Genomic DNA, 70,870 nt, shown 5'->3' on the forward strand with positions numbered 1-70,870 from the left:
GATCCAACCACAGGTCCAGAGCTCTTTCTATGTGACGACAATCAGTGTTCTGTGAATTGTGTTGTTCCTTTAAAAGGACACTTGGAGGATGTCCCTGGTGGTCCAGTGGTGAAGAAGTTGCCTCCCGGTGCACGGGACACGGGTTCTATATCTGGTCCAGGAAGATTCCACGAGCTGCGGGGCAACTAAGCTCAAGTACCGCAACTGAAGAGTCCAAGCACTGCATTGGAAGATTCCGCATGAGGCGACCAGGATCCCACATGCTGCAACTAAGACCCAAGGCAGCCGAAGAAGTGAACAGACAAATAAATCAATATGTAAAATAGCAGGTTGATACACACCCCTCTTCTTCACTATTAGCCCTGAAGCTCCCCAAATGCCAGCCAACTGGTATCACCAATAATTGGCAAATATTGATCAGTTGCTAAGTCATCTCCAATTCTTCGTGACCCCATGGACTGCAGCACGCCAGGCTTCTCTGTCCTTCATCATCTCCTGGAGCTTGCTCAAACTCATGTCCATTGAGTTGGTGATGCCATCTCATCCTCTGTCCCCCTTCTCCTCCTGCCTTCAATCTTTCCCAGGATCAGGGTCTTTTCCAAAGAGTCAGTTCTTCGCATCAGGTGGCCAAAGTATTGGAGCTTCAGCTTCAGCATCAGTCCTTCCAAAGAATATTCAGGGTTGATTGACTTGAACACCAATCATTCATTTCTGCCTTTCTGAGCTCAAACTCCAAAGGGCAGGAGGGATGCAGATTCCTAGGACAGCCCAGACCTCTGGGAACCAGATTGACCCCCACCTACCATCACCAGGGTCCCACTTCCACCTCGACATTGGATCTCCTTTTACTGAGGGTGAAGGTAGCTGCCTTGCTGCTGAGCATAATGGAAATTTTCAGCTCTTCATATCTTGTTCAGCTTCTCTAAAGAGAGGTGGATGCTGTCAGCTGTATTGACAGTCTGTCTGTGATGGTTCATTTCATGTGCCAACTTGATGGGGTGAAGGGGTACCCCAGTAGCTGGTGAAACATTATTTCTGGGTGTGTCTGTGTGGGTATTTCTGGAAGAGATTAACGTTTGGTTCAGCAGACTGAGTAAAGAGATCCGCCCTTCCCAGTATGGGCGGTATCATTGAGGCTTTGAGGACCCAAATGGACCAAAGTGAAGGGAGGGTGGGTTCCCTCTCTCCGTTCTGGAGCTGGGCCATCCTTCTTCCCTCCCTCCCCTCCCACCCTGCCCCCTTCCCCCTGCCCTTGGCAACCTTGGACACGACAAGAGCTCTCAATTTGGGGGCTTTTGATCTGGGACTGACTGAATTATACCAGCTTGCAGATGGCATGTCAGGTCATGAAACTTCACATCTTCCATAACCTCAGAAGCCAATGCCTATAAATCTCTTCTTTTTTTTTTTTTGGCCACACCACTCAGCTTGCAGGTTTCCCTGATAAGGAATCGAACCTGTGCCCCCTGCAGTGGAAACTCAGAGTCTTAACCACTGGGTCACCAGAGAAGTCCTCAGGTCTCCTGTCACATACCTCTGTGTGTGTCCTATTCTGTTTCTCCGGAGAGTCCTGAGTAATACGTCTAATACATTCTCCTTTCCTTCATCATATCTTCCACTTACTCCTATTTTATTACCCCTATGACTTTTCCTTCCTAGCTGCCTTAAAAAAAATAAAACTTTATTGAGGTATAATTTAAATATCACAAAATTCACCAAATGACTTGCTTGGTCCAGACCTCCTGCCTGAGTTCCAGGGACCTCACTCATCAAATCAGCCCCTCCTCCTTATTTCCTCCCACGGTGGACAGCATCATCACGTGCCCACGCCTCCAGGTTCCTCCGAGCGGTGACAAGCCTAAGATCCAGACCCAGCCCACAGGCTCCTTGGTAAGGCCGCCACCTTCACTCTGAGCTGGTTCCTGCAGCGCCTTCACCTAGTCTTCCTTCCTGCCGTCTTGGCCACCCCCTACCCCATGTGGCCATCAACTGCGCCTAACACACACATCTGATCACGCCACCCCCTGCTGAAAACCCTTCAGTGTCCCCACTCATCGGAGTTAAAGCCTGTCCCCTTCTTGGGGTTTCACAAGGTACGGTTGCCAGGTGAAGGAGTCTTTGGGCCTAGAAAAGAAAACAACAGTCTCAAACAACAGTCTCTTGTTGAATCATCTAACTTCAGAGAAAACAAAACCGAACTTTAGGTCCCACCCTGATGCTCCAGGCCAGTTGTAACTATCTGGGACTTATCACCCCCTGTCCAGAAACCTTCCACCCCCTACATCTGCCAGAAGACTTATCACCCCCTGCCCAGAAGACTTATCACCCCCTGCCCAGTTACAAATGCCATCTCAACTAAAGAATACCCGAAACGTCCCGCCTGACTAACGTTTCCCTTATCGCTTCAACAAACCTCCCTTTAGATATGAAGCCTCCCTGATCCCTCTGGAGCTCAGCCTGGACTGTTGCCCCTCCTTGCCTGAATAAAGGTAACCTACTTCCGTTGAGGTCGTCTGTCCTCCTTTTCTGCCTCGGCTCGAACTATACCTTACAAACTATACCTTACCCCAGGTGCTTTGCTGAGGTTCCTTCAGTTCAGTTCAGCCACTCAGTCATGTCTGACTCTTTGCAACCTCATGGACTGCAGCACACCAGGCCTCCCTGTCCATCACCAACTCCCGGAGCTTACTCAAACTCATGTCCATTGAGTCGGTGATACCATCCAACCATCTCATCTTCTGTCGTCCCCTTCTCCTCCTGCCGTCAATCTTTCCCAGCATCAGGGTCTTTTCCAGTGACCCTGAGGACCTTGAAATGCAATGAGTATGGGTGGTTCCGGCCCCTGTCCCAAGCATACCCGCCCAGACCCTTAGTTAGAAAGGGGAAACTCAGAAAGGATTCCGAGGAGCCATCAGCTCCCCTTCGTATTATCCCTGGTGGCCCTTGGGGTCTATTTCTGAATTGAACGGGCAGATGGGTACTCTGGGCCTTGACTCATCCCAGGCTTCAAAGACAAACAGAACAAGCCTCTGGGACCATCACCTTCCGCATTACTTACTGCATCCGCACATTCGGGCAGACGGGCATCTTACCATCCCCTCTCCAACGGGCTTAAAAAAAAGGATAATTCCGTCTATTTACTAAATAGGATTGTAGTTTTGCAGAATCCTCCTGGGGATTTCCCCTCCTGGGGAAATATTCATTTTGTTTCATCCTTATCAGAGCCGCTCGCTCTCCCTGCCCCCTGTCCCAGCTAAACTTGTGCAAGCAGGAGCTCTCCTTTCCCAGATCCTGGGGAAGTGACATCCATGGTCCTTGTCCACCCAGACTCCTGGCCAGGAGGTCCAAAAAGTGTCCCTCCCCCCATCCTCACCCTTATCCCCTCACCCCAAGACCTACAACCTAGGAAGACTTGATCTCTCTGTTGGTCAGAAGGAGAAGGAAGCTAACAGAAGAAAAGCAAGGGCAAGCAACTCAGTGGTGCTTGGGCTTTGTCAATTCCTCCCTCCAGCCCCCTCTTGTGAGTGGCTGGCTTTGGGTGGTGAGCTGGGGTCAACGTTCGGGAGGTGAGAGGAGGAGGCAGATGGCCCTGGGGCTGGATCATGACTTCCTAACTCTGTTATGCTGGTATGGGCAGTCGGAGCTGTTTTTGAAACTTCCCTGGGCATCCTGTGTTTTCATTTGCTAAATCTGGCTGCTCTAGGGGTTTGGTGACTTCCCTGTGTGGGGCTGTCACAGCTGGGAGTGGGGCATGGGGTGCTTTGGACCCTCCCAGCTCCCCTGCACAGCCAGGGACCAGCCGTCTCTGGTCTTGGCACCTCCCCCAGCGACTCAGGTGGGACCAGCCTCGGAGCTCAGGAGCCGGGGAGATGCCAGGCACCTCAGCCATGGCCTGGGTGAGCCTTCACACTGACGGTAAAGGAACCGTCCTTGGCAATGGAGAGATTTGCCGTCCGAAGGGCACTCCTCTCCCCCTGGTAGATGTGATTAGCTCTCGGCATGTCTCTCTGGATTTGTTTCAGGGACGACAAGGCCCCCATTCCATCCGTCCCCTGCCTTGTCCCCACCAGCGGTCCCCCAGAGATTTAGAGGCAGGAGGTGATCTTGCCTCTCACTTCCATTCCTTTAGCACCTGAGTTACGAAGCCATTATCCCTTGACGAGTTCTTCATTTGACCTCAGGCAGCAAAATCCAAGATGTTTCAGAACCAGATTCCATCTGTGTCTCGGCAGTTCTGACCCTGGACCTGTGAGGTGGGGATGGGGGCAAGTGGTCTCCCGTTCACTGAGCTCTTTACGGCCGGACTCTGCAGAGAATGGCTAAACAACCTTGGACGAGACCTAGACCTCTCTGAAATTTATTTTCCTAATCTCTGAAATAAGGTGGTTCAAATAGAGGCTCTCTAAAGCCCTTTACAGGCTTCTCAGGTGGTACAGTGGTAAAAAAAAAAAAAAAAAATCCAACTGCCAATGCAGAAGGCATAAGAGATGTGGGTTCGATCCCTGAGTTGGGAAGATCCCTTGGAGGAGGAAATGGCAACCCACTCCAGTATTCTTGCTCGGGAAGTTCCATGGACAGAGGAGCCCGATGGGCTACAGTCCATGGTTGCAAAGAGTCAGACACAGCTGAGTGACTGAGCACACACAGACACAGACAAAGTCCCTTACAATTTCTTTCCCTTCTGCAATTTCTTTCAGTCAGCCCGGACACCTGGTCATGCTTATAATTCAAGTTACAAGCAGGCACGTGGGCACGTGACCAGCCCCTAAGACAGGGGTCCATCTACTTCTTCCAGGGGAAATTCCAGTGTGTTCCTTCACTCTCCCCAAGTCCCTCCTGACTGCAGCAGGCAGCCCCCCAAAAAGGGGCTCTCAAGAGTGGGTTGACAACTTCATCCCAAGAGGGCTTCCTGAAGGAAGCAGGCTTTGAGGAAGGGAGAAGAGAGAGGATCTTCATAACACCACAGAGTTCTAGCATGTTCTATGTTTAAAAGTTGGAGGACAGGGCTTTCCTGGTGGCTCAGTGGTAAAGAATTCACCTGCCAACACAGAAGACATGGGTTCAATGTCAGATCTGGAGATATCCCACATGCCGCATTCCTCGGAGCAACTAAGCCCACGCGCCACAACTATCGAGCCTGTGCTCTAGAGTTCAAGAGCCACAGCTAGTGAAGCCCACTCTTCTAGAGACGGTGCTCTGCAACAAGAGACGCCACCACAGTGAGAAGCCCACGCTCCACAGCTAGAGGAGCCCCTGCTCATTGCAAACAGAGAAAGTCTGTGCGCAGCAGTGAAGACCCAGCACAGCCAAAAATACGTAAGATTATTTTTTAGAAAATGTGGGGGAACATTCTCAAAGGATCAAGCAACTAGCAATGACATTAAAGTGACAAATGGCCTATTAAATAGGGCATAAGGTTTGAGCTCTGCAGCCAGCTTGCTAGTTAAGCTCAGGCAAGACGCCAGAATTTTCTGAGACTCAATTTTATATATTTTTTTGAAACTTTAAACTTTTTCTTTTGTATTGGGGTGTAGCCAATTAACAATGTTGTGGTAGTTGTGGTAGTTGTGGTAGTTTCAGGTGAAAAGTGAAGGGACTCAGCCATATGTATACATATATCCATGGAGACTTGGTTTTCTTATTCCTGAAACAGGAGCTGATAACAGGCCACAGGTTGTTTAGAGAATCACTTGGGATGGTGGAAATAAAAACATTTTTAAATAGTAAACTACTACTCACTGAACCATTGGGTGAGTGTTTCCTGTGTTTGGGTGAGAGTGGGGCATCAAAGTTGTAGCCAAATTATCATCTCCAAAGCATTTCCTATGAGCCAGGCACAGCATCAGGTGCTTTGCATGATATAGGAACTAATGTTCCTATTTTGCCAATGAGGAGACTGTGACTCAGAGAGATTAAGTGGCAAACCCAAAGCCACACAGCTAATAAATATGTGATTGCTGTTGTGTCCAGCTCTTGGCGACCCCATGGACCGCAACACACCAGGCTTCCCTGTCCTTCACCATCTCCCGGAGTTTGCTCAAACTCATGTCCATTGAGTCAGTGATGCCATCCAACCATCTCATCCTCTGCCATCCCCTTCTCCTGCCTTCAATCTTTCCTATTATCAGTGTCTTTTCCAGGCAAAAATACTGGAGTGGGGAGCCATTCTCTTCTCCAGGGGATCTTCCCAACCCAGGGACCAAACCCAGGTCCCCTGCATTGCAGGCAGATTCTTTCCTGTCTGAGCCACCAGGTAGCTCTTCAAATACATGGTGAAGTCTGGATTTGAACCCAGGTCGTTCGACCGTGTAGGCCTTGCTGTTCATCACTGTTATACTATACAAACAAAAAGCTGTCATTAATAGTAATGATAATAATAATATCACTATCATTATCATCAAAAATGTCACCTGGGGACTTCTCCGGTGGTCCAGTGGTTAAGATGCCATTCTTCCAATGCAGGGGGCACAGGTTCAGTCCCTAGTTAAGGAACTAGATCCCACATGCCTGCAGCATGGCTAAAAAAATTTTTTAGTTAAAATTTTTTTTTAATCATTTAAACTCTAATGATAGGGGTATAGTAAATGACTATGTCAAGCTTTAGAGTCAAGTTTGTGAAGTTTAGAGAGAAGATCCTGAAAATGCTTTTCAAGAAGAATGGACCATTTTCATTCCAGGAGGAGCATAGACGTGCAGATCTGAGGCTGTGGCTCCAAGACAAAGAGGGAGAGACATGGGGCTTAGCATTCTGATCTGTAGCGTTTCCACGCAGGCACTGCTGTGTCTCATTTCCCCACATCCCCTCGGATGAATTAGCTTTCTCGGTTAGAGCGGTCATCACACCATCCATCAGCTGGACCCACGGAGCTCTGGGCTCAGAGCTCACCGAGTCCAGGAGAGGAGGGCAGCCCCCCATCCACCCAAACACACACCCACCCCCACTGCCACTTCCCCCCGGGGAAGGAAAAATGGCTCGTAATGCCTGTACATTAAGGAGCGTGTAATTATGCATAATAAAAAGACGCCGGCCCTTGTGTCTATAAACACAGCTTTGACTGAGTACACTTTCCCAAACACCCCTTAGGGCTCACAACGTGGCCATCAAGCACTCTGAGCAGGCGCTGCCTTCCCGGCCTCTGGGCAGGTCTGGGATGGGGAGTAGGGGAGGCGGGGCGGGATGCGGGCTATGGCGGGATGCTGGGGAAAGGGGCTGAGCCAAGAGCCGGTGAGCTGAGGAAGGACTTTAACAACCAGGACATACTCTGGAAGGCCAATCAAAGGCCCCCTCTCCAAGTTTGGCTTGCCTTGTAACTGTCCTGCTGAAAGGCCACGGACTAGCTTACTCCCTCCCCACGGCGGGAGGCTTGACCTGGGCGTTAACGCCTCTCCTTCTCCGTCTGCACCTGCCAGGGTGCTCCTCCTTCCCTGGTCAGAGACGGGGGACTCAGCGCACAGATGGATGATGGAGATGCTCACAATGAACTGCAGGGGGAACGAGTAACTTTAAGAAACTTCCAGAGTGTAGGCCCCGAGGGTGGGACGAGCCACCCCCTTCTCTGCCTCAGCTTAACCTCCCTGTGATCTCAGCTCTTCCTCTGGATATGGCGTCATGCGGGGTGATAGCAGAAAGTCCAGGCCCCCCTAGTGATGCAGGATGGTTCCCTAGAGCTCAATCCACAAGTAGGAGAGCAGGGCAGCCCCAAGGGCTCGGCCTGGGAGAGCAGAGTCAAGGGCTGGGGCAGGAGCTGCCACTCTGCCAGTAGAGGTGCCCGGCTAAGGAGTCAGCACTTTATTTCCTGGCAATCACAGGCGAGTGGGGACACCATAGTCTGTGGCTCAGGGAAGGCAGACTGTAGGTCACAGGTGGGTACCCCTAGGAAGGAAGGGTACCTCGTCCATCACCCCATGGAGCCCTATGCCAAGGTCAGAGGTCTGGAGCCCCGTACCAAGGTCACAGGACAAAAATCTCCAGAACTGACCAAGGCCCATAACAACTGTTGCCGTGAACCCCCGACCTAAACCAGCCATCCCCCGACTCCATGCTAGATAAAATATCCACCCTGTAGCACCCTAACGAATGCCAAACTTCCAGCAGGAATATTCTTTGTCTTGAGGCTATAAAAATTGCCTACTAGCCCACAAAAGGCATCGACTCTCCCTTGAGACAGCCCACTGTTCTCACAGCATCTCCCACTTTAATAAACTCTATTCTGAAATACTCTGTGTCTGAAAATTCTTTTCCAACCCACCACGGACCCCGACACCCCCTCCCATCTACCCACTCCCAATCCCACCAGTGCAGACACACCCTCTGTGCAGGGACCATAAGACAGAATTAAGACTCTGGGAGTCAATGAATGTTTCTAAGGGCTGAAATGATCAGCTTTTGTTTTGGAAAAGTCAGAATTAAGGCGAGAGTAGCTGGGAGGAGAGAGGGCGTCAGTGGTTCTCAATCAGGCCGGCAGCACCTCCACCCCTCTTGCAGGGCGCTTGAAACCCGTTAGGCATTTTCCTTTCTTTTTTAAACATAACTTTATACATTTATTTATCTTGGCTGTGCTGGGTCTTTGTTGCTGTCTGCAGGTTACTCTAATTGCGGTGCTCGGGCTTCTCACTGTGGTGGCTTCTCTTGTTGCAGAGCACGGGCTCTGGAGCTTGGGCTTCAGTAGCTGTGGTGCATGGGCTTAGTCGCTCCACTGCACGTGGGATCTTTCTGGACCAGGAATCAAACCAGCATCTCCTGCATTGGCAGGCAAATTCTTTACCGCTGAGCCAACCAGGGAAGCCCAATGTTTTCCCTTCTTGCACTGAGTGGGCAGAAGCCAAACATCCCACGGTGCCCAGGACAGTCCCCCCAACAAAAAAAGAGAAGCCCCACCCTGATACTGCAACACCCCAGCCAAGAAGCCCCCAAAAGAGACCCTGGGAGCAACCAAGTGATACCAAGGGGTGGAGGGACCTATCCTGTCTTTAGGGAGAGAGGACACTATCCCCTCCAAGTTTCTGGGTTGCATGCCCAGCTCACTGAGCCTTCAGGCATGTGATTGGGGATATCAGGTTAGAGATACCCAGGTGGCAGGGTGGTGCAGTGAGTGATGGGTTAGGATGGAGACAGTCTTGCTGTGCCTTTATCATGAGACCTGTGATGGGCCTAGCCCGAGGGAATACCGCCAACCTGCACTGTGTCTACACGGATCCTGAAAACGAAAACGAACAAACAGAACACTTTGTTCCTTGAAGACCCCTCTGGCTTCCCTAGTGACTCAGTGGTAGAGAATCCGCCTGCTGAGGCAGGAGACCTGGGTTTGACCCCTGGAAGGGGAAGATCCCCTGGAGAAGGACACGGCAATCCAATTCAGTATTCCTGCTGGAGAATTCCATGGACATAGAAGCCTGGCGGGCTACGGTCCAAGGGATCGCAAGAGTCAGACACAATTGAAGCGACTCAACAATTGGTCCACTGTGTCCCCAGCCATGCAGGGACTCCGGAAGGAAGGGCAGGCAGGTGGGCAGCACAGAAAGAGGGGGCTGGGAGAGAGGGGGGACCCCCTTTGTGCTTCTGTCTTCTGCCTTCAGCTCCCCGTTGTAAAGACACCACATTTTCACGTACCCGGTAGCCAGAGGGGGACTGGAGATGCTAATTTCATTTCATTAGATTCCAGCAGCCTTCGATTACAGCAGGCAGGAGGGAGGAAGCTGAGCTGATGCGTTTTAAAAAGCCGCAGTTTTGCGCTGTTTTTAATTTAATGCTGCCGGTAAAAGATGCTGCCTAATGATTCTCACGAATTATTTCGGTTGATTTATACACCCCTCCGACTTTAAATAAGGAGGGAGGAAGGAGAGCGGGCCCCCCCCCTCCCACGGAGCTGCAAACAGGCAGCTGGAAGACGAGGCGGCTGAGAGGCAGGCACCGGGGTGTTTCCTTTGAATTATGCTTCCTGGGCACCGGGCATCTCCGGCTTCCCACCTCCCCCACCCCCAGTCTCTGCATATTTATAAACTGAGTGCAAACTTGGGACACCTTTCCCCTCCCTGAGCCATGTCCCTGGCCCAAAGAACTATTGCAGTTCTTGTATATTTGGAGCCAGATCTGGGGCGAGGCAGTTTATCTGTACAAACTCTGAGGCTCACATCTATGCTGAGGACTGGATTGACTCTCCCTGTGCCCCTGAGAGGCTCTGTGAGGCTGGGGACTGGCACAAGCTCCCGCAGCTGGGAGGAGGTAGAGTCCGCATACAAGTGTTCAAGCAGGACCTATCTTATTGGACTCGGCATCACAGCTGCAAGAAATGGATGAGCAAATAAACTTGCCTCATCGGATTCCAGACTCAATGTCCCTCCTCTTTACCTCCATGGTCCAGGAGGCTCCAAAGGCACTGAGGCTGGCTGAAATGGCCAGGACCAAAGACAGAACGTGAAATTCTCCCTTCCAGACCCCAATGTCCGAGGGGTGTCTGATTAGCAGCAAAACCGAGGGTCCTGCCTCTGCAACTTGCCCCAGGTCCCCCAGGCAGGGATTCACCTGCCAAGAAAACGGAGTTTGGTGATCTGACGAGGACCCGAAAGAAGCTTCCATTTATCTTGACTCGCTGCTCCTCTCCATCAGGGGAAATGTTTCCTGTCTACTAGTACCCCATTTCTCCTTCATCCCTTCAAAATAAAATTAGAGGCAGCCAGTGAGAGCATTTAGCTCCTTCCAAATTTCCGCTGCTCATCTGTCATATCAGGGCCAGAGCTCCTGGCCGCAGCCTGGGAGTGAGGGTCTCTGTGCTGGGAGCAGCGGCGGGTGGGCAGGGACTGGGAGCGAGCCCAGCTCAGAGTGCGGGGGAGCTGGTCTCTCCATCACCAGGAGGTCAGGGCAGCTGCACTACAGATTCAGCTCAGCTGGGCGGCTTTGAACCCGGCTGGGCCACGGCAATCAGAAAAACAGACCGAATTATGAGCAGAGAGATAGAGACCCCGGGAAGCCTCATGACTTTCCCATCAAAGGAGGAACAATCAGTGTATATGCAAAATACCGCAGATTTCCACGGCAGGTGAGTCTTCTGGGCTCCTGGAGCTGGATAGAGCGTGGGCTTCGGAGGCAGAGGTCCTGGGTTCAAATCCCAGCTCGGCCACTTAGTAGCTGTGTGGCCTCAGGCAAGTTATCGAACTTCCTTCCAACTCTGTTGGCTTGATGTAAAGTGGACCTGGCGCTCCCCAGCTGATTGGGAGAGCGTAATGGAGAGGCCAGAAGCGTCCATCTGAGGACAAGACGTGAAAGGAAAGTGAGAGCCCCTTGTTCAAAAAGAATGAAGAATTTCAAGGTGATGACAGTGGAATGTTCCACCACGGGTGGAACGTTCTCAGCCCATGGAGACTGTGCAGAGCATCTGTCCTTGAAGATGGAACAGATGTTTTGCCCAGATGGGAACAAGGTTACGGAGACCACAAGGGCAGGGACAGTCCTGGAGCCGCAACAGGTGTGTGCAGCCTGTCACCCTGCTGGGGGAGAGGACCTGTGGACAGGGGTGGAGTCTTGGAGAGAGGACCCCCCTGTGACCAGAAGGGGCGGGGAGACTCCCCTCCACTCTCTCTCCCCCTCGCAGCCCCGGCCTTCCGCAACACCTGTCCAGCGGCCTGAGTCAAGTGAGCCGATGCGATCCATGTAGATGTCTCCCAGGCTCAGAGCAGATGGAGAAAGATGGAGAGTGGATCCAGAGACTGAGTATCTTTCAGCATCTTTGAGCATCACTGAGCATCTTTCAGGGGCTTCCCAGGTGGCTCAGTGGTAAAGAATCTGCCTACCGATGTAGGAGACACAGGTTCAATTCCTGAGTTAGGAAGATCCCCTGGAGAAGGAAATGGCAACCCGCTACAGTATCCTCGCCTAGAAAATCTCGTGGACAGAGGAGCCTGGTGGGCTACAATCCACAGGGTAGCAGAGTCAGACACGACCTAGCAGCTGAGCACAGCACACAGGCACAGCATTGTGGGGCAGTTGGATGTTAGGAGCCACACAGCGCAGAGGAGGCCTTTGGAAGAGTTATTCCACTTCCACGCCCCTATCCTGGGGCTCATTCTAGATGCTCTTACTTCCTCTCTCGACTGTAGGTTCCCTGTGGAATCTCCCCGCCTGGCACACAGCAGGCACTCAGAATTACCAGTTGTTGAATAAATCTGGTTGCAAGCAGGAGTCACTCATTTACAGCAAATCCCGGTGCTGCCTCTGAAATCTGCCTTCAGTGGGGAGACAGGGCTGAAATGGGAGGGAGATATCAAGCAGGCCAGTCCCTAAGAGGCCCTGGGCTCCCCAGGCCCGGCCAGGCAGAGGCTGCAGCCCTCAGGACACAGTGAGCAGACACAAGGAGGTGAGAGGGACTGGGGTCAAAGCAGGGGAAATAAAGGCTCAGAGCTGAAGAGGCTCTGGGTGGAAATCAGGGGACCTGGGCTCCAGGACCCAGGAACCAGCCAGCACTCGGAGGCCGTTGCTGTCTTGCCCCATCTGGCCAGCCTCAGGGAAAGCCTCCCTAAAGGGAGCAGATGCTCTCAGCTCTATTCAAGCCTGCGTTCACACCCGCCAACCCGTTAGCAAAGTGTCAGCCTGCCTGGGAAAAGCATCCTTGTGAGCAGAAAGCTTTCTGCGCCTCCCAGAGGAACCAGCTGCAGGCTGAGTGCCCGGCCGGGATGGCCAGTGTCACCCAGGACCCTGTCCCCTTCCAAAAATGAAAGAGACCTTGCCGAGGTCAAAGCTGCGGAGCCCCCATCAGAGGCTACCCACCGGGTGTGGCTCAGCAGTGCTCCAAAACTGGACCGACTTGTTGTTTAGTTGCTAAGCTGTGTCCGACTCTTTCACAACCCCAGGGTCCTCGGTTCATGGGATTCTCCAGGCAAGAATACTGGAGTGGGTTGCCATGCCCTCCTCCAGGGGATCTTCCCAACCCAGGGATCAAACCCGAGTCTCCTGCATCAGCAGGTGGATTCTTTACCACTGAGCCACCTGGGAAGCCCTGGAGCAGCTTTGGAAGGCCCCTGTCTCCTCTGCTCTTCATGGTCATGAAGTCAATTCATGAACTCCTCTAAGTCAAGTTCATGCTCTAGAGTCTCAGCTCCCGAGGGTCACCTCTGTGCACTGTGGAGGCCTGCCTCAGGCCGTTTCCTGGGCTGGGGAACACTTTGCCTCCACCTCCCCAAATTCTGCTTCTTGAGAGCTGGTCTGTTCCCCCGAGCAGCAGGCCCCAAGAGGGTTTGCAAAATACCAGGGACCCGAACCGGGGAATGAAGAAGTGATCCAGGGAAGGGAAGGCGCCACAAAGGCCTGTTACTAACCAGCTACCGAAGAAGGCAACTGGGCTCCATCTCCCAGGACAACTCTAACAAATAATATAAAATGCAGAATTTGGAATGACCCACCCCAGGCCCCCCGTAAGGCATGAGCTTATTCACCCTGATTGTTGCAATGGCCTCCTAACCAGGCTCCCCAAATCCATGTTTGAACCTCTACCGTTACGGTGATCCTGTTAAAATGTGTGACTCCTCTGCCCAAAACCGCCCATAAAGGACTTCCCTGGTGGTCTATTGGTCAAGACTCCACGCTCCCAAAGCAGGGGGCTCTGCGTTCAACCCCTGGTCAGGGAACTAGATGCCACGTGCTGCAACTAAGAGTTTGCATGCAGCAACTAAAGATCCAAAGAGCTGCAACTAAGACCCGATGCAGCCAAATAAATACATAAATATTAAAAAATAAAAAACCACCCGTAAGAGAATTTGCTCTATGACTCAGGGAACTCAAACTGGGGCTTTGTGACCACCTAGAAGAGTGGGATGGGGTGGGAGGTGGGAGGGAGGCTCACAGGGAGTGGACATATGTATACCTGTGACTGATTCACACCAACACAATATTGTAAAGCAAGTACCTTTCAGTTAAAAATAAATATATCAATAAAATCGGTTAATTAAAATTAATTGACTGATTAAAATTATTCAATTATTAATTAATTAATTAAAACCACCCATGAGGGTTAGCGTCCTATACCATCCAGCCCATTACCACCTGGACCTCATATCCTGCTACTCACTCCTCTGCCCACCCTGGATATTCCTTCCCCCTCCCCAGAGCCTTTGCACTTCCTCTGCCTAGAAAGCTCTTTTCCCCAGGCTGGCTCCCCCCATGTCCTTCAAGGCTTTAAAAAATGCCACCTGCTCAGCGAGGCCTTCCCCTGCTACCCCGACATATAAAACCATACCCCTAGCCCGATTTCAAAGCCTTCCCTGTTTTTCTCCACCACCAGGCCGTACAGTTGGTGTTATTTCTCTTGCTTGTCTGTCCCCCTCATTGGAACATAAGCTCCACGAGGGTGAGAATTCTTGTTCATTTTCTTCCGTGCTCTATCCGTAGCATCTGGAATTGTGGCTGACCCATGACAGGTGCTGGAAAACGCTTGTTGAATGGCTAGATGCAGGAAATAGGAAAGACAGTGTTTCCGTTATCTGTTGCTTTGTAAGGAGCCACCCTAAACGCAGAGGCCTGAAACAACAGCAATCATTCATCCAGCAGTTGGGGCGGGGCTTGGGAAGACAGCTCATTTCTGCTCCATGTGGCTCAAAGACGGGGCTGACTCAGCAGCAAGGGGCTGGAATTGTCTGAAATCGCACATTTAGAGTATTAGCTACTGTCTGCATCATAGGCTGCAACCTAGACTATGGACCAGAACATCTCATCAGCCACTCCATGCGGCTGTTCCCACCCTTACAACACAGCGGCTGGAGTCTGAGAGGGACGGTCCCAAGAGGCAGGAAGCTGGAGCTGCCCATTTCATTTTTTTTTATCGTTTTTGAGGAAGGAGCAACAGAGGATGAGATTGTTAGAGGGCATCACCGACTCAATGGACATGAGTTTGAGCAAACTCAGGAGGTGGTGAAGGACAGGGAAGCCTGGCGTGCTGTATTCCCTATGGTCACAAAGGGTGGGACACAACTTAGCGACTGAACAACACCACCATAGTCGATTTACAATGTTTGTGTTAGTTTCAGGTGTACATAGGAGATTCAGTTATACATACACATATATCCGCTACTTTTCAGATTCTTTTCCCATATAGATTATTACAGTAGAGTTCCCTGTACTCTACAGTAGGTCTTTGATGATCGTTTATTTTATATATAGTCGTGTGGATCTGCTAATCCTAAACTCCTGATTTATCCCTCCTCCCCTTCCCCCTTTGGTAACTATGTTTGTTTTTGAAGTCTGTGAGCCTGCTTCTGTTTTGTAAATAAGTTCATTTGTATGATTTGTTTTAGATTCCCCATATAAGTGATATCATAGGATATTTGTCTTTGTCTGACTTACTTCACGTAATGTGATAACCTCTAAGTCCACCCATGTGACTGTAAACAGCATTATTTCATTCTTTTTTATGGCTGAGTGGTCAGCCATTGAATATAGGTAATACATTTGTCCATTTCTCTATTGAAGGACATTTAGGCTGCTTCCCTGTCTTGGCTACTGTGAACAGTGCTGCAATGAACACTGGGGTGCATATGTCTTTTCAAATTATGGTTTTCTCCAGATAAATGTCCAGGAGTGGGATTGCTGGCTCATATGGTAGTTCTGTTTTCAGTTTTTCAAGGAACCTCCATACTGTTTTCCATGGTGGCTGTACCAATTTACATTTTCCACCAACAATGTAGAAGCAGTTATTGTTTGTAAATGCTTATCATTTTGACAATGGCTCTTCTGACCAGGGTGAGGTGATACCTCATCGTAGTTTTCACTTGGAGCTGTCTATTTCTCAAGACCTGTGTCCAGAAACTGGTGGAGCATCATTCTACCATATTCTATGCGTCAAGTAGACACAGAGCCCAGATACAAGGTGGGGGGACATGCACCCCACCTTCTGATGGGAGAAGCAGCGAAGATCTCAGGGCCATGTTTTAAGAAAGAAAAAGAAGGGGAACTTGTGACCTGGTAAACTCATGCCAGCCTCAGTGTAGGACCTTCCCATTCATCCGTGTGTAGGAAGAACTCGCCACCATGTTGCACTGCAGGAAAGGGACTCACATCTGCTACGTGTCTACCCCAGAACACCAGGCCTCTGCAGAGAAGAGAGAGAAAGATGTTCCTGGGTAGAGAGGAAGCCTAAATCTTGAGGCTGGGAAAGAATATAGGAAATACACTCCCTCTGCAAAGACTTCCCCAGACTGTCAGACTCTTGGTCGCCTACCTCTGTCCTGAGTTCCTGATTCCTCCAGAGCAGGTTCGCAGTTCTGCAGAAGATCCAGGCTGCCCTGGAGGGAGGTCTCTGCTGGTGACTTGGGAGCCCATTACAGGCAGGGCACGTGAACCGAGCTACTTTTGAATTCTCTGTAGATTCTGGCCAAGGACTGGACGCCTGCCAGGGGCCGCATAAGCGTGGTGATCGATGGATGCACCGGCCTCGATGATCTAGCTTTCCCATTCTCAGATTTGAGGAATCCAAAAGCATTATTTCCCCAGAGAAGGGGATTCAGTCTCAGGCCAGGGCGTTTTTGAATCTTTTCCAAGAGGGCTTAGTTACACATGGACCAAAATGACTTGCTTTTAAATCAGTGCTGTGTCTCCAGGCCGAAGTAAGGGTTGGACCGGTGTTTCCCAACGGGGCAGTATTAACACTGTGGGTCATGCTGCTAGCTGGTTTGGGGACCGTCCTGTACATTGTAGGATGCAGGGCAGCCCCCCGGCTCCTACTGTCTAGATACCTGCAGCAAACTCTTCCCCACCCCGGCTTACTTGCCAAGTCGCTTCAGTCGTGTCTGACTCTTTGTGACCCCATGGACTGTAGCCCACTAGGCTCCTCTGTCCATGGGATTCTCCAGGCAAGAATACTGGGGTGGGTTGCCATGCCCTCCTCCAGGGGATCTTCCTGTCCCTGGGATCGAACCCGAGTCTCTTGCATCTTCTGCGTTGGCAGGCAGGTTCTTTACCACTAGAGCCACCTGGGAGGGACCCCTCCCCCAGCTATGACATCCTTAATGTCTCCAGACAGTGCCAACCTTCCACTTGGGAACAACATTGCCCCCAGGTGAGACTCACTGGATTCAAGTGATGCTAAAGCAGGCTATTTGCAGTGTTTTCTCGGCTCCGAATCTGTTTGATGTTTTCTCCTCCAGTTCAGTTACAGCTGTGAGTGCTTTTCATCTTCTGGACACCGTGAACATGCATTTGCCTTTCACTCTGGTTATTGGAAAACTTAAAACCAAACCCACTTCAGCGTATATTCCCCCAGGATGGGCCTCTGTACGCTTACTTCTGTACCATTCTGCATCCTTTCTTTTTCCATCCAAAATTTAATTTACACCGGTCTTTTTATATTTTATCCCTGGAGAGGGAAATGGCTAGCCACTCCACTTTTCTTACCTAGAGAATCCCACGGACAGAGAAGCCTGGCAGCTTACATTCCATAGGGTCGCAAAGAGTCATACAGGACTGAGCAACTAACACTTTTATATTTTATGCATTTTTTTTTTTTTTGGTCTGCTTTAAATCTTTCCTAGAGGAAAGGAGGATTCAGAGAGCGAAATAAATAACTGCTGTCCAGGTAAATATCCATAGGGATGATGTCATAGAGAAAACAGATATTTACCTGGAGGGAAATAGGACAACTCACCACAAAGGAAGGGTCCAAGCCAGTCACAGGGCAAGACAGTGTGGAGTGGGGGTCACCCAGATGATCTTGGAGGGACAAGTTGGCAGAGGCTAGGGTGGGCAAAATCTCTCCCTTGGAAAAGGGTCTGGGAGCCAGACAGAGGAGTTGGTATGTGAAAAGAATGAGAGGGACTCCTCTGGTGGTCCAGCAGCTAAGACTCCATGCTTCCAAAGCAGGGGGCCTGGGTTCGATCCCTGGTCAAGGAACGGGACCCCTCCTGCCACAACTGAAAGATCTTACATGCGGCAACTAAGACCCGGCTCAGCCAAGTAAATTTTTTTAAAAAGGGGGCGGGGGGAAAAGAATGAATGAATGAGAGATTTTGGAGCAGAGCTATGATTCCAGGAAGAGAGGAAGCAAAGTCTCAGGGCAGAGGGAGGGGTCAGAGGGGTGGGGATGACTGAGAGGCCAGTCAGGAGGCTGATCCGGACCCAGGAGGGCTCTGGTGAGGACCTGGGTGCTGAGGACACTGGGCATGGAGAGGTGGATAAAGAGAAGACTGGAAGAAAGTCACCACCAGCCTGGTGACCGCTGTCTGCAGAGGACCCCCACAGGGGAAGGGTCCTCCTCCAGCCCAAAGGGTAAAGAGCCAGCCCCCCAGCCGGCAGGCAGAGCAGCAGCACAGAGGACACCGGTGTGAATTCTAGACTCTGTCCCTGTGTGCTCTGCGCTCTGCTCTGTATCCCCGTCTGAACAAGCGGATCAATAGCAGCCATCAGGACCGGTGCACAAGACAGAGGACAAGGTTAGCTGTCCGCACGGAACACCCTGAAAACCCAGCAGGGCGGGGCTACCTGGGTGACTTATTGTTTATTAATAATATGAGTACGTAAATCTTACAAGGGCCATATTGATCCCAACATGCAAACCATCCATCATAAAGGTGAAGAATGGAGTGATGTAAATATCAAGCAAGTCTGCAGCCTCTGAGACTTATCAATACAAGTGAGCTGAGGCTGGGATGGGCCCTGAGGTGGTTTCACTAATGAGAGCAACTCTCAGAGCCCACCCAGTGCATGGCGGTGGGGGGGGGGGGAGATGAGGGCGTCCCCAAGAGGGAAGGGAGGTGTATCAGTACATGCACAGGGACCCTGGAATGAAATCCTCCCCTTTCCTCCTTCTCTGCGGGCAGGAAGAGCAGTCATCAGAGCTTCTGAAACCTCTCGCTGGGGTCTGTGTGTGTGTGTGTGTGTGTGTGTGTGTGTGTGTGTGTGTTGTGCTTAGTTGCTCAGTCGTGTCCTACTCTTTGCAGCCCAAGGACTGTAGCCCGCCAGGCTCCTCTGTCCATTGGATTCTCCAGGCAAGAATACTGGAGTGGGTTGCTATGCCCTCCTCCAGGGGATCTTCCCGACCCAAGAGTCGAACCCAGGTTTCCTGCATTGCAGGCAGATTCTTTACCATCTGAGCCACCAGGGAAGAGCAAGAATATTGGAGTGAGTAGCCTATCCCTTCTCCAGCAGATCTTCCCGACCCAGGAATTGAACCGAGGTCCCTTGCATTGCAGGTGGATTCTTTACCAGCTGAGCTATCAGGGAAGCCCCACTCGAGGTCTACCAGCCTGGAAAAGCGCCCACCCAAGTGTGAGGTGGTCCCCATCTCCACTTATCCCAAAGCAACAAGAGTTCAGAGGGTAAGCACGTGGGCCTGGAATCAGGCCGACCTGGAGTCCAATCCCACCCCTGCTGTTGACTAGCTTTGCAAACTGCCTAAGTGTACCTACTCTAAGCCCTAGTTGCATGCATGCATGCATACTCAGTCATGTCTGACTCTTGAGACCCTGTGGACTGTAGCCCACCAGGCTCCTTTGTCCCTGGGACGCTCCAGGCAAGAATACTGGAGTGGGTTGCCACTTCCCACTCCAGGGGAACCCAAGACTCCTGTGTCTCCTGCATTAGCAGGTGGATTCTTTACCATTGAGCTACCTGGAAAGCCCAAGCCTCAGTTTACTCACCTGTAAAATGGGAATATTGACATCAATGTGCAAGGCTGTTGTGGGGACTAAAAAGGACAATGTCTACAAAGTAGACCTCTCTGTGGTTGTCGTCTCCATGGCAGAGCCACCAGGAGCTCCCAGGCCTATCAGACCCCTCCCAGCACAAGGGACATGAAAGTGAAAGTCACTCAGTTGTGTCCAACTCTTTGCAACCCCATGGATTATACAGTCCATGGAATTCTCCAGGCAAGAATAATGGAGTGGGTTGCCATTCCATCCTCCAGGGGATCTTCCCAACCCAGGGATCGAACCCAGGTCTCCTGCATTGCAGGTGGATTCTTTACCTGAATATCTCCAATCCCAGGCATCCCATCACCCCAGAAGGCTCCCCAGTGACGTGGGCAGGAGTGTGTCCAGTGTTGAGGAGGGTCCATCCTCCTGGTTGGTTCTGTTTGAATGCCCACTCGTGTCAAGGACACACAGGACAGGGGGCTGGGGAAGTGGACGATGCAGATGTGGTGTCTGCCTCTGGGGATGTCAAGCTAGAGATGGGGAGATGGATGAGCACCTGATGAGTGCCTAAGAGGGGCTCAGCACCCTAGGAGCCTAAAGGAGAGTGAGGTCGTGGGGGAGGGGGAGCCATGAGGGGCTCCCTGGAGATGAGCTGAGAATGGGAGCCAAGAAGGAAGGGAGGATATGAGCTCGCCAGCCTGGGGCCCACACAGAGCCGGAGTGGGCACAGAGGCACCCATTCCCTGGTGACCTCATGAAAGGCCAGGCCCATGGCTGTGAGGAAGCTCATCCCACCAGCCAGTGCCCACCATGGGGGCAGCCAGAAGTGACCCCACAGGAAAGGCCCAGCCTAAACCCCGAGTCCACATCTGTCCATGAAGCACTTGCTGAGGTGTGAGGGTCCCTGAAGGCAGGGGGTGAGGGCGGGCCCTGAGCCTGCTCAGCTCAGAATTGGTCCCCAGATCCAGCCCCTCGGGGGACACTCAAGGGACAGAAAGGGTTCAGCTCTCAGGGCTGGGATTAGGGTGCAGGCCAGTGAGATGAAGGTCAGACTCTGTCTTTATTTAAATTTTGGTATTTTGTTCATCATGATATTTTTTTCATTCACTTAGCTCTTTTCAAAAAAAAAAATGCACTGAAATATTGTTTATCTTGATTACAGAGTCTGGGGCACACCTTTAAATTTTCTGATGCTTTACCCACCTCACCTTAATCCCTGTCCTGCTAGTGATTGCATTTTCACAGAATATCTGCCCTCCTCACAACCTTGCATCCATCTCATTTCCAGCCAGTCCAGCACAGCACAGCTGTCTTCCTAGTTTTCCGTCTTTGATTTCATTTTCTAGAGCCTGATTCTATCTCTCCTCCCCACTCCTAGCCCCTGGGGTCTCCCCAGAACCCACGTGGCTCATAAACAGCTTTTGTGTCTGGTGGGGTAAGAACTGAGGGGTGGACACATCCCCCAGTCTGGGCATCACCACAAGAGAATGCCCACCATCAGCCCCAGGCTATGTGCTTCCACAGCATTATCTGACTTCTTATCAGCTCCTGAGAGCTCAGTATTGTCTGTCCCATTCGACAAGTGGGGAGTCTGAGGCCCAGAGAGGTTATGAGATGTACCCTAGGCCACAGAGCTGGCCAGTCAGTGATGGGTCTGGGATGTGACCACAGCTCCAGGACCCAAGCAAAGTGCCCTTTTCACCTGAACCCAACTTTTCTCAAGGGCTTCCCTGGTGGCTCAGACGGTAAAGAATCTGCCTGCAATCCAGGAGACCAGGGTTCAATCCCTCGGTCAAGAAGATCCCCTGGAGAAGGGAATTGTTGCCCACTCCAGTATTCTTGCATGGAGAATTCCACTGACAGGAGCCTGGCAGGCTGTGGTCCATGGGATTGCAAAGAGTCGGACACGACTTAGTGGCTAACGCTTTCAACATTTCCCAAAGTGTCATACTCGGAACCCACTTGCCATGGGCCATGAATCCATGAGACTTGAAAGAATGGTATTCCAGGTCCTCAAAGTTTACCCTGCTGGGGTGCAAGGAGACAGGTACAGCAGCATGTTCAGGGTTCGGGGAAGTCCTGTAGTCAGAATGACAAGTGCCTAAGAGGGGCTCAGCACCCTCTTTAGCTCAGCATCTTTGTTCAGCTCAGAGTTTTCCAAACTTACTGGCCAAAAAAACTTTTTTTTAATTTTTTTCATGGAGCATCTCCCTGGGCCAGCGTTCCACCTTCCACCCTTCAGGAAACGCTGTTTGACTTTGAGCTGGAGAGTTTCCAAGCCAGGTCCGAACAAGTCCTGCCAGGATGGATGCCTGAGCCTTCATCTCCATCCTCCACTCCCACTTCCAACTTTGCCTGTCTGCTGGCAGAGGAAGAAGAGGAGAAGCCAAGAGTGAGCTTTCCTGTTTCCTGCTGAATGTTCTGTGTTGTCTGAAAGAATCACACTGGGTGTGAACTTTGGTGAGAAGGGAGAAAGGGAAGGAAGGAAGGTTTCTAGCTCCTCCTGCCCACTGTCCTCACCGAAAGCAAACTGCAAACCCGGGGAAGAAGGGGAGATCCTGAAGACATGCACACGCCCTCTTCCCTCTTCCCCACTCACTCTTCCCCTCCCCCATCCGAGAGCCCCAACCCTCAGCACCCCCGGGAGGTAACACAAAGCCACCTCCCACCTTCAGTCCAAGGCCTTAGGAACTTTCCAATCCAGCCATCACTTTTCTCAACTCTCGTGTTTCGCCGGAGAGAGAAGGGGCGGGGCAGGGTCCTGTGAGCCCCGCCCCCCTCCCAGGCCCGGGTACCATTTAGCATTCAGCATCTTCCTGGTAATGGGCCCTCTTCATGCCGGTTTGATTTTATTATTATGCCAACACACTTGCTTAATTCTCCGTTGTCTTTCTTCTGCACTGTTGATTTACACTGTTAGTGTTTTAATTATACAATTCAGCACTCCTTAAAACATGAAAAACTGCTCAACTTTTCAAGCAATTAAAAGGCAGCAGAGTACATCAGCAGATCCGAGACGAGATAAGTAAATCAAGCAATTAAAAAACTCATCTGGTGAAAATGTAGCAACCCACCGGAAATGAGTGAGGCTTCCTGGGCCCTTGAGACAAGAACTTCAAAGAGAGGCGTCCCCGTGGTCTCACCTCCCTTCTCTGGGCTCCTGATGCCCTCTTGCTCACTCCTGGATCTCCTCTCCATCTCCTTGTGTTACACAAGCTGCTTCTGGGGCTTCAGCCCATCCAAGGAGCCCCGCACTGAGCAGCGTGGAGTGAAAGGAACCCAGGAATAAGGCTATGATCCAAAGAGAGGCGGTCGGCCTGGCTGCTGAGCAGCTCGTAAACCTGGCTGTGTCAGCCTGAGTTTTCCCATCTGCATTCCTGAATTGGTGTTTCATTTTTGTTTTGGCTTTGGCCAAATGTACGCGGGGTAAAATCTACCACCCTGACCATTTTTAAGCATGCGGTTTAGCAGCATTAAGCATACTCATATTGTCCTGCAGCCACCACCGTCACCCATCTCCAGAACTCTTAACTTGCAAAACTAAAACTCTATACCTGCGAAACAGTAACTCCCCTTTCCCTGCTTCCTGCATCACTGGTTTTTAAACTGGCCTCTGAGGACACCCAGCAGTTCATTAAGACTCCTCCAGGCTGCCTGGGAAGGAGCAGGTAGAGGGAAGGATGAGCAACCAGGAGGCTCTAGGGTGACGTATTTCAGCGACTGGGTTGGGTTTCATTTGAGTGGAAGACTGCAGATTTTTTTAAATTTATTTTTATTTATTATTTATTTTGGGGGGCATGCCCCATGACATGCGGGATCTTCATTCCCCAACCAGAGATCAAACCCACGCCCCCTGCAGCAGAAGCTCAGACTCTTTCTTAACCACTGGACCGCCAGGGAAGTCCGTACAGATTATTTTTTGAAGTCTCAAAACAACTGCACCAGGTGACCTTTTTTCAAATTCTTGTGTATGTATGTATGTATTTTGGGCTGTGCTCGGTCTTCGTTGCTGTGAGGGCTTTCTCTAGTTTCGGAGAGTGGAGACTACTGTCCAGTTGCAGAGTTTGGGCTTCTCATTGAAGTGGCTTCTCTTGCTGTGGAGCACAGTCTTCAGGGTGCATGGGCTTCAGTAGTTGTGGCAAATGGGCTCAACAGTGGTGGTTCCCGGGCTCTAGGGCACAGGCTCGGTAGCCATGGCGCAGGGGCTTATTTGCTCTGCAGCATGTGGGATCTTCCTGGACCAGGGATCAAACCTGTGTCTCCTGCATTGGCAGGCAGATTCTTTACCACTGAGCCACCAGGGCAGCCCTGGGCAAGATGATCTTAAAGCCTTCTTGGTTTGGAAGGAACCAGCCTAAGGGGTGTGAGTTTCTCTAAAGGAAAGCTCTGTCCACCAGCAAAAAGGATAAGAGACCCACTTCTCTGGTCCAGAGCAGGGCAGAATGAGCTCCCTGGAACGGACGTGGATATGCCAAGAATCCGGCCACCCCCACGGCCTCAACCTTTTTCCTTCACCATGCACACTTGGCATCAGAAGTCCAGGCTCCATGACACCCATGGAACCCGCGACTTTCTGCTGCGCTCTGAAAGTGAGGGTGGGGTGACATGGGAGGGTGGACAGGAGGTACACAGTCCACCCATCCATCACTCTGAGACCCAGGAGGTCGGAGGTGGCGCCTGCTTGCCTGTTCACCGGCCAGGATGTCTGCCGCAAGGATATTGACCCGAGCGAGGAGGGTGGAGAAGGTGATGGGTGCCCCGGAGCCGGCGCTGAAGGAGATGGAGAGGCCAGGAAGGCGGCCTCCATCAGCAGCATCTGTTCAAGGCAGGACCTCCCTGGGTGGACATGGCTCCCCCATCCTTCATCTGCCAGCTGACAGGATTATAAATGCCGAGTGGCAGTGCCCGGCATCTCAACCGTGTTGGTCTAGGCAGGAAGAGGCAAGGCCAGCGATCTGAGCATTTGGCTCTGTGACCAGGGCTCCGGTCTCCTACAGGAAAGCAGGCCCGTCCCAGAGATGCGCCTGGATGCAGCTCTCCCCCAGATCCTCCTGTTAGAGGGGCATGTATGGCACACCCTGGCCTTCCCTCCTTCGAGGAAACAGAGGGCTTCGCCGCCAGTTCCTTTTCAACCTGAGCCGCTTCCCCTGAACAACGCCCACGGGAGTCAGGGCTCTGAAAACAGTGCCCTTTCGGCAGCAGCTCTCTCTCAGTGATGTGTCTCCTCTCTGGGTCTCGTCCAGGACAGCTGGGTCCCCTGCCGCTGAATCGGGCTTTGCTGTCTACAGCTGGCTACAGGCACGGGACACCGGCATACACAAAGGGGTGGGGGGGATCAGGTGCACACAGGTCCAGCTTTTAGGATCACCTCCAGCCCCCCAGCTTTAGTGACACAGTGGCAAAGAATCCACCTGCCAATGCAGGAGATGCAGGAGACTCGGATTTGATCCTTGGGTCGGGAAGGTCCCCTGGAAATTGAAACAGCAACCCACTCCAGTATTCTTGCCTGGGAAATTCCATGGACAGAAGAGCCTGGCGGGCTACAGTCTATGCAGTCACAAAGTGTCGGACACAACTGAGTGACTGGGCACACACCAGCCCCTCTGGCTCCAGCCCTGTCCAGGCATGGAGCCAGAACACCCTGGGTCGCCTTGCTCCGGGTCAAAGCCCACTCCTGTTCCGGACAGCATCTCCCCTCACCAGCTCTCAAGCCCCCACCTCTTCCTTGGGTCCCGTCCACAAAATGTCCCCGACCCGGACCCATGCTCTCCCCAAGGTTATTCCCCCTGAGCAAGTCCTGTTCCAAACAGTTTCTACTGGTTGCTCTTTGTAATTCCAGAACCTCCATTAATCATTCTTAAGCTCTTTGAATGCAGTATTTTCTCTAAGAACCAAAATTCCTTCCCCACTCGGCACCCTCCTGCCACCTCCAATTACCCACTCTCATCAGTCATTAACATAAAGCATTAGCATATCTATAACTTCCCTATACCTTGATTAATCTGTCTTGGAGTTTTCTCCCAATCGCCCCTAATTGGCTGTGGAGTGACTGGGATGGGGGAGGGATGGCAAGGTGGGGGGTGGGGGGGGTACACCTCACCCAGTCTCAGGCTTAAAAGGTTAGAGCAGAAACAGAGTCCTGACGTGATTAAACCCAACTCTTTATACAGATGAGGAAGCTGGAGCCGGAAGAGATGGAGTCCGTCTCCTCCTACAACCACCCCAGGCAGCATCTCCTCGAATGTGTTTCCTCACTCTAGTTTCCAGAAATGCTCTGCAAAAAGTAAAAGCAATAAGGCAGTCGGTGGAGGTCAGCGAGAGGTCAGAGGGTGCGTAGAGCCCAGGGGACCTTCAGTCAAATCAATTTTGAAAGGCCAAAATATCACGTCACCTTCTTGGATATTCGGGCTTCCCAGGTCTCTCAGCGGTCAAGAATCTGTCTGCCAACACAGGGAACACAGGAGATGCAGGCTCGATCCCTGGGTCTGGAAGATCCCCTGGAGGAGGAAATGGCAACCCACTCCAGTATCCTTGCCTGGGAAATCCCCTGGACAGAGGAGCCTGGTGGGCTGCTTGACTTCTGGGATCTTAGTTTCCAGACCAGGAATAGAATCTGTGCCCCCTGCAGTGGAAGCGCGGGATCTTAACCAGTGGACCACAGTTTCAGGTTTGCAGAAAAATTGATTGAGAAGTACAGAGCGTTTCCAGATACCCGTTCTATCCACCCCCACAGCCTCCCTTATTATTTCTATTTTGTATTAGTGTTGTACATTTGTTTCAAGTAGTGAACCGATATCGATATGTTATTATCGACTGACACCCATGGTTTACACTAGGGTTCACTCTTTGCGGAGAATGCATGATGACATGCATCTCTCATGACTGAATCGCACAGAATAGTTTCACTGCCCTAAAAATCCTCTATGCTACACCTATTCATCCTTCTCTCTCTCTCCCAGACCCCCGGCAATCCGTGATCCTTTTACTGTCTCCACTGTTTTGCCTTTTCCAGAATGTCCCATAGTTGAAATCATACAGCAGTGACACTGTTTGGATCCCTGTGGCCCTGGCACTTCAGATGTGCCGCCAACATGTGCCAGATACGCAAACAGATGGATGAAAGGACTATGTGATGCCCACATTCCATGGGGCTTTGAGTCAAGGAGGAGGGAGCCTTTTCCTCCTTTGGGATGAGAAGCCTTCACTTCATTCCCTTTTTTGCCCTCCCCTCTCCCAGCCTGACTTGGGTTCCCTATTCTCTTTAAATTATACAGGAATTTCCTCCCATGAAAGCTAATTTAGACACCATAACAGAGACTATATTTAATGTAAATGGAAGAAATAGAAGCAGAAGGATTTATGGTAATAATAACCTGCTTGTAATAACACAGAGTGGGTCACCTGCTTTAGAAACAGTGGATTAAAGAGAAAGGAAATTTACCTCCCCAAAGAACGTAGTGTCACCAGAAATCTGCCATCGCGCCAAGGCTTGGATGATCTTATTAAATCCCATAGATCTTGAGCTTTCCTGTGGGAAGAGGGCTGCTGCGTTCTCTGGCTTGTAAGAATGGCCTCAGCGAGACCTGAACCGGAAATGAGGCAGGAGGGTAGAGGGCAGCCCTCCAAAGGTCGGTGCCTGTTGGGCTGAGGGCCCCTGTCTGTACAGAGTACTCCAGGGGCCACATGCTGCTGGGGAGTCCTGAGGGAGGGAGGGGGACTCTTGGCGAAAGGAGTAGAGCGGGAAGCAGGAAGCTGTCCGCTTGTGATGGGTAGCTCTCACGCCACTGATCTGACCCTTGTGTGGCATGGGTACCAGGGGAAGCCACCAGCAACCTTTCAGAAGGCTGGGAGGCAACAAAAGCAACAGTCAGCAGTGACAGGAGGCTCTGATGAACTGGGGAGCTTTGCACGTTTAGAGAGTTGTTACCTGTTGTTTAGTTGCTATGTCATGTCTGACCCTTTGTGACCTCATGAACTGTAGCCCGCCAGGCTCCTCTGTCCATGCAATTTTCCAGGCAAGAATACTAGAGTGGGTTGCCATTTCCTTCTCCAGGGGATCTGCTCAACCCAGGGATCCAACCCGCAGCATCTGCATTGCAGAAGGATTCTTTCCCACTGGGCCACCTGGGGAACCCGTATGTAGAGAGTGAGTGAGTGAGTGAGTGAAAGTCACTCAGTCGAGAGACTTGGGTTCAAATCCCAGCCCCACTCCTCACAACCCACATGATATCGAGCAAATTGTAAAACTTGACTTCCAGCATGGAGACGCACTGAGTTGATTCTCAGTCTGAGTTTATTCCCTTTAGGTGATTGGCCCCAGGATCCAAGTTGCCTGAGCTGAGAGGAGGAAAGCCTCCTAGCTGTTGGCCAGATTCAGAGCCTGCATGTTCTCCCCATGACGGGAGGGCCAGTAAACCCCCTCCTTGCCTTTTCCAGAGAGGCTGCCCCCAGCCCCTGCCTCCGTGCCACCTTGGGGAAGCGGGGAGGACGCAGAGCCCTGTTTGCAGTAGCTTGAGCTCTGCGGCGGCTGTCCCATCCTCAACCCCGCTCCCTCCTCCTTCCTTCTCCACCTCCCCACCTCCTTTCTGTGTTAATGGTTTGTTAGGAAATGGGTAATCTGGAGAGGATCATTAATGCAGTGAACAGAGATATTGCAAAAAGGATTCCGGCAGCTTCTCTAGCGCACTGCGGCTTTTTTTAATGTGTTTGCTTGAAATCGCCCCATTATGAAAATGTCTTCATGGAGGGAGACAGGAGGAAGGGGCACCATGCCTGGGGATGGAGGCAAAGCCAGGTGTGCTGAGGGAGCGGGGTGTCTTCTAAGAGTCCCCATGAGTCCCCAACAGCCCAGCCTGGGACCCCTTAAATGACCGTGTCTGCTTGGAGGTCTCGAGCCGAGGTGGATGCTGTGACATCCCGGACAGGAGACTAGTCATCTCGCTGCCGGAGATGAATCGGGACCTGAGTTCCTTCCCCAGGGCCTGGGCTTGGACTGTAAGGTATCGTTAGCCAGGAGAAAAGCAGAAAAAGGACAGGCCAGCCCCAGAACTTCACAGCAAGCCATGACTCATCTCTACCAAATCTTGGCTCATTTCTCATCTTCCAGTGGGTCCTCCCCTGGCGACCTTATTTAATCTGCAAGCTACTTACCCCCCATCCCACCCAACCATCCCATCCCTCTTAGTTTCCACGCTTTCTTTTTCTTAATAACACTTACAGCCTTCTGACATAGCACATGACTCACTAAGTTATTATGATCCTCAGTAAGTTCAGGTCCCCACTAGACTGTAACCCCACCAGGGCAGTGACAGCTGTCTGTTTTGTTCATTGATGTACCCCAATGACTAGAGTGGTTTCAGATAGGAGACGCTCAATACATGCTTCTTGAATGAAAGCACAAATTTTGGCCTCAAAGGAAAGAGTTGGGCTTTGTCCCACCCCCGAGGGTGACTGTGGGCACCCCCTCCCCGAACTCAGAAGCCCTCTCGGGATCTCTGCGGTTCTGGGGTGACCCTGCAGACAACCCCGTCCCGACACCATCGTTCCACTGACTGAGACCCAGGTCCTCCTCCTGAGGTTTTCTCATCACCCCTGATATCTTTGCACTTCTTAATTAACATTAGCCTTGGAAGATCTCCTTTTCATTAGGGCCTCCTAATGAAGCCATTGTTCTCAGCACTGCACACTCCCACCCCCACCCCATCTCCCTCTCACGCCGCCCGCCCTACGCTGTGGGAATTGACTTCTATCTGGGCTCCCGGGCTGTGATGGGGTTCTCACTGGAGCCGGAGAAAATGATACAGAGCTCCAACAATGCAGTCACGTGGACAGGACTTCACGCATCCCCACGCTTGTCCAAGCCAGAGCCCTGCCCTCCTCCAAAGCCTTGCCTTGTCCAGCTTCAGGTTCCCAGGGCGCGGATCACCCTCTGTCACCACCGAGCCCAGGTCCAGAGGCCCAGGTCACTACCACATGCTCTCTGCCTCCTCCCAACCCAGAGTAGAAAGGGCAGGTAAGGTCACCCTGCAGGCCTCTCATCTCCCACTTGCCCCGTTGCCCTCTGGGAGTATCCCAGCCAGGACTGAGACCTGACCTGGGACCTCAAAACCTTATTTTCATGTTCCTCTTGGGGGGCTCCTCTGAAACATGGGCGTCTTAGCTTGGAGCCTTCCCAAAGCAGAGCCGGAGAGAAGACATGTATGTGGGGGTTTTATTTCATAGGTGACCCCGAGGGAGCAGGAATGAAGGAAGGGGAAGCGGAGCCAGGGAACAGAAGAAAGCCCACAGAAGGGCAGCTCTGGAGAAGGCCACTGCGGAACCTGTTGCCATGAAAAGGAAAAAAAGAGCAATGAGGTTTTTTTTCTTTCCCTTTCCAGAGAACAAAGAAGATAAAGAGAACAGTGAGCAGGCCTGAACATTTCTAGTTTTTTTAACTTTAACTGCCCCTGACTCTGCATAGCTGAAACTAAGTTTGCTTTTCTGCCCCTAACTCTGCAAGAGCTGCACTTTGCATCTATTTTCCTTTGACTCTATGCTAAACACATCCCCTCGCTGGTGTTTACCCTTACAACACCCTTCCCCTTATCAGAAAGCAGGCCGGAGCCTCGGAACTGCCAGACTCTATTACTGGGTTACTGACACTGGCCTGTGACTGTCTTTGAAACAACCCAGAGGAAGATGCCAAGAGCCTAACACCTTTGCTCCTCATGACTGACTCCTGACTGTGGGCCCTCATCTTATGTAAGCCCCTAGACTCCTCGTGGAGGAGGGGCTCAGTTCTTGAGTCGTGAGCCTACTTCCCACCGGCTGAGAATTAAAGCCACCTTTCCATTTCTTCCAAACTCTGTCTCCGTAGTTTTTATTTGGCTTCTGTGTTCGATCCCTGAGTCGGGAAGATCCCCTGGAAGAGGAAATGGCAACCCACTCCAGTATTCATGCCTGGAAAAGTCCACCGGCAGAGGAGCCTGGCAGGGGGAAGCGGCTACGGTCCCTGGGGTTGCAAGAGTCGAACACGACTGAGCATGCACTGGCTGGCTGGGCAGAGAAAGCCAAGATGTTTGGCCAGCAACAAACCTGGGGGCCCCTTTCCTCCAGAACCTTCTGAGAATTGTGGAGAACTGCTTCCTGGGATGGCACCCTGGCAGGATGGGGAGCCCAAGCCTGACCACTGCCCCAGTATCCCCCCTGCAGTTGGCAGCCGGAACCTGGCACCTGCAGAGCTCTGGTGGTACCCACCATGGTGGAGAGGAGCAGCCATGGACAAGCGAGGATGCTTCATGCCCTTGCTTGGGGCACCACTGCGTGAAACACAGCGGAAGCCTGCAGGGAACTGTCTCAGGCCGGCCCGGATCAAAGGTGGGAGAGCCGATGTGGGTCAGGAACCAGACTGGCTGCTCAGTAGATAAATCTTCCTGCCAACCTTTGAGGAATGACTCATCACTTATGCCCAGGTGGGGAGTTTGTCTTCTCTGTCCAAGCCTAAGGAAAGAAAGAGAGGGTGGTACGAGTCTGAGGCTTTTTATATCATTTCCCCAGCTTACCAGTCCAGTGGCCAGTGGGCCTGCATAGGGACAGAGCAGGAGAGCTATCGGGAGACCACGGTCAGCTTCAGAGTGGGCTGGAGCAGACAGCTCAGCGGCAAGGGTGGCGGGGAGGAGACAGCCAGTGCCGAAGTCTCCCCTTGCCTCTGCCTGTCTTCCTGACCCTAAAAACCCGTACAGCCTGTCTGTCCCCAGCCTGGAATTAGGCTGGGCTCCAGAAGTGCTTTGAAAAAGTCTACTGTTTGTACTAGGGAGCTAGCGGGAAGCTGTGGTACAGCACAGGGAGCTCAGCTCGGTGCTCTGTGATGACCTGGAGGAGTGGGATGGCGGGGAGAGGAGGGAGGCTCAAGAGGGAAGGGATACGTGTGTACATAGGGCTGGTTCACGTTGTTGTACAGCAGAAACTAACACAGCATTCTAAAGCAATTATACTCCAATTTTTTTAAAAAAATAAGAATAAATTTTTACAAGTCTGCTGTTTGGAGCTGGAGCGCTGGGGGTGCATCTTCTTATTGAAGCGATACTAGTCCCAGCTCAGCCCACAAGGAAGCTCAGGGAGGGTGTCAAGGGGTGGCACCATGATAGGGTCAATGCAACAGCGTTCCTGCAGAAAGTACAGTGAGGACAGGAAGCCCCCGTCCTCCCGCTCCATCACCCCCTGGGCCGTGGAACCAGGTGATTCCTAGAGCCAGAGCAAGCGCTTTAGCAGACAGGGAGCACGGGGAGGGACAAGGGCGAGGGCAACATTGTAGCCGTGGGGACTTCCCTGGTGGTCTAGTGGTTGAGACTCTGCTTTTCAATGCAGGAGACAGGGGTTCGATCCCTGGTTGGGGAACTAAGATCCCACATGCCACAGGGTAACTAAGCCCGTGTGCCACAACCAAAGAAAGCCCGTGCACCACAGCAAAGACCTAACACAGCCAAAAGGAAAAAAAACACTGTGGCTGTGGGCTGGGTTGATGGGGGAAGCCCTGCCCCAAGGATCGGAGGTCACCACAGAATGAGATGGCTCTAGTGGTAAAGAACCCGCCTGCCAATGCAGGAGACACAAAAGACTCGAGTTTGATCCCTGGGTCAGGAAGATCCCCTGGAGGAGGGCATGGCAACCCACTCCAGTGTTCTTGCCCGGATAATCCCATGGACAGAGGAGCCTGAAGGGCTACAGTCCACAGGGTCACAAAGAGTCGGACCCGACTGAAGCGACTTAGCACAGAGTCAGTAGCTCCTTGTGGCTAATGCTGATTCCTGAGCCTTCTGGATTCTCCATCTTGTTTGCTCAGCTCTCGGTTCCTAAAAGCTCCTCTCTTGAGGACCTTGTGCTCCACTGGGATTCCATCCCTGCTCCCCCTTACCTCCCCAAGTCCCCAGCACAGCCCCCATTTTCCAGATGTGCACTCTGAGGGTCAGAATCCGCCAGCAAGTCAATGGCAAAATCTAAATCAGGACACAGAGCTTTGAACTCCCAGCCCACCCACCTACTCGCCAAGGAGCAGAAAGGGAACCCCGTGGTTAGGGGTAATGAAGGCTGCTGAGCCCCGGGCCTCGGGAGGGGAGGCTGGAGCGCAACCTGGGGGAAATTACAGGTATCACTTTATTTTCCAGGGGAAAAAATAACCATGGTGAACGCCTGCAATTACAGCTCATCACCGCTGACTGTGTAACTGCAGTCTAAATACCTGGTAATCAGAAGACCGGAGACAATGAGATCTGGGCTTTATTTAGCACCTTTCCACTCCCCTGCCTCAAGCCTTGCTGGGTGATTTCACGGTGGGAGCCGGGTTCACGGACACTCAAGGCAGCCTCTTCCCAGTCGTTCTGCACAAAGATCAGGCCACCGACCCTCGGCAGTCCACAGACATATCGACTTCTTTATTTTTTTTTTTCCTTCAGAGTGTCATTGGGCCACCTTCTCAGCCCCTCGGGTTTTTTTTTTTTCTTTTTTCAGGCACTGCTAAGCACTTTATTTTTTAAGCTTTTATTTTATATTGGAGTATATCTGATTAACAATGTTGGGACTCAGCCATACATACACATGTATCCATTCTCCCCCGGACTCCCCTCCCATCCAGGCTGCCACATAACACTGAGCAGAGTCCCCTGTGCTATAAAGTGGGTCCTTGTTGCTTATCCATTTAAAATACAGCAGTGTGTACATACCCACCCCAAACTCCCTAACTATCCTTTCTCCCCATTCTTCCCCCCGCCACCGGCAGCCATAAATTCTTTCTCTAAATCTGTAAGTCTGATTCTGTTTTATAAATAAGTTCATTCACATCATTTCTTTGTTTCAATTTATTTTTACTTATTTATTTGGCAGAGCCAGATTTTAGTTATGGCATGCAGGATCTAGTTCCCTGACCAGGGATCAAACCCAGGCCCCCTACACTAGGAACACATAATCTTGGCCACTGGGCCACCAGGGAAGTTCTTGTATCCTTTCTTTTTAGATTCTGCATATAAAGGGTGCCACACCTTTATACGTTCTCCTTCTCTTTCTGACTTCCTTCACTCAGTATGATAATCTCTAGTTGCACTCATGTTGCTGCACATGGCATTATTTCATTCTCTTTTAATGACTGAGTCATAGTCCATTGTATATATGCACCATATCTTCTTTATCCATTCTTCTGTCAAAGGACATCCCTCTGTCTTTTCCATTAGTCTTTTACTAAACATTTATTGAGTGTCACCCATACGTTAGTCATGGAGAGAGGAGCAGGGTACCCAACAGGAGGCAAGCCAGTCAAGGCTCCGCCTTCATAAAGATTAGAGACAGACAACAAACAAAGCAACATGTGAATGAAAGAACAGCAGCATGATGCATGAGTGAGAAGTGAGAAGGCAGTGGGCGGCCCTGGGAGGACCCTGGAGGCTGGTCCACGAAGGCAGCTCTGAAGAGGCGAAAGGTCAGCTGAGACCTGAAGGATGCAAAGGAGCTGGTTATGATTAAAAACTGAGGGAGCAGCAGGTGCAAAGGCCCTGGGGTGAGAAAGATTCTGCCTGACTCTAAGGAGTGTGGAAAGGCCCATAAGTACCTGGAACTCAGTGGGGAAAAAAAGAAAAGGGTAAAAATGGGCTTGAAAAGGTAGCTGCTGCTGCTAAGTCGCTTCAGTCGTATCTGACTCTGTGCGACCCCACAGACGGCAGCCCACCAGGCTCTGCCGTCCCTGGGATTCTCCAGACAAGAACACTGGAGTGGGTTGCCATTTCCTTCTCCAGTGCATGAAAGGGAAAAGTGAAAGTGAAGTCACTCAGTCGTGTCCGACCCTTAGCGAACCCATGGACTGCAGCCTACCAGGCTCCTCTGTCCATAGGATTTTCCAGGCAAGAGAAAAGGTAGCAGAGAACAGCAAAGGAGCTTGGATTCGAAGACCTTGGATGGGTTTTTACCAAAAGAATGACACAATCTGATTTATATTTGCAAAATATCGCTGTGGCTGCCATGTGGGGAATAGATGGGGACAGAACAAGCATGGAGGCAGGAGGACCAGCTGGGAGCTGCTGCAGTGACCCTGTGCTGACAAAGGAAAGGCCAAATGACAAGAAGGATATTTGTGCAAATATGATCTCGAGGTAGAGCTCCTGGGAATCGCTGATGAAGTAGACTTGGGGGTGGAAAACATGTCTCCCAGGTTTCTGGCTGAGCAGCTGGATGGGTGAGAAGGCAGTTTATCAAGACAGGCATACTGGCCAAAGGCATACATGGATAGGCAGTGCTGGTCGGCAGCCTCAGAACCATCTCTTGTCCTTCCCTTGACCTTCTCTGTATCAGGACATCTGACTCCGGGAGACCCCAAAATCTGGGTCAGCTGGGTTCAGCCACTGGGAGACACGCTGGGAGGAGGCTGGAGGGCGGGAAGAAGCGAGGAGCTAAGACGGTCTCTCCCTCTCTCTGGGCCTTGGGCAGAGTCTCAAGGAAGTTAAGGAGGCAGCTACATCTTCTCTGAGGCTCCAGTTCCCACCGGGCAGCCCTCCACAGCTGCAGCTTTCACCAGGTCATCCCAGCCTTGGGTTAACCCCACCTCTCCCCTGGGCCCTCCATCCCACCGACAGTCACAGCTTCCTGCTTAGCTGATCCCTGGGTTGCCTCGCCATCCCTTATTCAACCTCTCAGTTCCTCCATGGCCTGTGTAACCAAAATCCTATCAAATATTCCCTTTGTATTAAAGATTTAGAGTGGTTTCTGTGCTCCAGTCAAAGCTATGGCTTTTCCAGTAATCATGTATGGATGTGAGAGTTGGACTATAAGGAAAGCTGAGCACTGAAGAATTGATGCTTTTGAACTGTGGTGTTGGAGAAGATTGAGAGTCCCTTGGACTGCAAGGAGATCCAGCCAGTCCATCCTAAAGGAGATCAGTCCTGAATATTCATCAGAAGGACTAAAGCTGAAGCTGAAACTCCAATATTTTGGCCACCTTATGTGAAGAACTGACTCATTGGAAAAGACCCTGATGCTGGGAAAGATTGAAGGCAGGAGGAGAAGGGAACGACAGAGGATGAGATGGCTGGATGGCATCACCGACTCAATGGACATAAGTTTGAGCAAGCTCCAGGATTGGTGATGGACAGGGAAGCCTGGCATGCTGCAGGCCATGGGGTCACAAAGAGTCAGACACGACTGAGCAACTGAACTGAACTGTGCTCTTGATTGGACCCTGACTGGTACATGAAATGTCTGGCTGAGGTGGGAGGTGCAGCACTGGCCTGTGTCAAGTTTAAATTTTTGTTCTTGTATTGATTCTATTCCCTAGGATTTCAGCCTCAAATAAGCAGAGTTAACCACAACTCCCTTTGGAACATAAAACCACAGAATCTAAAGGCTCAAAGACACCTTAAAGATATCCTAGCCCTAACACCTGCTTAATGCTGGAATCTCCTTTATAATGTGCAACCAAATGGTCTTAAGCCTAGGCTGATTGCCTTCAGTAATGATGTATGAGTTAGCTATTAGAGCAATAATGCTGTGTAACAAAACCATCCCCAAAACTCAGTGGCTTCAAAATAACAAGCTTTTATTTTTGGATTGTTCTGCTTCAGGCTAAGGGTTGGCTAAACTTGGCTCCAATTGCATTCCAGTCTGTTGATTATGTCTATACATTCTCCTCAAGCCAGAATCTACCCTAAGCATTCTTCTAAGAGCAGATCAAGGGAGCTCAGGAGGACCAACCAAAGCAAACAAGCATACAGGAGTCCTCAGTTTAGATCATGTCTGCCAAAGTTCCATTGGCCAAAGCAAGTCAGAGAGCCAAGAGCAGCAGCGATAGGGTGGGAAAATGTACTTCGTGAGATCACACAACAAAAGGAGGGCATGAAGAACTGAAAGCAGGGAGGTTCAGTGGTCCAGTGCTAAGACCACCAGGTCCGGTGGTCTTCCTGGGTGGTCCAGAGGAAAGAATCTGCCTTGAAAGGCAGAGGACGCTGGTTTGATCCCTGGTCAGGGAACTAAGATGCCACATGCTGCAGAGCAACTAAGCTAGTGTGCCACAGCTAGAGAGTCTGGGGACTGCAACAAAAGGTCCCACATGATGCAACAAGTATCCTGCATGCTGCAACTCAGATCTAATGCAGCCAAATAATTTTTTTTTCAAGTGAGAGCAATAATCCAGTCCACTATACACAGGAAGCTTACCCTTGACTCTTTTGAGCTGAAATCTGCCTGTCTATGCTGGGCCAAGGTTTCCTGTTAGAGACACAGGAAATATATCTCCTTTCCTCCACGTGATAGATAACCTTCAAAGTGTCTACAGCTAACTAGCTCCTTTGGGTTCTCCCTTCACATGAGCCTGATTCCTGCAAAGACTTGATTTTCATTTCCTTCATCATGGTTACTTCCCTCTGAACATGGTCCAGTTTCACCTTTATTACACCTCATGGCTGATGTCTATAACCACCCCTTAGGACTTCCCTGGCAGTCCAGTGGTTAAGACTTTTCCTTCCAACAGAAAGGGTGCAGGTTTGATCCCTGGTAGGGGAGCTAAGATCCCCTCAGGGCCACAAAGGCAAAACACAAAACAGAAGCAATATTGTAACAAATTCAATAAAGACTTTAAAAATGGTCCACATAAAAAAAAATCTTAAAAAATAATAACATAACTGCCCTTGATGTTTTCTCATCACAGCAAAGTGGATTCCTCCTCACTGTGATGGGAAATCACACCCGTGGCACTCAGCCGAAGAGAAAACCAGGCTCTTCCAAATCACTGCCTCCAGAAGGTTTTTCTAGGTTTATGTGTGTATGCTCAGTCCTGTCTGACTCTGCAACCCCACAGACTGTAGCCTGCCATGCTCCTCTGTCCATGGAAATCCCATGGACATTCTTAGCAAGAATACTGGAGTAGGGGGCCAGGCCCTCCTCCATGGGATCTTCCCGACCCACCCTTGTCTCCTGCTTGGCAGGTGGATTCTTCACCACTCAGCCACCAGGGAAGTTCTTTTTTAGGTTTATATCACCCACTCAAATGGTGTCCCCTCTTACCCTGAACCCCTCAGTCCTCATGTACCCTCCAGGCCTGTGTTTGTTGACAAATTGATTCTGGTCCCCAGCTTTTGGTCCACAGATGGAGATCACATCTCTATTTGGACCACGAGAACCCGGAAAGCCAGGAGGATTGTCTGCCATCTCTGCATTTGGAATCTTTCCAGGGATCACAGTAGGGGTGCCAGGTTCTGGGGGCCCCTCCATCGACATCAGGGTGTGGCTGAGGGGCTCAGGCAGCTATGTCCACAGACACTCAGCCCATTTTAAGAGGATGAGGGCTGAGCTTTCACCTAAAACAGCCCCCACCTGCTCGCAAACCTGGGTGCGGGACCCCAGCACCAATGTGAGATTGTAGAATATGTTAACAGGGGCTGTCTGCACTAATGTGGGCTGTCCAGGGAGAGGGCAGCCCAGACACACACACACAGATACACACATACACACAGAGGTAAGAACACTACAGGATTTCCAGAGCCTTAAGAAAAGCAGACAGCTGAACAGCAGTCTCCTGCTTCTGACCTGGGGATCCTCATATCCAGGCAGGAAAGAGGCAGCGGTGGCTGGGGAACAGCATGAGGAGGGTTTAATCAAGAGAAGGACGGCACAGGGACTTCCCTGGTGCCCAGTGGGTGGACAGGTCTGAGACACGCACCCTGCTGCCCGTGACGCGGAGCACCAGCATCCTGCGGCTGTGACCACGTGCTCCTATTGGTTCCCCTCCTTCCCTGTTTGACTCCTTCTCCATTGTTCCTGCTCCCAAGGGTAACTTCCCCAGGTAAATAATCTGCTTGCAAGCCCTGGCCTTGGGACCTGCTGTGAGGAGGATGAAAGAAGAGGAAAGAATACCCAGACAGAAGGAACAGAGACCCAAGGGATGGGCAAGGCTTGGTGCCTCTGAAGACTCGTAGGAGGGCTGGACAGGAGGACTGGAATCTTACAGAAGGTGGAGGAGTGGCAGGACCTTTGGAGCAAGGCCTGGGAGATTGGACTTCAGCCCACGGAAGGCAGGACACCATCCAAGGGAGGAGTCAGGCGAATTCACGTGACCAGATTGGCCTTTTGGTTGAGATCAAATGGGAGACCGTGGCCTGTGTTCATTCAGTCGAGTCTCTGCATCGTTCCCTTCTTGCCTTCTTTCCTCTTTCCTTTTTTAAGGCATGATTTTTGTCCTGCTTTCTGACTCAGAATCCTCTGAGTTTCTTTTTATTATTTTTTAATAAATGTATTAGTTTATTTGGGGCTACACTGGGTCTTTGTCGCAGCACGTGGGCTTCTCGTGGAGACGGCTTCTCTTGTTGCAGAGCGCAGGCTCCAGGGCCGCAGCTTGAGTGGTTGGTGGCATGTGGCCTCAGCAGCTGTGGCTCCCGGGCTCCGGAGCACAGACTCGGGAGTCGTGGAGCACAGGCTTAGTGGCTCCACGGCACGTGGAATCTTCGCAGACCAGGGATCGAACCCGCGTCGCCTCCACTGGCAGGCAGATCCCTAACCACTGTGTCACCAGGAAAGTCCTCTTCCTTCTTTCTTTCTTAACTTGGCCCCCCCTCTCCCTGCCTTCTTTTCTCTTTGCTCCCATGAACCTCTCGCCTCTCAGTCTGCCTCCCCAGCTTTCCCCTTAGCTAACGAGACAGTGAAAAAAGGAGCGAAAATGCAAGGCGGCAGAGCGATAGCGACTGAAATTTCTGAGCTCCTTCAGGGCAAAGGTCTGAGAACCTCAAGTGCGCTGGCGGGGCGATGGGGCAACATTTGAAACTGGGGCTGTGGGGACAGTTCTGAGATGAACGTTGGCCACGATTGCGCCGTGAATCCAAATCGCAAGAGTCCGACAAAGAAGAAACCCGTGCCTCTGGGTGTGGGGAGAAGGATTCCGGGAGAAGCAACAGGGAGAGCCTGAACTTTGCAGCCAACACACCTGGCTTCTCTCTAACCTCCCCTCCAAGTGACCACAGGCAAGTTACTCAGCATCCCTAAAACTCAGACCCATCATTTAGAAAAATGGGACAATAATACAAAACTCACATGACCAAGGACTCTTGGTCGCAAGTAACAGAAACATACACAAACTGGTTGAACACAGAGGGAAATCGACTCTCCTAGAGCACAAGGAGGGAGGTTTGGTAGTTTCCAGAAAGAACAGACTGGGGGCCTTTGCACCAACTGTTTCCTGTGCCTGAGCCACTCCCCTCCCACCCTGCCGGCCCCATACCCTCCAAACTTGACTCAGGTGACTGGCTTCTCCTGTCTTCCAACTCATAGCTGAGAAGTCACCTTCTCTAGGACAATCCACCCACTGCTCTATCTAAAGAAGCTCTTTAGTTGCTCCATGCCCATCACTTACTTATTTTTCTGCAGAGAACTTATTATAATTAGTACTTTTTAAATTTGTTTACTTGTTTATAGTCTAATGCTCACCAAAATTTAACCAACTCTATGCCCAGCCAAACTACCCACGGAGGAAAAATAGCACCTGGGGCATCTGAAAATTCAGAAAATTTACCCCCCTTTCTAAAGAAATGACTACAGGAGGTCCTCTAACACAATGAACAGGTTACTGAGGAAGAGAGGAAAAGCAAAACTCCTAGTAAAGGAAATCCCCAAATTCTGGCGGTGGACATCACACACAAGATCTTTAAGAAGAGCTCAATGTTGTCTAAGCAACTGAGAGACCTAATAAGAAACTGAAAGATATTTGTGAAATGATGAGGAGGGTAAATTTTCTCCCCCAAAAGAACTTAAAATGTATACTTAAAGACTCCAAGAAAAAAATTGTGTTCATACCAAACAATCATGATCTCAATTAAGCATGATTTTGAAGAGTTGATGGTGAATACAAAAAGATACCTTATTTGATTTCTTACATTTGCTTTATTTGTTATTTATTTATTTGGGCCATACTGGGTCTTAGCCGCGGCTCTCGGGATCTTCACTGTGGCATACAGTCTTCTTAGTTGTGGTTCTAGTTCCCTGACCAGGGTTCAAACCCAGGCCCCCTTGCATTGAGAGCTTGGAGTCTTAGCCACTGGACCACCAGGGAAGTGCCCAATCTATTTGATTTCAATGTGCATTTCCTTCAAGTTTTCGTACATGGGTTGTGATACAAGAGGGAGAAAAAAGAAAACATAACCCCTCTGTATTTCCTAGTTCACTGGGGAAAACAATATTTACATCATCACCAACACAGAAAGGCTGTTGATTGGATTCCAACTTTGAAGATGAATCTATAGATAAAACCAGGGTGACAGATGTGGTTAAAGAACAGAATGCAAATGTCATCAATTTTGACAACATAAAAGTAAAGATAAAGCTGGCAGAAGCTGGGATGTTAAAAGGAGTGGAGAGGAAAGGAGATAGGAAGGATAGGAGACAAAATAATATGCTCACCTTGGGACTTTCCTGGTAGTCCAGTGGTCAGGACTCCAGGCTTCCAGTGCAGGGGGCGCAGGTTCGATCCCTAGTCTGGGAACTAAGATCCCACATGCTGCACGTGACCAAAAAGTAAAACATAAAATAAATAAATAATATTCTCATCTTACAGAGTAAGCACTCAAGAATTACCGTCTCATATGAAGGGAATAAGAGCTGGGTATTTTAAGTGTATAATTTAAAATTGAGAGAATAGCATTGAACCATGTATATTTTTGCAGCTATGAAATTAAAAGACGCTTACTCCTTGGAAGGAAGGTTATGATCAACCTAGATAGCATATTGAAAAGCAGAGACATTACTCTGCCAACAAAGGTCCGTCTAGTCAAGGCTGTGGTTTTTCCAGTGGTCATGTATGGATGTGAGAGTTGGACGGTGAAGAAAGCTGAGCACCAAAGAATTGATGCTTTTGAACTGTGGTGTTGGAGAAGACTCTTGAGAGTCCCTCGGACTGCAAGTCCCTCGGATCCAACCAGTCCATCCTAAAGGAGATCAGTCCTGGGTGTTCATTGGAAGGACTGATGTTGAAGCTGAAACTCCAATACTTTGGCCAATACTCATGCGAAGAGTTGATTCATTGGAAAAGACCCTGATGCTGGGAAGGATTGGGGGCAGGAGGAGAAGGGGATGACAGAGGATGAGATGGCTGGATGGCATCACCGACTCGATGGACATGAGTTTGGGTAAACTCCGGGAGTTGGTGATGGACAGGGAGGCCTGGCGTGCTGTGATTCATGGGATCTCAAAGAGTCAGACATGACTGAGCGACTGAACTGAACTGATGTATATTCTCATATGTGAAACAGATCGCCAGTCCAGGTTCAATGCATGAGACAGGGTGCTCAGGGCTGGTGCACTGGGATGACCCAGAGGGATAGGATGGGGAGGGGGTGGGAGGGGGGTTCAGGATGGGGAACACATGTACATCCATGGCTGATTCACGTCAGTGTATGGCAAAACTACTACAATACTGTAAAGTAATTAGCCTGAAATTAAAATAAATAAATTAATTAAAAAAAAAATAACAGAAATCTTCAAAATAAAATAAAATAAAATTGTGAAGGTAACTAGTATAAGAAATAAATATAATTACCAAAAGTAAGAGAAAATGGATGGGAGGAGAAAACTACTACATCTTTCACAGTGGGGAATCAGTACAGGTTTGAAATTAACAATAACAAAAAAATAGAAACATTACAATATTAGAGATTGATGAAGACAACAAAAAAACAAAACAAAAACACAGTGGTTGTCTTTGAAGGATAGAACCACACTTGTGGATTCCTAGGAATTGCTTTATGACCAGTTGACTGAAGAGAAAAGAAATCAGATCTGCTTACAGATGGTTCTGCATGATACACTGGCACCAACCAGAAGTGAACATGGCAGCCCCGACTGACAGTGACTCTGAAAGGGACTTCCCAGGTGGTCCCGTGGCTGAGACTCCAAGCTCTTAATGCAGGGGTTCCAGGTCCCATCCCTGGTCAGGGAACTAGGCCCCACACACAGCAACCGAGAGTTCCCACGACCCAGCTAAAGACCCCGCGTGCCACAAGATCGAAGATCGCATCCCGCTGGGCATGCAGCATCTAGTTCCCTGAAGTGTGAAGTGAAAGTCGCTCAGTCGTGTCTGACTCTTTGCAACCCCATGGACTATTCAGTCCATGGAATTCTCCAGGGCAGAATACTGGAGTGGGTAGCTATTCTCTTCTCCAGGGGGTCTTCCCAACCCAGGGATCAAACACAGGTCTCCCACACTGCACGCAGATTCTTTACCGGCTGAACCACCAGGGAAGCCCAAGAATACTGGAGTGGGTAGCCTATCCCTTCTCCAGGGGATCTTCCCAACCCAGGAATCGAACCAGGGTCTCCTGCATTGCAGGCAGATCCTTTACCAGCTGAGCCACCAGGAAAGTTCCCTGACCAGGGATGAAACCCGGGCCACAAGCCTTGAGAGTGCAGAGCCTCAACCACTGGACCAGACGGGAAGACCCTCCTCTCACTATTAGAGCTCACAACTCTCATGGAACTTTTACCTTCTGTCCCCTCAACTTCAGGCTCTACAGATTTCAAGGCCTTTGGGTCCAAGAAAGTAATGCTCCCATGAGAACGGAATAAAGATTCCTGTGAATTAGAAGTTGAGACTGACACACGCTCATTCTCTTTTTGAATAAACAAAACAATAAGAGTTTCTCTCTCTCTTTTTTTCTTTTCCAACCAGGGATTGAACCCGTGGCCCCTGCAATGGAAGCACAGAGTCTTAACTGCTGGGCCTTCAAGGACATCCCAAGAGAGTAACTCTTCTAATTACCAAGGAGGACCGAGGTTTCTGCTACACAAAGAGGACCGGGAACCCAGGAAATTCTCCAGGTTACTACCTAGTACTTCCATATCCACGAGAAGTATCATGAATACGGAACGGATGGTGGGAAACAGAGGTTACAAATATCAACTATGGCCTCACAGAAACAAGAGCTGTAGAAGCCGTGAATCTCTTCTGCCTTGATTGTTACATATGTACCTGTTACGTATTTGTGAATATTAACTAATTTCTTTTCTCTCTCCTTCCCCTTTTTGATTTTCTAAGAAAGATGGTGATTCACTTTTTGTTTGGTCTTTTTTTAAATTATTTTTTCTTGAAGTATAGTTGAATTTCAAGCTTGTGTTAATTACTGCTATACAGCAAAGTGACTCAGTCATCCATACGTATTCATTCTTTTTCATATTCCTTTCCATTATGGGTCATCACAAGATATTGAATATAGTTCCCTGTGCTATACAGTAGGACCTTGTTGTTTATCCATGCAATATATGATTTTTGTATCTGAAAATCCCAAGCTCCCAATCCAACCTTCTCCCATCTCCCTCCCCCTTGGCAATTACCAGTCTCTATGTCCCTGATTTGTTTCTGTTTCATAGGCTCATTTGTGTCTTATTTGGTCTTTAAGTTACAGAATATTCAGATAGGATTTTGACCATATTTGAAAGGTAATCAACCTCACTCAGAAATGATACCATGATTGTCACCCAAAGATGGATATAATGACTTTTAGGATTTTGTGTCTCCTCTTTTTGAGAACAGGCTTCCCATGTGGTTCAGTGATAAAGAATCTGCCTGCCAATGCCGGAGACATAGGAGATGCAGGTTCGATCCCTGGGTCGGAAAGATCCCTGGAGTAGAAAATGGCAACCCACTCCAGCATTTTTGCCTGAAAAATCCCAAGGACAGAGGAGCCTGGTGGGCTACAGTCCAAGGGGTCACAAAGAGTTGGACACGACTGAGCCACTGAGCACGTTTTTGAGAACAAGTCAAGGGTCTTTGTACAAAGATGGCTGCTCCTGGCAAGGAAAAGGCATAAATCTCATGTTGTTATCATTCGATGGAGTTTACGTGTGTGTGGAAGGATGTGTATGGATGCTATGTAGCCAAAGGGATGGGCTGCATAGGTCATTAAGCTATTGTCTCTCAACTCCAAGCTCATCCTTCTAAACTCGGTTTTGTGATGGGACTCGGGCTGGGACTTTGCACATGCTCTGCCAGCTGACTCCCTGTTAGTTTCTGCCAATAACAGAACCAGAGGGCAGCTGGAAGGCTGGAGGGGGGAGAATGGACACACTCTGCCTATTTGCTCTCTCTTCTTGTCGGTATCCCTCCGTCAACAGATCTCCACCCCAGCAGGAGCAGTTCACGCCAGTGTCCAGTTTTTTATGCCATGGGCCTCATCAAAGGGCCCTTCAAACACATCAGCACCAGTCAGTCAGTGCCCCTCAGCAGAAGTCTGAGCCCAGCTCCGTGCAACGTCTTCTTCAAGCTTCTGGGGTCAGGTAAGCCCAGCCTGTGTTCTGCCGGCTGTAGGCCCGACGGCTTCTTTCTGCAGCTACTACATCCGTGTTTTCTTTTTACCTTTCCAGTCTCACAATTCATGTTGAGTTAATTCTCTATATTAAATTATCTCTGTTAAAATAACTAAGGAGGTTTCAATTTTCCTGATCAGACCTTGACTGGTAGGGGCAGACAACTGGAACTTTTGATTATAAGCCTCCTCCACAACCAGAATTTTTCTTAAACTCTGAACAGGTACTACTTCCGATTAATCTATTAAATTCAGTGCTATAACTGTTTTGAGAATGCAGCAATGGAGAGATGCAACATCATCCGAAAGGAAAACCACCTCAACCTCAGATGGGTTATGGAGGACTCTATGGAGGAAGTGACATCCAAGCTGAATTTAAATAGTGAATTGGGATTAACCAGATATAGTGTGGGACAGTGAATCAGGCATGGAGAACAAAAGGCAAGTTCAAAGGGAGGACTCAATAAAGGCCTCATTTTACCTTCATGGAAGAGTTTGGCTGAAGTTTCTAGAATGACAAGACCAGAGAAAGACAAATATCATTTATATGTGAAATCTAAAAAAATTATACAACTGAACTTTACAAAACAGAAACAGACTCACATATACAGAAGACAAACTTAAGGCTTTTCCTTATGGAAAAGGCGGTAGGAAGGGATAAATTAGGAGTTTGGGATTAACATATACACACAACTATATATAAAAATAGATAACCCACAAGGTCCCACTGTTTAGCACAGGGAACTATCTTCATATCTTATAATAAACTATAGTGGAAAAGAATCTGAAAAAGAATAGATTTGCGTGTGTGTGTATGTGTGTGTGTGTGTGTGTGTGAGATCACTGTGCTGTACACCTGAAATTAACACAACATGGCAAATCAACTATATGTCAATTTTAAATAAATAAAGGTTTAAAAAAAAATAGAATGTCAAGACCTGGGGCTGGAAGGGTGAGAGGGGGCCCAGTCAGGAGGGTCTCTATACCCCTGGTGATGAGTTGGGACATTTTCCTGAGGACCACGGAGAGCATTAAAGAGCTGTCACCAGAGGAGGGGCATGGTCACATCTGTGGGACACAGGCACCCCCAGTGTCCTTGTGCTGACCTTGAGTCACTGGCCCTTGCTCTTAGCCAAGTCACAGCTGGCCTCAGGGCCGAGCTCTAGACCTCCCTGTCTCCCCAGGCAGGCCCTCAGAACACATCTGCGCTGGGTCTCTGCTCCTGAGAAATCTTGTGAGGGCACTGGTTAGTGTGATAAAGTAATTCACAGTGAAGTGTTAGCAAACGCAACTGGTTTATCCCTCCTCGGGGATATTTCCATTTTAATGGAGGCTCAGTTGACAAATATTTACTGAATGGTCTATTACAAGCAAGAAACCATGGGAAGTTCCTAGGGGGAGTCAGGGCTTGACCTAAATAAATCAGTCTCTAATGATAAAACTTGAGTTCGTAGGAAACACACTGGAGGCAGCAGATAACCTTCCTTATCTCCAGTTAAACCACAGAAGCACCCATCTTGGTCTGCCCCAAAATGCCCCAGTCACCCTAACCCCAACCTCCTTTTCCACTGGAGGGGGGCAGAGGTTGTTTAACTATCGCCACCCTAAGTGGGGCTCAGAATCCAAAGCCAGCTTTATATTCTGGGATCCCCAGGTATCCCCGAGTGCTAGGCTCCAGCCCCCTCCTCTGTTGCTCAGTCTCTGCAAACCTCTCCCTGCCCCACCCCCGCCCCCTCCTTGGGCACGCTGATGGGGGGCATCCTGGGCTCCCAGCGCTGTACCAGGACTGCAGGACAGGGAACCAGGGGGTGTGGAAGGATGAACTCCAAAGAGGGGTGACACGCTGCCTGCGCTTCCATTCAGTGTCATAAGGGTCTCCTTTGAGACGTGGAGCCTCTCAGCCTGTCCCTCCTCCGCTGACCTCTCAGACAGCAGACCGAAAGCAGAAGGGAGGATGAGAAACCGGAAGAGCCAGGGAACGCCAGGAACGGTGGACGGGCCTTTCCCAGCTGCGGCCCCTCCAAGTCTTCCCTCTCAGCCCCGCTCACGGTCAGGCCGCCCTCACGCCTCCCAGGACTGATTCCCCCGCACCTGCCCCAACCCCGCACCTTCAATGTCACCTGTCTGCAGCTCTCGTCCTGGGGACACCAGGGAACTGGGAGTCAGGACCCTGGGGGTCTTTCGACCAGTTCACCACGTCTCACCCAGTGGGATCCCCGCCTAAGCCTTGGCTCTGTTCCCTGGAGTCTTCGTCCTCGTCTCTAAAACAGGCACGATCCAGACACCTTAATCCAGACACCTTAATCCGGCTCCATCACCCCAGCTCAAGACCCCAGGTTCCATCCATTAAGAAACACTGACATCCAGTGGTCACACAAGGAACCTGCAGCACAGACTCACCCTCCAAGGAAAGGGATGGTAGAAGTATCTAGAAACAGACATCCCTCCCATCCCATGTTTCCCTCTGCAATTTCCCACCGTCTCCCCCATGACGTGCTCCCAAGGTCGCCAAGACAGCCTGAGAATCAAGAACCAGCACTGAAATGACCGCGGGGTGCCTGGTTCTTGCTAGAGATGACCCGGAAGCAAGGGGAAAGAGACCTTGGATAAAACACACCGTGGATCATCCACACAGAGAGTCAGAGGAGCTGGGTACACGCCAGATTCCAGGAGCCAGTCATGCACCACCCCCCAATGCCACATCGGGGAGGGCCCCGACAGCAAGATGGATGGAGGCAGCTTTCTGCCAATCATTCACCTGCCAGCCACTCCATCATGTGGACCACAGATGCTTACTCAGCTCTCCCAGGTGCCCGGCGTCATACCTGGCAGCTGATTCTGTGTGTGTGTGTGTGCGCGCGTGCACGCATGGGCTGGAGGGCAGGTGTGCAAACAAAGGAGAGGATGTACACGGCATGAATCACTGACAGACACAAGCAGGTGAACCATCAAATAATCCAAACTCATTTATTCAATAAACGCTTCCTAAATACCTGCAGTGCACCAAGTACAGGGAGCCCCCAGGACTGCAGGGGGCACCCCCACCAACCACCCGGCAGCTCCCGGAGCCTCGCCGTCCCCTCACTCCCAGCCTCTAACTGAGGCAGCCCCGACTCTTCATCAGTGCAGGACAACTTCACCATTGTCCTTCACCTCTGTGCCCACAGTGCCTAGCACACAGGAGGTGCCTAATACGTGCTTATCAAAACCATTCATCCAGTTCAAGCCCCTGCCCAAAGCAGGTTGTTGTTGTTTAGTTGTTAACTCTTTTGTGACCCCATGGACTGTAGCCCGCCAGGCTCCTCTGTCCACGGGATTTCCCAGGCAAGAATCCTGGAGTGGGTTGCCATTTCCTCCTCCAGGGGATCTTCCCGACCCAGGGATTGAACCAGACTCTCCTGCGTTGGCAGGCAGTTTCTGCACCACTGAGCCATGTAGGAAGCCGCCCAAAACAGAACTCCCTCCTAACAGCGCCACTGATGGTTGCTCGCTCAGCCTGCCTCAATACCTCTGCTAATAGTTATTCATCCTTTCATATGCTGTTGCGTTAGGGTTTCGCGGCAGGTGGCAGAAACGCAGCTCAGACTCACTTGAGCAGAGATGGCATGGGGCGGGGCCTTGCCCTGTCCTTCTGCAGCTAAGCTTGCTTTGCTCCACGCAGCCGGGTGGAGATGGCCAAGGCCCTTCCACACACGTGTGCTCCTAGCTCGGGGGCTCCCTCTCCCTCTCCTGCTGATGCTGAGGAATAGCTGAATCTCTGGGATGACTGACAGCTCAGATCCTCTTGCCCCCTGGAACCATTCCCAGAGCCCGGGAGACAGTGTTTTCTCTAGGGCTTCAGGTCTGCCTCTGGGGCCAGGCAGATGGGAAGGACACTATCACTGAACCGTGAGTAGGGGGAGGGGGTGACAGGAGACTTTCCCAAACAGAGGAGGGTGTGTTACCAGGAAAAGGAAGCAGGAGGAGCTGCAGGGGTGCATTTTATTCAACAGTGTCTTCCAAAACCTTTGGTTCCACCCAGAACCTCAGAATGTGACCTCGTTTGGAAATAGAATCTTTGCAGATATAGTGAAAGTGAGGACTTAAGATGGTACTGGATCAGGGTGGGCCCTGAATCCAACAAGACTGTTGGAACAAGCCAAGGAACACCAGAGCCCCCAGAAGCGGGAAGAAGTAATGAAAGATTCTCCCCCAGAGCTTTCAGTGGGAGCCCAGCCTCTGGTCTCTAGATCTGAAGGAGAAGCTATTTCTGTTGTTCTAAGCTGCCCAGTTTGTGGTCATTTGTTAGTGCAGCTCTAGGAAATAACACGGGCTTCCCAGGTAGCACTGGTGGTAAAGAACCCATCTGTCAATGCAGGAGATGTAAGAGACACAGGTTCAATCCCTGGGTCGGGAAGATCCCCCAGAAGAGGGCATGGCAACCCACTCCACTGTTCTTGCCTGAAGAATCCCATGGACAGAGGAGCCAGGCGGGCCCCAGTCCATGGGGTCATAAAGAGTCGAACATGACTGAAGTAACTTAGCATGCATGCATGCAGGAAATAATACAGGGAGTGAGGCCAAAAGATGCCCATCGCCAGCCACGGGGTGCGGGGTGGAGCAGAGCCCAGATCACTTCCCAAATCCACAGCCACTGATTACGGTTCTGCTGCTGGAGCCACAGGTCATGTGATCCCATCCTCAGAGGTATGTCCAGGGTGAGGCCACGCATGGCCACGCAGAGGCTCCTAGAGGTGTTCTAGTGTAACGCGTCCATCACCACCCCACCTGGACGCGTAAACAGACTGAAGATGCTGAGCGAGCCTGCCTGTTTAGATTGCTTAAAGCCCGGGTCCCCAACCTCTGGCATCTAATGCCTGATGATCCGAAGTGGAGCTGATGTATTAATAACAGAAATAGGGACTTGATTGGAAGGACTGGTGCTGAAGCTGAAGCTCCAATACTTTGGCCATCTGATTCCAAGGGCCTCTTCATTGGAAAAGAACCTGATGCTGGAAAAGATTGAGGGAAATAGGAGACAAGGGCAACAGAAGATGAGATGGTTGGATGGCATCATTGACTCAATGGACATGAGTTTGAGCAAACTCTGGGAGATAGCAAAGGACAGGGAAGCCTAGCGTGCTGTAGTCCATGGGGTCAGAAAGAGTCGGACATGACTGAGCGACTGAACAATACCAAGGACCTCCCTGGTGGCCAGTGGTTGGGACTTCACCTTCCAATGCAGGTGAAGGTTCAGTTCCTGGTGGGAGAGCTAGATCCCACCTGCCTCGTGGCAAAAAAACACAGAACACAAAACAATATTGTGATGCATATTGGAATGCATAAGACTTTCAAAATGGTCCACATAAAAAACACCTTTTAAAAAATAACAGAAATAAACTGCACAATAAAAGTAATGCGCTTGAATCATCCTAAAACCACCCCCACCCCCTGCCACCCCATTCCTGGTCTGTGGAAAAATTGTCTTCAATGAAACCAATCAGTTAAGTTCAGTCGCTCAGTCGTGTCCGACTCTTTGCAATCCCATGGACCGCAGCACGCCAGGCCTCCCCTGTCCAACACCAACTCCCGGAGTTTGCTCAAACTCATGTCCATTGAGTCGGTGATGCCATCCAACCATCTCATCCTCTGTTGTCCCCTTCTCCTCCCACCTTCAATCTTTCCCAGCATCAGGGGCTTTTCAAATGAGTCAGTTCTTTGCTTCAGGTGGCCAAAGTATTAGATTTTCAGCTTTAGCATCAGTCCTTCCAATGAATATTCAGGACTGATCTCCTTTAGGATGGACTGGATGGATCTCCTTGCAGTCCAAGGGACGCTCAAGAGTCTTCTCCCACACCACAGTTCAAAAGCATCAATTCTTCGGTGCTCAGCTTTCTTTATAGTCGAACTCTCACATTCATACATGACTACTGGAAAAACCATAGCCTTGACTAGACAGACCTTTGTTGGCAGAGTAATGTCTCTGCTTTTTAATATGCTGTCTAGGTTGGTCATAACTTTTCTTCCAAGAAGCAAGCATCTTTTAATTTCATGGCTGCAGTCACCATCTGCAGTGATTGTGGAGTTCAAAAAAAGTCTGTCACTGTTTCCATTGTTTCCCCATCTATTTGCCATGAGGTGATAGGACCAGATGCCATGATCTTAGTTTTCTGAATGTTGAGTTTTAAGCCAAATTTTTCACTCTCCTCTTTCATTTTCATCAAGAAGCTTAGTTTTTCTTCGCTTTCTACCATAAGGGTGGTGTCACCTGCATATCTGAGGTTATTGATATTTCTCCCGACAATCTTGATTCCAGCTTGTGCTTCCTCCAGCTCAGCGTTTTGCATGATGTACTCTGTATATAAGTTAAATAAGCAGGGTGAAAATATACAGCCTTGACATACTCCTCTCCCAATTTGGAACCAGTCTGTTATTCCATGTCCAGTTCTAACTGTTGCTTGCTGACCTGCATACAGATTTCTCAAGAGGCAGGTCAGGTGGTCTGGTATTCCATCTCTTGAAGAATTTTCCACAGTTTGCGGTGATCCACACAATCAAAGGCTTTGGCATAGTCAATAAAGCAGAAGTAGATGTTTTTCTGGAACTCTCTTGCTTTTTCGATGATCCAGTGGATGCTGGCAATTTAATCTCTGGTTCCTCTGCCTTTTCTAAAACCAGCTTCAACATCTGGAAGTTCACAGTTCACGTACTGTTGAAGCCTGGCTTGGAGAATTTTGAGCACTAGTTTACTAGTGTGTGAGATGAGCGCAATTGTGCAGTAATTTGAGCATTCTTTGGCATTGCCTTTCTTTGGGATTGGAATGAAACCAACTCTTGGTGCCAAGAAGTTTGGGGACTCCTGGTTTACAGGATTTCTGAATAAGGGGAGGATCCTTCAGTACAACTGACACATGATCTACCTCTTTTTTTTTTTTTTTTTAAACAATCTGATTAGGAAAAACTGGAGCTTCAGTAGTTATTGCTGAGAACACTGGAATTATCAGGAAATTGGATGATTCTGGGTACATGTAAAGCCTTCTAGACACAGCTGTCAGGGTTTTGGCCTAAAATTCTGACAGGGTCGAGAGGACATAAAACCCCTACAAAGCCTTCCCCTCCTCCTTGGTTAATTGTTTGGAAGTTAGAAAACGCAGTCACCCCCCGGCTTTTTCTTCTCCAGCCTGAAACGTCCATCCCTTGAAACATCTTTCTTTCCCTGCTAAGATTTCCCAACCTCCAAAGACTAGTTGGCAACCTGCTTACCCTCCCTGTGGCCGGCAGGGCAGGCTCGCCCTCCAAGGCGTGGGGGAGGGGGTGCTGCGGTCAGACCCTTCCTCCACCTTCTCCAGCAGCCCCAGCCCCGGGAGCTGGAGTGACCGTTGCTCAGGCAAGCCCAGCCTCAGCTCTCAACCCCCTAGAGCCTCCTCCCAGCCCTGCTGGATAGAAATTCGAAACCACCGGCAGGAGAGGTTTGATTCAGGACCTGTGATCTGCGCCAGGTCCTCCGTCCCTGGGACTTTGATGTGCGGACACCTGGCCCCCACCTGGGAAGCTGGGAGGAGGGAAGCCCCGCGGAGCTGTCCCCTGTCCTTGTTCTCAGTCTTGGCGGAGTCCAGTCTGCTTTTCAGATGATTCCGGGGCCTCCCCGGCAAACACTTTGAAGCCTCTTCAAAGGCGGCGGCATTGTGTACAGTCACCAAGTGGCAGAAAAGCCTTGCACCCCTGGGCCATGTCCAATTACCGAGCCCCACAGAAGGGCGGCGGCTGCTCTCCCCGCACTAACCCGAGTTAGAGAGGTCGGTCCCCCGGGAACAGAGCCAGGGCTGGGAGGCCTCAGTCTCTGGAAAGCACGTCGACGCCCCCTTCTGCGCCCAAGCTCCCCATCGCCCCCGCCCCCACCCTTCCAGGGCAGGAGGAAGGGAGCTTCTTCCAAATAACAAGGAGCTTCAGAAGGATCGGGTCCCGAGGAGTTCCCGCCCGGAGCTCGGGGCCAAGCAAACCGAGGCGGCGGGTTTGATATTTATGAAGCGCCGGCGGTGACCGCGTGCTGCCGGAGCCCGCACTGCCAGGGATGCGAACGTGCCAAGCACAACTTCCGCTCTCCCAGCTTCTCTCCTCTACGCTCCAGGCTCCGGGGCCCCTGCGCCCCCTCCCCGGGCGCCCCCGGCTCCGCTGCCTGGGGGAGGGGCACAGCTCAGTGCTTTCCCCGCAGCTCCGCTGGCTCTCTCCCCGCCCTGTCTCCCGTCTCCGCTTCATTCCCCCAGATCCTTAGTTAAAAAGCTGCTAATGCTTTTTCTCCCATCATTTCAACAGATGCCTGCAGGGCAAAGGCCCCCAAGCCTCCCTCCCCCCATCCACCCCCTAACCACCCTGCAGGTCTTATTCTGCCTCCCACCCCACTCCCCACCTGTGACAGCAAATGCTGGTGTGAGGCTACTGGGCCAGCAAGACGCCCTGGAGCAATCGTTGACCCACCCACCCCCTTAAGAACCCGAGCCCCCTTCCCCACCTTCCAGCCTGGTGACTTCAGACCAGGGGCTGAATCTCATCAACAAGAAATTTGAAGCCATTAAAATACAATAAAAGAGAAATTAAATATAATCGCTCCGTAAATTATAACTAATTGAAACATCCATTGTAATTTTTATGATCTGCATTCCGAGTGAGTGATGCCTGGAGTTACAAAAGGAAAGTTAAATGATGGTGACGGTGGAGGTGTCCTGGAATGCCCCCAGCCCCCCAGCCTCCACCCCCTCCATCAGCCGATTGCCCTCCCTTCTCTGCCAGGCTCCACCCCAAAGTGCTATCTTCTAGAAGCTTCCCCCAGGGAGCCTCGAGATCTCACATCCGTGGAGGTCTCAGCTTGCTCTTGTTGGCAGGGTTTTCTGTGTGCAGCCTCTGTATGCTCTTGTTTCCCTGAAACCCCAAGACGACCTGGCTCTCCTCCATCTTTCCTGTTCCCCCAGGTTGGATCAAGATGTCAGGTCCACCCGACATACGTCCAGCAGTCAGAGCCGGAGAGAGTGCCGCAAAGCCCAGATTCTGTGATGCTCCCAGACCTTCCTTGGGTCAGCCACGCTATGGTAGACTCATCTTGTCCATTCCTGGGCCTCTCTCTGAGCTGGGCACTGGGGCTCCTCAGCACCAGGGCCAGCTTTCCAACCGCTCAACTACCCAAGCAGTGCTGTGATGGGGAAAATCACCGTCACACCAGCGAGGGGGCCCTGCTACATTCGGGGTCTCCTCCCGCCTCCCTCTTTGCCTCTACAGGTTCATTCCTCTCCGTCTGCTGCTCCATCCACCCCATCCAGGCACCTGGAGGGCACAGGGGGTGCAGGGTGAAGACAAGCAGATCTGCATTCAAAGCTCCTCCACAAAGTGCTAATGAGGCCCTGGACAAGCCACTTAGCTTCTCTCAAAGACTCCTTTTGTTCAATAGTAACTTCAAGACAACAACATCACTTACAAGAGAGGTCTGGGGGGACTCCCGTGGTGGTCCAGTGGCCAAGACTCCACGCTCCCAGTGCCGGGGGCCCAGCTTCCATCCCTGGTCAAAGAACTAGATCCCACATGATGCAACTAAGAGTTCATGTGTTGCAACTGAAGATCCCACAGTGCAGAAACTAAGACTCACAGCAGCTAAGTAAATTCATGTGCGTGCGTGCATGCTTAGTTGCTTCAGTCGTGTCCGACTCTCTGTGACCCTATGGACCATGGCCCGCCAGGGTCCTCTGTCCATGGGATTCTCCAGACAAGAATACTGGAATGGGTTGCCATTTCCTTCTCCAGGAAGTAAATACATCAGTCAGTCAGTTCAGTCGCTCCGTTGTGATCGACTCTTTGCATGACTGCAGCATGCCAGGCCTCCCTGTCCATCACCAGCTCCCGGAGTTTACTCAAACTCATGTCCATTGAGTCAGTAATGCCATTGAACCATCTCATCCTCTGTTGTCCCCTTCTCCTCCCGCCTTCAATCTTTCCCAGCATCAGGGTCTTTTCAAATGAGTCAGCTCTTCGCATCAGGTGGCCAAAGTATTGGAGTTTCAGCTTCAACATCAGTATGAAAAGTAAATACATAAGAAAAGCGAAAAACAAGCAAGGTTTGGGAACATCTGGTGACTGCATTTGCAAAGCTCTTACCAGAGAACCAAGCATGAAAGAGATGCCCATTAAACTCTAGCAGTGATCCCTGTCCTGCAGCCTGACTCCAGACAGTTTCTGCTTTGCTCATGGCCCAGCGGGCCAGGTACGGATCCGGCAGGTGGCCCTGGCTGCCCACACCTTCTCATGGCTGCAGAGCCCCCTCGGTTTTTGCAGGAGTCAATGGAATTGGGGATTTTGCCAGAATTGGGGCAAGGAAAACAAGTTGCCTTTTTTCGCTTCTGCTGGTGGAGGCAGGTGAGCCCCGGATCCCAGCAGAGCAGCAGATCTTCTGCCCGACAGAGGGGACCTGGTCTCTGGGGTGACCAACTTCCAGCTGAAGTAGGAGGAGAGACAAGGTCGAGAAGGCCAATCCATTCTCATCATCTTCCAGAAAAAGTCTCTTCCTGTGGAAATTTTGCTTTGAGGTATCAGGGGACCGAGGTGTCGGGAGGATCCCCAGTGCCCTGTTTCTCATGACCTGACTGATGTCCAGAGTTGCCCATCACAGAGCATAACAGGTGCTTGGTTGCTTGTCCTAATGATGAGCTCACTGGCCCTGCTGGGGCCCTGGGCTCCCTGCTGTGACACCCAGGGGAATGAATCTGGGTCCCTCCTGCCCTTGACTGGAACTCAGTTCCCTCATCTGAAAAGATACTCAGTGATTCTCAGCTACCTGCAGTGCTTCTGTGCCTGAGCTCAGTCACTCAGTCCTGTCTGACTCTTCACGACCCCATGGACTGTAGCCCCCCAGGCTCCTCTGACCACAGGACTCTCAAAGCAAGAATACTGCAGTGGGTTGCCATGCCCTCCTCCAGGGGATCTTCTGGACCCAGGGATACAACCTGAATCTCCTGCATTGGCAGGCAAGTTCTTCACCACTGGGCCACCTGGGAAGTCATATATTGTTGTTGTTTTTCAGTCACCCAGTCAGGTCTGACTCTTTGTGACCCCATGGACTGCAGCACGCCAGACCTCCTTGCCCCTCACCACCTCCTGAAGTTTGCCCATGTTCATGTCCTTGCATACAGGAAGCCATGTATGTATATATACCTAGAACTGCTGGATCCTATGGTAACTTTAAACACAGGAGCCATATGTTTAATTTTTTGGCCATGCCACACAGCATGCAAGATCTTAGTTCCTTGACCAGGGATCGAACCCATGCCTCCTACAGTGGAAGTGCAGAGTCTTAACCACTGGACCACCTGGGAAGTCCTGATGTTTAACTTTTTTAGAAACTGCCAACCTCTTTTCCCAAATGGCTGCATCATTAACACTCTGTAAAAGTAATATAAAAAGGAATTATTAGAAAAATGAAATTTGAATAACTCACCAAAAGAAATCTAATTTCTATTACTATTAAATCATCAGCCATAAAATGTCCCTGTCAACTGCTATGAAAGTTTCTACATGCATCCTCTCAAGGTCTGCACTTACTTGCTGGTGGACAAGTAAGGTACTGTTCTCAAACTGGCACCAGCCATGGACTACCCTTGTCTCGTGGCCACACTGTCCCCAGGTGTCCCCATGGCCCCCTCCCATGTAATTGAAGGTCCTAAGCCAGAACATCTCTTGGCATGAAAAGTAGAGCCTTTCATTATCATGCCAGGACACGAGGCATCCACCTAGCCAATGAGGATGTGTGGTCCCTCAAACGAGGGACCTCGGCCACAGGGAGGTTCTCCAGAAAGAGCTCGAGAAAATGGAGAGACAAGAAGATGGTGAGCACTAGAGAGGTCTGAGCAATGGGTCCCCTCCCTTGGGACCAGCTGCTCCTCTCCTGGCCCTCAGCCCTGTCACCCTCCTGGGAAGCCGCACTGCTGCCCTTTCCTCCAAGGGGAGAGAAAGTGTCTCCCGTCACCTTCTCCCATCACCCTGCTGAGCAGAGCCACCTCCTGCGCAGGTGACCTTCCTCAAGTCTCATCTATACAGCTGTTTGTCTGGGGTGTTGGCCCCAGCGGGTTCCAACAGTCTTGGCCAAGGTTTCAGAACCATGGACAGCACAATGCCAGTGAAGAGGGGCCCCCTGGAGGCCCCTCACTTCAGATGGGGACAGGATTGGACCATGTCCTTAAGAGTCCTGCAAACTCTCTACCAGAACTGAGTTACTCTGTACCCTCAGCACCCATCCTGGCAAACACTCCATGAGCCAAAGCTTTGTGGCTTCTCAGGGGCTGGCGGGAGCCAGGAAGGCAGCCAGGGAGTCATCTTTCCCTGATAAAAACTGAAGAAAGGAGCCATGAGAAGCAAAAACTGTAAAGCCAGTGGCTCCCCACATTCCTGGGCTACAGGGCGGCAGGGATGCTCTGGGACTGAGGTTTGTGATTCCTGGTTAAATGCCAGGTTTAATGGGCTTGCTAGGAGAAAATGTTTTTTCGTGAGCGGTATATGTCTCCCTGGTGTCTGCAGTGGTAATTTCTTCCATGGGACAATCTCTCCTTTACATGCTTCTGGCCAGTAGTGAGAGGGGCTATGGACAGGGGTCTGATAAGTAGACAGATCGTCACAAGTTATCTTAGGGTAAGGGTCCAACAGGCATCTTGCATTTCTGGCAGATGGGCTGGGTGACTTCATCAGGTCAAAAGGTCAGACTCCAGCCAGGCTGAGACATGCATAAGTCACACTTCCTGCGCGGCCTCCCGGATCCATTTCAGAGAGCTCTCTTAGCAATGCTGACTCCATGTTTATTTTTCCTTTCCCAGCCTCCACATTATTTACTGACATTTGGGGCCAGATCACCTGGAGTCCATCCTGTGCACTGGCGGGTGTCAAACAGCATCCCCAGTCCCTACTCACTCTCCTCCCAGGCTGTAACACCCAAGATGTCTCCAGTCACTGCCCAGTATCCCTGGGGGCGGAAAGAACAGATCTGCCCACCTCGAGAACCAGTGGGTTAGCCAGCTGATAAGGAGAGCTACCCAGTGGCCAACAAAGCAGAGAATGGAGGATTCAGTGTGCTGGCCCAGGGATCCTGGCAGAGATGCTTAAATTGTACCAGAGGCAGGGGGATAAAGTTTAGCTCAGGTGACCCCAGCACATGTCGGCATCTCCCAGGATTAAACAGGAACTCAGGAATTCACAGGAGGTCAGCTGCAGGAAGCAGATGACCCTGAGTGGCCTCAAACCCAGGGCAGAATTCACCCCCTGCCCTATGGAGATAAGAGGAAGATACCACTTGCTGGAGCCTTCCTATGGCTGGGATCAGATTTCAATTAAAGTGATTAGCACTGTTTGTTTAGACTCCACAGCTGCCTACCACCCACCTGGCCTTACTGTGAGTTCAGAGAAAACAAGGAGGGGCGTGGGGGGAGGGGAGGCAATTCAGCCCAAATTGAAAATGTCCTCCTGTAATTACGAGATTGGAGAATATCCACTAAGGGTATCACTAATGGGAAATCTAAGTACCACTGTGCACCGAGATTACAGTTTTCCAATCGCTCCATCTTGAATTTTAATTTTCTCTCCCATCATCATGTCACCATAAGCGGAGATCACACACAGCCTAACGTCCCAGCTTGAGAGAGGTGGGCCGGGAGGCAAGACCAAAGCAGGGTTAGTCCAGACACGCTGGACACTCTGCATGAAATCTTTATGGCCGCATAACAAATTACTCCAAATGTAGTGGCTTCGAACAAGACACGTTTATGACACTAAAGCTTCTGTGGGTCGGGAGTCTGATCAGTCTAGCTAGGGCCTCTGCTGGGGTCTCACCAGGCTGCACTCAGGGTGTGGCTGGTACTGGGGTCTCCTTGCAGTCCCCTGGTAAGCACATGTGATTCTTGGTAGGATCCATTTTTCCTGACAGCAATAGAGTTCTTGGCAACTTGCTTCTTCAAAGTCCAGCAGGAAAGGGGGCCTCTGATCTCTGGTCCCTCTCCCTGATTAGATCAGGCCCACCAGGATAATCTCCATTGTGATGAACTCAACATTAACTGTTTAGGGACCTTAATGACATCTGCAAAAGTCCTTTGCCTTTGCCATATTCTTTGGGTGAGAAGCAAGTTACGGGCCCCACCCACACTGAAGGAACGGGAATTTTGAAGGGTGTGGGTCACTGGGGGTCATCTGAGAATCCTGCCCATCACACCTCCCATCAGAATGCCTCACCAAACTCTCCTCCCCCAAAGGCACAGAATCAGGCCATGGGAAAGTGGCACAGCCTGGTGGACCCAGCAGCCAGCCATGATTGAGAGCCTCCCCACTTGGGAGGGGAAACGGAGAAAACAATCAAAGATCTGACACAATCTCGCGCCCGTGCTTGTCCCCTGGTCTCTGGTCTTCTCGGTGTCCCAAGCCCCTGCCAGGATTCCTGGCTGCCCTGACCTGGGAGCCCTGACTAGCTACCTTCCTTCTTCTAGGATGCTGAGCACAGGAAGAGATACAGGGAGCTCCTCCAGCCTGGATGAGGGCAGGGACCCGGGATTTGGGAACCCAGTCAGCATTCTAACAAATCCTCACATTACTGCTTCTCACATGCCTCCTACCTCCTTCAACACCCAGCTTAGATGTCACCCTGGGTGAATCTCAGACAACCCTGCTCAGTGCCAGCCTCCATAATTTGCATCGTACTGATTTGCCCTTGATTCTTATGTTTGAGTCTCTCTTTCATAGTGGCTCATATATTACTTCGGAGAAGGCAATGGCACCCCACTCCAGTACGCTTGCCTGGAAAATCCCATGGACAGAGGAGCCTGGTAGGCTACAGTCCATGGGGTCGCTAAGAGTCGGACACGACTGAGCAACTTCACTTTCACTTTTCCCTTTCATGCACTGGAGAAGGAAATAGCAACCCACTCCAGTATTCTTGCCTGGAGAATCCCAGGGACGGCAGAGTCTGGTGGGCTGCTGTCTATGGGGTCGCACAGAGTCGGACACGACTGAAGCGACTTAGCAGCAGCAGCAGCATATATTACTTAGGTTTAGTTTCAGCTAAGCACTGAAACTTAAAATAACAGGACAAAATGTTAGAGATTCATTTTTCTCTCCCACTGCAATCTAGATGTTAGCAACCCAGTACTCGACCAGAAGCTCTGTTCTACAGGGTCCTCAACAGACTCACTCTATCTTGTTGCTCCAAACTGGCTGGCTTCGAAGTCTAAGATGGCTGCTCCAGCTCCAGCCATCAGCCCCACAGTTCAGCCGATAGGAAGGAGGAAAGGAAGAAGAAGGGCATGCCCCCTCCCCTTACACTATTTCTCCTTACACCCTGTTGGCTATGGATTAGTCAGATGGCCACAGATAACTGCATGGAATGCTGAAATGTGTTGTTTTTGTCTGAATATCCCTGTATCAAGGAAGAATGGTGAAGGAAGGGATGGATAAGAAGATTTCTGGAAATCTCTGTTCTAACTTCCCTGTCCATCTTGTGCAGTCTAAAATATGGGATGTTTCTTTTTGTATCTGAATCTTTACCCACCCCTTCAATAGCCTAGCCAGGATTCTATACCCATTGATTCTTTCATTGAACACATTGTTCATGAATTCTTTTGCTCACTCTTCCATCTACTCATTTATTCACTGGTTCATTCATTCATTCCCCAACAAATTATCTCCTTGAGTGCTGGGCATGTGGTCAGGACTCAGGAATATGGAGAAAGCAAAACACACCCTGCATTCAAGGTGGTTTACAAATGAGTAGGGAAAACAGCCAAGGAAATGAAGCATTTTAACACCCTGTCATAGGTGCTACAAGACTGTGCAAAGATTGCCCTGCAGACACCATCTGGGGCTGCACTCAATATTTCCAAAGGGGGATGACACCCCATCTGAGGCTTAGAGAAAACAAACTTTATCAGGGAGCAGGAGCTGGCATGCCAGACTAAGGGAAGGCAGAACGAAGCTGTGCCCTGTCCGTGGTGCTGACCCCCAGGCCCAGCCAGGAGCCCCCGAAGTGAGGCAAGCCGGTCCCTGCTTCCCAGGGCTCACTTTGGGTGGGCAGGTGGATGGCAGTGGCGTGCCCACTTAGCTGCACACTTCATTTTCGTAACGACCTTCCCGTCTCCCCTCTCAGTCTCGCTTGTCAGCCTGTGACCATTAAAATCCTCATTAGTAAACGAGATTTGGATGGACTCATTAAGATGAGGGATGGGCCCGGCGGCACAGCTCACTGGGGGAGTCAGAACTCGCCTTCTCCCTCTCTGTTGGGAAAGTGCACCTCGCATGCTATGCATCACTCCCCAGGTCCAGTCCAGGCTCAAACAGACCCCCTGGGGTTATTCGGGGGACCAGCCTAAGGGGAGGCCAGGCCGCAGCAGACCTCAAAGAGCCTCTAGCTGCTGATTCACCTGCCTGCCCAAAGCACCCAATCAAGCCTGGGCTTCTGCCAGTTCAGACTGAAGCTGAGCCTCCCAAACATGACATTCAAAACCCCTCCCAGGGACTTCCCTGGTGGTTAAGAATCCGCCTGCCAATGCAGGGGACACAGGTTCTATACCTGGTCCGGGAAGATCCCACAAGCTGCAGGGCAGCTAAGTCTGTGCACCACAACTACTGAAGCCTGCAGGCCCTGGAGTCCGTGCTCTGCACCAAGAGAAGCCACCGCAGAGAGAAGCCCTCATACCGCAACTAGAGAAAGCCCGAGGAAGCCCAGGCACAGCAACGAAGACCCAGCACAGCCAAAAAATAAAAATAGGTAAAAAAAAGTTTAAAAAACCGTCCCGATCCCATCTTGCTCCTTCTCTCCTGTCCTCTCCACATGGCCCGTGCATTTAGGTGATGACCTGCGGACCTGATATGGGGTGGTCTCCTAGAACTGGCTCCTGTCCTCTCCACATGGCCCGTGCATTTAGGTGATGACCTGCGGACCTGATATGGGGTGGTCTCCTAGAACTGGCTCCTGTCCTCTCCACATGGCCCGTGCATTTAGGTGATGACCTGCGGACCTGATATGGGGTGGTCTCCTAGAACTGGCTCCTGTCCTCTCCACATGGCCCGTGCATTTAGGTGATGACCTGCGGACCTGATATGGGGTGGTCTCCTAGAACTGGCTCCTGTCCTCTCCACATGGCCCGTGCATTTAGGTGATGACCTGCGGACCTGATGTGGGGTGGTCTCCTAGAACTGGCTCCGACTAGTTCATGGGGACCACTTGCTCCACATTCAAAAACTGACATCACATCAGCAGCCTGAAATCGACCACGGTGGAAGGATTGACGCCATGGGAATCAGCACATGCTACAGATGAAGGACTGAGTTCGTAATTAGGTCAGAAAACCAGATTTTCATCACTTGCCAGCACGCCCCTGTAGGAAGGTCGCAGGGCATGTCGCCCACTCGCACATCTGCCCATCTCTGTGTGGGCTGTTCCCTCTGCCAGGCTGCCCCCTACTCCCTGGGGCACCCCTTCTGTCTCTCTTTTCTGCCTGGTGAGACCCCAGTCATTTGCTGAGGCCCCAGGAGGATCCCAATCCCTTCCTCTGTGCCCCTCCAGTGCACGGATCCTGTGCCCAACCTGGATTTCTCACCTTGTCTTCTATCCTAGGGGTCATTTGGTTCCCAAAATGCAAACCAACTCAAAGCAGCTTCAAGAAAAGGTAGAAATACGTGTGCGGGGGAGGGATGAACTTCACAGGACCCGGGGGAGAAAGTTTAGGTGCTGTCACAGCCACGAGGAAGGTGTCCACCAGCTCCTCTTTCTCTGAAGCTCCTGTCCCTGACTCCAGCGTTCATGCACTCATCTTGGCTTCTCCCAAAGAGGCTCTCCAGACCCCTGGTTTGCATGAAACCCCAGACAATCAGCCACAAGACAAACCAGAGGCTCTAAGCTCTGGCTCCAAACCCAAGATTGTCCCAGCGTGGCCCAATCATCCAAGGCCATGGGGCAGGGTCACATCGTCATGGGGAAGGGGGAGTCATGTGGCTGCTGTCTCTTTAGCAGGAGCTGTAGGGCCAACTCTGAGAGGGGTGGACAGAGCCTGGAAACTGGCCCACCTCACAGACTAGAGGACAAGTCCATGAGGACAGAAAATGTGTTTATTCATCTCGAGACCCCCCAGTCCCCGCACAGAGCAGGGGGCCAATACATATGTGTAAATTCAAGCAATCACCTCAATTTGAATCCTCTCAGCAACCTGTGACACACTTGGTCCCTGGAGAGGGAGGCAAAGGGCTTTGAGGAATTCAATGGGGAAACGCTCCAAGCTCAAGTAACGAGGCATCCTTTTCCTTCCGTTTCTATCTGTGTGGCCTTAAGCAAGTGGCACATCTCTGTGCTTCAAGGACCTCACTCGCAACACAAGGACTGTGATCTTGCCTAATGCAGGGTTGTGGTGAGGATGGTGGGACATGGTGGTCCCACAGCAGCTGGTGTGGCACCTGACACTGTGTGTGTGGTGGGGGGCGGTGTTAGTCATTCAGTCATGTCTGCCTCTTTGCAACACCCTGGACTGTAGCCCATCAGGCTCCTCTGCCCATGAGATTCTCCAGGCAAGAATACTGGAGTGGGTTGCCATGCCCTCCTCCAGGGGATTTTCCCGACCCAGGGATCGAACCTGGTCTTCTGCATTGCAGGAAGAGTCATTACCACTGAGCCACTGGGAAGCCCCTAGAGCTTCTGCCCTGTTCTACCCTGAACCCACAGTAGAGGGTCCCCCACTGCTCTCCCACTAGGCTTCCTCTCCAGGTCTGACATGACTCCAGTCAGCTGCACACAGTGCCTCTTCCAACCCCACCAGGGCCCTGCTCCCAAAGGGTTAAGTCCGCGCTGACACCCAAGTGCAGCCATTCCTCCCCTACTCCCGCCCCTGCCCCCAGGTCTCCCCGGAAGACCTCACCTGCTGTCCTTCACAAGCCGGCTGCCTCTGCCTTCCTCCACCACCAGGAGAGCAGTCTGCCCCACAAGGGCTGAGGGGGAATTCTGAACAGCAAAGGAGGAGGCAGAGTTGGGGGGACCCAACTGCCCTTCTGCCTTCTCCCCACTTCCTATCACTCCCCGTCTGGGAGGCTAACTTTCCAGAGACCACAGGCTACCTCTCGGGGAGGGATGGGCCGTGCTCAGTCACGTCTGACTCATTGCAGCCCCGCCCCATGGACTATAGCCCACCAGGCTCCTCTCTCCATGGAATTCTCCAGCCAAGATACTAGAGTGGGTAGCCTTCTCCAGGGGATCTTCCCCACCCAGGGATTGAACCTGCGTCTCCTGAGTCTCCTGCATTGGCTGCTGCTGCTGCTAAGTTGCTTCAGTCGTGTCCGACTCTGTGCGACCCCATAGACGGCAGCCCACCAGGCTCCCCTGTCCCTGGGATTCTCCAGGCAAGAACACTGGAGTGGGATGCCATTTCCTTCTCCAATGCATGAGAGTGAAAAGTGAAGGTGAAGTCGCTCAGTCGTGTCCCACTCTTAGCGACCCCATGGACTGCAGCCTACCAGGCTCCTCCATTCATGGGAGTCTCCAGGTGAGAGTACTGGAGTGGGGTGCCATTGCCTTCTCCTCCTGCATTGGCAGGTGGGTTCTTTACCCCCAGGGCCACCTGGGAAGCCCGGGGGGAGGATGAGAGCGGAGCACGGGGAACAGCCCACGTCACGGCACAGGTGATCCAGAGAGCAGGTAGAGGGGAGGGAAGGCGGGACAGGCAGGGTCGTTCCTTGGAGTCGGAGAACGTGGGGAGCAGCCAGGGCTCCCCTTCCCCAGCCTCAGCCAGGAAGGAGGCTGGTCGGGGCCACTTCTGACTCCATCCTTCCTGCCCCAAACGCGCTGCGCTTTTCGCCACGTGGGAGGCCTCCGGCGGCTCACCGGCCTTTGTGAGGAAGCCGAGGAGACCATGACAAAGGTTTCTCACCACGGAGACCCCGGTCAGTTCGCTCCTCCTCGCTCCCAAGCAGGCAGCGCGCCTCCCTGACCCCGGGATGGAGTCTAGATTCGCAGAAATCTTTTTTCCAACCTGGCACACACCAGAGAAGGAGACAGGAAGGACGGGGGCACAGAGACCCAGTTCTGGCTCTGAAGCCTGGGGCTGCGGGCCCCCCGGCCGCGTCCAGGTTCCTCTCCTTCCGCCCAACTCCGGCTTCCTCCGCGGGACCCTCTCCGCTGGCACGCGCGCGCTCAGGAGCAGGGAGCCACGGAGCCTCCCATCCCAGCGGTCCCCTGACCCCTCGGGGCCCTGCTTCCAGCCGCATGGCCACCTCGTGCACTCTCCTTAATCGCCTCACCTTGGGAGGCAGTGCAGCTCTCCATAATTGCTTCTGGAAACACGGTCACCAGTTTAATTGGTAGAACGTGTCCTGGGCGATGGTACACGGTGAAGCGGCCTCGGGCCTACCTGTTTCTCGGGTGCGCGGCCGTGCAGGCGCGCAGCTCACCTGCACGCAGGAGGCTCACTGGCCAGGGTGCATCTGCGCCTGTGGATGCCAACCTGAGCTTGCAGACGTGGCAGGGCTTCCGGGGACCAGGGAGTGTGGGGGACGCAGGGATGATGGGAGGGACAGATGGGAGCAGGCTGAGCCCCGGGGACTCCTCTGCCTTGGGGCCACGGAGGAGCCAGACAATGAAGCGGCCACACTGTGTCACGGGACCCCTGGAGGCCAGCTGTCCATGGGCTCCCGGCACCGTGAAGATAGGCCGGCTGGTCCATCCAGGTCGGAACTCCACTCTGCTCTGTGTCCCATGGGTGACCATGACCCTGTGGGGTTCAGCCAGTGGGGTGCTCTGGGAGGAGATGGGATGGAGGAGAAGGGGGAGATGTGGAGAGAAGGCGGGACCGGGAGAGACAGCGAGCATCCCCCTGAGAGGCTGCAGAGAGCTGAGCGCGACCTTGACCTTCGGCGAGAGGTCCCCGCCCTGGTCAGTGGGGCGGCCCGCCCTGCCCACAGACAGTCAGCTGTGGCACCCCTGCCACACCCTGGACCAGGGGGACCACACCTGCTTAAAACCAGCCCCGTGGGTAAAACGACCCTCCAGTCATTGTTGTGCTGTTTCCCGTCAGGGTTTGGAAGCATCCAGAGGGCAGTGGGGGCCGCTGTTGGTGAGAAGTGACCCCGTCCAGGACAGCCAGCACTGTCCTGCCCCCTCCTCCGCACCTCGATGTGGGGTCGGCTCTGGTTTTTTCTCAGTTGGCCCACCCTTGGGAGAGGGTGGCGGCACGTGGCTTCCTGCAGGAGGGGAGGGGGTAGGCCCTTCACCTCCCCCACCCCCAGGCACACGTCTTTCCCAGGGCTCCTAAGTCCTAAGCCCAAGCCAGCCAGTTCTGAGAAGGACACACAGACCACCCAGGCCCCCCCACGGGGGTCACCTCCAAGGAGGGGGGGTGATACAGGCAGCCCTTGGGGCTCCTGTGAGGAGGGGATAGGAGGCCAGTGACTCTGAGGTTGAGGGGAAAGCAGGCACCCAGCGGACAGGTCCATGGGGATCCCCCAGCAACCCAAAGGACCCCCACATCCCCCAGAGGCTCAAACATTATCATTCATTGCATCTGGCTTCTCCCAACCCCACACCCCAGCCTAGGCCAACCTCCACCGCCCTGTCATTAACACCGCTAATACTAGAGGGCCCCATACTCACCCCTCTCCCCCACCACAAAGCCCACCTGGCAGAGGGGGCCAAGGCCCCGCCACTCCTGATGATAAGGGTCTCCAGTCAGTCACACCCAGGATGCTCTCCCAGCCTGGTGATTTATGGACTTTAATTTTCCCAGCACCTCAGTCATGCCCCCCTTTTCCCTCTGGTCTGTCAGGGCGTTTGTCTCCCACCCCTGCAGTCCTTCTCCCCCTCCCCCCTTTTTTTAATTTGAAGCATCTGTCTGGAGCATCCTGAGATGGGACTGTCTGCAATACTGAATGCATTACACCGTTGACAGCTCTATTGATTTTCTCTCTCCCGCTGCATAATGCAAGATATATACAAGCCGATAGGCTGGGCCCCCGTCCCTTACTCTGAAGGGACTGTGCCCTTTTTTCTTCCTCTCTCTCAAGTCCCCCTCACTCCTGGCACCCGCTGATGTATAGGAGGGGTGCTTGTCCCTTGCGCTCAAGATGGATCCTCCTCTGCCCTGATATTATTTTCCTTACTGCTGGTGGACGCTGTCTAATCTATCCTTTTTACGGTAGCAGGTTGGACACCGTGGAAGCTGTTCATGGTGTAAAGCGGGGGGTGGGGGCAGGGGAATTGAGGAGGTGGCACCTGTCAAACTGGCTGGGTCCCCCCTGGGCACCAAGCAGGTTTCCCCAGGGATCCTGCCTCACCCAGGTCCTGCCTGCCCCAGCCCGTCCCCTCTTCTCTGGGTTGTAGTTCTCCAAATCCACTGGCAACTCTTATCCCTTGGCTGTGTTGGGTCTTCCTTGCTGCGGGGGCTTTCCTCTAGCTGTGGCAAATGGAGGTAATTCTCTAGTTGCGGTGTGCAGGCTTCTCATTGTGGTGGCTTTTCTGGTTGCAGAGCACGGGCTCCAGGGCATTTGGACGCCAATGGTTGTGGCTCCCAGGCTCCAGGGCACAGGCTCCGTAGCTGTGGCACACCGGCTTGGTAGCTCCATGGCATGTGGGATCTTCCCAGACCAGGGATCGAGCCTGTGTCTTCTGCGTTGGCAGGCGGATTCTTTACCACTGAGCCACCAGGGAAGCCCCATTGGCAACTCTTGACTTACACTCAGTTCACAGTCCCAGAGCCGGCTGCTGGGCTAAGCACTTGCTGTTGTGGTTTCTGTTGCCGACGGTTGTGTGGACTCCACCTACTCGGCACAGGGACTGGGAAGTCTTGGAAGGATTCATATCCCTCCTCAACAGACACTGAGGCTCAGAGATGCCAGGAGACTGGTTCAAGGCCTCTCAGTCAGACATAGGATGTGAATCCAAGATTGTCCGTCTCCAGGGACAGTTTTCCTCAAATACTATCACAGCACTTCCTCCAGGAAGACCTCCTGGATTGAGGCCACCCAGTCTGATTGCTTCTTTTGCTATTATTGCTCATTGCTCTTCTTGTCCACCCCTGGAACATATCTGCGGTGAGGGTTTGCTCTTGCTGGCAGGCTGCTGAGCCTGTTGGGTGGGTTCTCTCAGCTGTGAACGGGCACCATCGTAATTTCCTCTTGGACAGTTTCCCTAAGCCCAGCCCAGCCTGGATCAGGCTCCCACGGTCCCCATCTGGTCCCACCGTGAATGAGAAGCACTGACTGCCTTATCTGGGCCTCTCCTGCTAGTCTGTGAGTTTCTGGAGATGGAGACAGAGACGCAGATGGGATCTTATTTCTGCGTCTTCACCACCTGCCTGAAGGAGCTGACAGAAGGAGCTCTCTAAAAATGGGTTGAATCCATTTAATCAGTCAATGAGCTGTCTGGGCAGGTGGGCGTTTGCTCCCTTAAAGGCCCCTTAACAGCAATCTCCGCAGGAGCCTTTTCTGCCTCCTGCCTCCACCCCTCCCTCACCAGACCCCATCCCCACACAAGGACGCCCACTGGAAATGGTCCTCCCGCTGCTGAGGAAGAGAGCTCCATTCCTAAGGGTCAGGGCTTCCGGCCGATGGGCCTGCATGCGCTCCTGGTGACTGACTATCTGCCCACACCCGTCCTTGCCAGCCGGCCAGAGACCCACACAGAAGCAATGGAGGAAGATGCTGGACCTTCGAGCATCCCAGGGCAAGGGCCGGGTACCAACGTGAGCAATGGCCACTGGGTGCAAAAACAGTGGCCTGAGCACAGGGGTACCTGGCCACAGGTGCAGGACAGACATCACTATAATAAAGAAGGTCCTCTTGGTTTTGTCCTTCTGGTCCAGTGGCTCTCAATGTGGAGCGATATTTTCTTGCTCCCCGAGACACTGGGCAATGTCTGGAGATGCACTTGTCTGTCACAGTGGTGAGGGTCCGGCCTCCGGCAGGTAGAGGCCAGGGAGGACCGAACATGCTACGCGTTCAGAACTGCTCCCCACCCGCACCCCACCCCCAACAAAACCAGAATGATCTGGTCCAAAAGTCAGCAGTCTGAGTTTGAGAAACCCTGTTCCCGTCTGACAGGCCATGCCTTATGACTTTTAGCACAGCAGCTGGGAGAATATTAAAGCTACATCTCCGAGGCGGGTGTGCGGGGCTGGGGCCGGGAGGACCTGAGGTTACCCTGGGCTCTTTGAGGGTAGAGGAGGACAGAAACCTGCATCCCTTTAGCCGTCTCTGGTCCCCCCCATAAAAGCACCAGCCCCGTGCCCACACCCTGCCTCTTTCCCTCCCTCCGCATCCTTTCCCCAAGTAACCCACTTCAGCCAGAGGCACCCTACCCTCTCCCCCCCGGGGCTGAAAACCTTTAAGGTTTAATAAACAAACCCCAGCCAGGATGGTTTAAAGGCCAGCCCTGCCGGCAGCAGACAGCATGGGCCTCTTGGGGCCCTCTTGGAAATTATATGAGATGGTAGATATGAGAGCACCCCGTCAGGTATGAAATACCATACAAATATTACCTCTAATTTATGTAAGTGCTCTCAGCCGGAGGTTTTAGGATTCAAGGCAGAAAACAGCCGGTTCCTGCCCTTTCCATTTCCAGTCACGGCCTCAGCACCCTCGTGTGGCCACTGGCGGAAACTACACCCAGGGCTGGGCGGCGATTTTCCGATGGGGGGGAGGCAAGCAAGATGGTTCTGATTCTCACAGTCCCATTGGGGCTTCACAGCAGCCCCGTGAGAGAGGAGAAGGGGGTAGTGATTCCCCCACACACACACACACACACTCCTTGCTTTAGAACAAGCAAAGGAGACGAGACTGGAAGCAGACACGGGTTTTTGCAGGACGATGTCTGCCGTGGACAAGCCCAGCCTTGCAGAGCAGCGTTGAGTGGGAATGGCCATTTGGGGAGCCCCCTGCCTCCTCCTGCCTGCCTGCTCTAACAGAAACCATGAACTCCCCCACGGGCACCCCCAGCAGGACCGTCGTGCCTGCGGACACAGCCCTTGCTGTTCGGGACTCAGGTTGGATGAAACACCAAACCCCAACAGCCTGGTTATTCCAGTCCAGGAGCTGGCACAGAAAAAGAGTTCGTGCACGCATGCTCAGTTGCTCAGTCGTGCCCAACTCTTTGAGACCCCACAGACTGTAGTCCCCCCAGGCTCCTCTGTCCATGAGATTTTCCCAGGCAAGAATATTGGAGTGGGTTGTCATTCCCTTCTCCGGGGGATCTTCCCAAACCAGGGATCAAACCCATGCCTCCTGTGGCTTCTGCATTGACAGGCAGATTCTTGATCACTGAGCCACTGGGGAAGCCCCATTAAACATAATTTGAATGAATGGAATGAATTGAAAGAGAGAAAACCTGGAGGCCTGGGAAGGTCTTTCAGGCCCTTCAGGCCACGCCCTGTATCATGAGGTCCCTCCGCCCACCTTGAGGTCTGTGCTCATTTCTTGGCCAGTCCAGGTCTCCTTCCAACGTGCCCTGCAAACTGCAGAGGCATCTAAATTGGGCAGCCCTCAGTGGGGGCCAGGCCGGGCTAGGGGTGGAGGCTGTGTGCCTGGCCCGCTGGGGCCCAGCCAAGCAGCCCTGGGGCCGGCAGGCTGATGGGGAGCAGGGCCGGGTGGGGGGGAAGGACAGAAGTGAAGGCTTCCTGCGGCTCTGGACATGCCCTCCGTCCATCTCCAGCCTTCTGACCAAACGGCCGCCCCCTAGCGGAGACCCTCCTCCCTCACCCCTGGACGCTGACAATAGCCCTTGTCATTCCCACGGCCACTGTCTTGGACGTTCCAACCCATCCTCCACGCTTCATGGCCAGAGTGACTCGGTAAAGGCAACCTGGGCCAGGCTCTTAAATCCAGGGGCCTTCATCTCCTCCAAGGTCCTCCCTGGGCCCCTCGTAGAGTTTAGAGTATCAGCATCACCAGGGAGGTGTCTGTCTAATGCAGCATCCCGGGCTCCACCCAGAGACGCAAGCTGTCTCCCAGGACCA

General features: G+C 51.7%; 4 long non-coding RNA genes across 4 annotated transcripts; 2 read left to right on the forward strand and 2 right to left on the reverse strand.

The window, feature by feature from the left end:
• The first annotated feature begins 17,456 nt into the window (after positions 1 to 17,456).
• Positions 17,457 to 27,204, forward strand: LOC145540767 (uncharacterized). Its single transcript, XR_014078543.1, has 2 exons — positions 17,457 to 17,669; positions 27,000 to 27,204. It is a non-coding gene; the product is annotated as an uncharacterized LOC145540767 (long non-coding RNA).
• On the reverse strand, positions 23,364 to 31,217 carry LOC145540769 (uncharacterized). The gene is made up of 4 exons (XR_014078545.1): positions 30,844 to 31,217; positions 27,050 to 27,136; positions 26,000 to 26,105; positions 23,364 to 25,882 (listed from the first exon to the last, which is right to left on the reverse strand). It is a non-coding gene; the product is annotated as an uncharacterized LOC145540769 (long non-coding RNA).
• On the forward strand, positions 27,606 to 30,449 carry LOC145540768 (uncharacterized). Its single transcript, XR_014078544.1, has 2 exons — positions 27,606 to 27,743; positions 29,830 to 30,449. It is a non-coding gene; the product is annotated as an uncharacterized LOC145540768 (long non-coding RNA).
• An 18,474-nt stretch (positions 31,218 to 49,691) lies between the features above and the next one.
• Positions 49,692 to 64,729, reverse strand: LOC145541928 (uncharacterized). Its single transcript, XR_014079418.1, has 3 exons — positions 64,386 to 64,729; positions 63,794 to 63,876; positions 49,692 to 49,891 (listed from the first exon to the last, which is right to left on the reverse strand). It is a non-coding gene; the product is annotated as an uncharacterized LOC145541928 (long non-coding RNA).
• Positions 64,730 to 70,870: the final 6,141 nt, after the last annotated feature.

Source organism: Giraffa tippelskirchi, chromosome 3 (genome assembly GCF_054371585.1).
Source record: "Giraffa tippelskirchi isolate mGirTip1 chromosome 3, T2T-mGirTip1v1.2.pri, whole genome shotgun sequence".
NCBI lineage: Eukaryota > Metazoa > Chordata > Mammalia > Artiodactyla > Giraffidae > Giraffa > Giraffa tippelskirchi.